Here is a 72089-nt window from a genome sequence, read left to right as displayed (position 1 = left end):
CTCCGGTGTTCTCGTATCTAAGTTGTGGCGATGCGTAAGTATGGTTCATACTGCTTTTCTGTAATATGAATGGCTTTTGGACATCACCCAGTCAGCTAGCGCCAAATCACCTTTTAAAAATTAAATGAGTAACAGGCCAGTAGTGTAAATTCACTTGATGATGGAGGTGTAAACCTTCGAAACGCGTCGTGAAGCTAAATAAACAGTGACTGATAACAGGCGGTTTTGTCGAGAACATATCGCTTCCGTAGTATTTACACAATTCACCCTCCCAGAATTACCAGTTAGCAGATGTATTTACCAGTGCTTGTTACTTGCTACTTGTCACTAATCACAGTGTAACAACTACGTTGATAAATCTCAGAAATCGCATTTTAATGTTTCATGGGGATACAATTTATGAATTCGTGAAATACTATTTTAAACTGTTACTAAAAATAGCATTCACAGAAATGACTGCTACCGAAAAGTCGCAGTTTAGTCTGTCTCGCCTTCGGACTGAAGACCGCAGCAGCAGCGACAGGCGTCCACTAGACTAACTCAATGTCAGTCAAAATTCCGGATACGCCTGCGTAGTTGCACAACTCAGGAAGCCCGGAAACTGGCCCGTGCCTTCCGGTAGGTGGTCCGCTGTCATCGGGCAACAGGTAGCAACAGGAGAGCGCGCGAGCTGGGACACCCGTGCCGCTGATTGGCTGCCCCGATGGCGCACGCCCGGGCGCGCCTCGCACGATCGCAGCTCTCAGACGGCGCTCGAGACGTGCGCAGCCAATGCCTGCAGCTGTGCTATCAGGCGCCTGCGTCACGTCGCGCCACCTCGTTGCCAGGTGCCGGCACACAAAGGCAAGATAAAGGACTCACATGTCGGCCTGTCGGTACGCACGCACCTGTTCACCTTGCTGCAAGTGTGTTCGAGAAGTTACGTGTCACTGTCTCAGAAATCAGGAGCCGCTCTGATAAAACAGTGGTGAGGTCGACGTGAGTCCATTCTCTCACGGGACGTGAAAACGTACGTGGACGAGGAGACGGTGACGTCACTAAGCATGCAATGAAAAACGTCGCATGTCAAATGTTTCAAATGGTTCTGAGTACTATGCGACTTAACTTCTGAGGTCATCAGTCGCCTAGAACTTAGAACTAATTAAACCTAAGGACATCACACACATCCATGCCCGAGGCAGGATTCGAACCTGCGACCGTAGCGGTCACGCGGTTCCAGACTGAAGCGTCTAAACCGCACGGCCACACCGGCCGGCGTCGCATGTCATATTTTCGCCTCTTGGAGAGGAATGTGGCGTTTGAGGTGTGGCATCCGGTTTAAACCACAAACAGAACTTTGGAGATGCCGTATTGTATGGAGTTAAACTACGTATTTGGTGTATTTTTACTATCGAGTATGTGGTATAAATATAATTCGTTTTTATCATAAACGCATTGAGGATCTCTCGAAAACGCCTCATTTTTGCTATAATAAAATGGCAGGAATTTACATATCGATAGTTAAAAAGTTCCCATATTTAATGCTTTTAGAGGCATAACTTTCGTGCTATGACCGTAAATCAATAAATTTAATTTTTTTTATTTATTTCGCCACACTGGCGACCCCTGACAAGGCAGTGCTGGTGGAACAAAGAGTAAGTACTTGATTGTTGTACTACAAATACACTTGTACTAATTACTGTTTCTCTGTTACATGACGCACATGGAAAATGACGAATAAGGTGAAACAATATTAATTGTATAGTGTGGCGAAATAAATAAAAAAAAATTTATTGATTTTTTGAAAAGAGAAAAAAATTATGGATATGGAACTGTAAATTTAGAATTTTTGAAAAGGCTTTTTTTACGGACTGTATTGTGACCGGCTTGAATGCGGACAAATTCAGTGCTGTGCGAAATTTGCCTGTAATATAATTTACCATTCCGATTAATTACATTTTTGAATTCTACGTCATTGTTGACTTATTCAGAGTCCTCATCTTAGACGTAGAATTCGTCCTTCTGCCACAATATTGATTCATTAGTCGCCATCGATGTTCTTCTCTTTGTTGACCGTGTGTGTCTTCCTGAGTCGGCATCGGTTCACTTCACGAAGACGGTGGAAATCAAGGAATACAAAGCTACGTCACTTTAAATAATTCTCGTAAAACTGAGATACTTCTCACTATTTTCTATTCACAACACAATAAGACTTGCTCTGCTCGTGACACAAACCAGAAATAATAACAAGGTGGCTGCCCTTCCGCACACACCAAAAATTACGTCCATCCTCTACAAGGTAACAATCGAAAGTGTATTTTAACTTCTCCTTGGAGTATGAAACAAAAGAGAATCCAATATGAACATTAAAGAGGTTATATTCCACATCCCTCTCAACTTAATCTTTGGCGCAGCCTTTAAGGTATTGTATGTGTCTGCGTCGGAATGTGACATTACGAAGGGCACGGCAGATTTCCTTCTCAGTCCTTCCCTGCTTCGTGTTTATGCTCTGTCTCTAATGGCCTAGTTGTCGACGGGACGTTAAATACTAATGTCATCCCCTCTTCTCCTCAGCATTTACACCTTCAGCGACCTTTTTTAATTGCGAGATAGATGTCACTTTTGGTCACAACCATTACTGTGGCCACAGCAATGACACTCTAGCCAGATTCAAGCCGTCCAACTGCCTACCAGCGATCGTAAGCACTCAAATGGTGTCTTGAAGACATGTTGCCGTATCGCTCGTAACTGGTTCGACAACAAGCTTCGTCAAACACCGTGCTGCATGAACTATCGTACGCATGCAGAGCGTCCTTGCACAGGCCTCGCTGCAATTACCACGTTCTACCCTCTACATTTCCTTTTACTATCATTGGTCGGGTGTTCTACAGAAGCTGCCGGTTGTTTTGTAGCAATTGGGAGTTGTTCCTTAGCAAGTTTCAATTGTTCCTTAGCAATCGTCAAACAGTGCATATCTGGCTCCAAACTATACTTTGAATCAAAAGTTTTAGTTTTGACGTGTAAGCTAAAATTCACCCCAAGTTCCCATCTCTATTCATGTAGAAGACATAATCCTGTGAAATCAGATGAATCTCTTTGAATCACCCTCTATGGAAGTGATTTTGGCAACAGCAGTTTTGTATTTTTTTTTTTATGTAACCGGCAGTCAAAAAGTTTCCGTTTGAGGGCGTTGCTACAGTGTATATGCAAGGTAGCGCTATTCGGATGCAGGTATATAAGCACCGACATGTAAGCAAGAGATTAGTATGATATTCGTGTCTTTCTCACGTGCGTGTGATAAAAACGGAAACGTGAACTATCGGCGACGTTGTTACCAAATGCGTCCAAACAGGCCCAACGTGCTGTTGGTTTTTTTCTTGGCTGGCTAAGGACGAACACCTGTAGGCATCCATCACAGAATGATGAATGTGTATGGGGCAGCATGGCTGTCGAAAAGCACTATTGTGGAATGGCGCACCAAGTTCCGTGGTGGTGGTAACTCGACACAGTGTGGGAGGCCATCAGATGTTACACCAACTCAAGTCGGAGATACTCGAGGACCTGCCCTAAGTCATGATCTCTCCCCATGCGAGAATCACACTTCTGTTCCTTGAGTCGATGATTCATGTCGGACGAGGACTGCAGCAGGCAGTTACAGACTTTTTCACGCAGCAGGGCACGGTGTTTCACTAAATGGCCGTATTCAACCTGGGGTGTCGGTGGGATGTTTGACCGAATGCTTGCGACAATTTCACTCGATTGGCATACCAGTTCTGTCTGTACGGAATTCGAACGGAAACTGCTAGATCACCCTTTACACTACATATGTTACAATTTTTAAAAATAAAAAGAATAACTGCAGAGTTAATAGTTTTCACTCCGTTCGTAACCCCGTTTTGTTATCGGCACGGAATTATCGCTTATCAAATGATGAGTAAACGTCATTATCAAATAATGGGCTAGAGTTTGATGTTGGGCCCCCTGAAATTTTGGTTGTAATGACGGACTGATAATTGGCGTAGGTATAGGTTAGGTTGGAAGGTAAAGAAAGGAGAGAACATTAAGGGTTAATGTCCCGCGACATCGAGGTCATTACAAGCGGAGAACGAGCGCGGATTGTTTCAAGGATAGGGAAGGAAACCGACCGTGCCCTTTCGATGAAACCCTCCCGGCAGTCACCTAGAGCGATTTGGGGGGTATCACGTGAAACCTACATCTGGATGGGTGGACGCGAGTTTGAACTGACGTCCTCCTGAATGCGAGTTCACTGTGCTAACCACCTTGCCACCTCACTAGGCAGGGGTTGGAAGGTTATAAATTGATTGTGAGTTGGCGAATCCAACCACTGTGAACAATAAATAAAGGATTTATGTACAGAGTAGCCTAATGTTTACATTATTGTGATATTTAAACGCACAATACCATACTTAACGCATTTTTCATCATAAGAACTAAAACTGGAGGATTAATTCAGAAAAGATAAATAGTGGAGAAATCTCTGACGAGTATTTTGATGCATATTACGCGTATGTACGTACCTCGTAAACAAACTACGAAAAATGAAGGGGGGGGCGGTGGGAGGGGGGGAGGCTGCTCTACTGCGTAACTGCTACTAAGAATGTTCAGAATGTATACTTTGCGAGTTGTAGGTCGCGTCTTATCTTACGCGAGCAGTTTTCCGGGTAGGCGATTCTCTGGAAAATTCCTTGTTACTCTCCCAGTGTGTTGCTGGGGCAAGGTCGGAGTCACAAACAAACGGTATCTCTCCAAATGGACCATGACTGGTGAAATCAGAGATCTTTAGTTCTGGGAAAAGTGAGGCTGCCTACCGTAAGAATATTTGGTAGACGTGATTGCTTTTCTTGGCTAACGGAGAAGTAGTCTAACTTGGTACAGTCCATTACTTATAGAGCAGACTAATGTTTAATATTAGCAGCTTAGGAGCACAGTACATTTACAAACCGGCATTGATCTTATCGTGATACTTTCACGCCGCAGAAATACCTTCTGGTTTGTAAATATAATGTCGGCTCCATAATGAATGGGATGATGAAGATTCCTATATGGCAAAATTATTATATAACATCACCAGCCGTATTTTATTTGCATGTGTGTCGTCTTTTGCCCAACCGCCGGCCGCTGTGACCTAGCGGTTCTAGACGCTTCAGTCTGGAACCGCGCGACCGCTACGGTCGCAGGTTCGAATCCTGCCTCGGGCATGGATGTGTGTGATGTCCTTAGGTTGGTTAGGTTTAAGTAGTTCTAAGTTCTAGGGGACTGATGACCTCAGATGTTAAGTCCCATTGTGCTCAGAGCTATTTGAACCATTTCAATTTTGCCCAACCAAATTTCACAAAAACCATCGTGTACTGCACGTACCACTAGGCAGGGCACTTGTAGAGTTCAGCGTCAGGATCTGTACAGGATGTTGGAGTATTATAGGGGCAAATAGTCCTATTAAACATAGATGTCAAAACTAATGGTGTCCTCGATAAGACGTACGCACAGTAGCAGTCATGGCAATGTTAAAAAACCGTTTGTCTATGACTGTGTTTATTTCGAAACGCTGCAAGTGAGATGTAAATTACAAAGTGATAAACTGCCCACGTTGTATTTTATCATCATTGGCATACCTAAGTACTGGTGTTTCAACAGGTGTATCGGTTGTGGCTCGTATATACGACTCTCTTCTGGTTCGCCGACTTGAACCCACTGCATCTTTTGTGTGGAGTTATTTAATAGCTTTGATGCATTCCAGCCCTTCTGGATTTTCGAACGGGTACAGGCACTGACGATAAGACATGCTGAAGTCTGCCTTCACGTTACGGTGACCATGTCCAATATTTGTTGTAATGGTTTGTCCTGAGGTGCATATCTACATTTCGGATCCTCAGGGGCTATGTTATGAGATGTTTACGCACTTAATAGTAATAAGTCGTATCAGGGAAACCATTTGTTTCCAGGGCTATGTTTATTAGGATTATTCGCTTATTTCATTCTTCTCTACTCCCCCCTTTCGTCTGTCCCGTGGGTCCTACCAAGGGCCACTGAAGAGGTGAGGTCAGTTTCAGGCACCACTCAGCGGGCTGAGCTGTGGAATGGCGGACTGGTGGCGTCCAGTGACAGAATGGTGGTCGTGAGAAATATTTTGTTAGACTTCAGTTATGCATCTCCTCAATGAAAGTGCGAGGTAGGCACTCCCCAATCTGGTGCAGCAGGCCGGCGATAGCCAGAAGATAGCTGTTTTCCACTCCAGCGTAGAGGTACGCATATCAGTGCCCAAAAAATGGTTCAAATGGCCCCAAGCACTACGGGACTTAACATCTGAGGTCAACAGTCCTCTAGACTTAGAACTACTTAAACCTAACTGACTTACGGACGTCACAGACATCCATGCCCGAGGCAGGATTCGAATCTGCGACCGTAGCAGCAGCGCGGTTCCGGACTGAAGCGCTATAGAATCGCTCGTCCACAGCGGCCGGCCATATCAGTGCCTTGCGATGCAAACGTCGGGTCGGCAGCGGTCCTATGGCTGATCAGTCGGCCAAGGCCCGGCCTTTAGCACTGCTCTCCTTCTTGTGGTGCTGCATTGCGTGGCACAACCCCGGCTCGCGTCCACAGCGCTAACGAGAGAAGACTGCTGTGAACGGAAAGCGACGTGCTGCCTCCTGGCGGGAGTCCGGCGTTGGTAGGCGTGGACGGCAGGTCGGCGGTAGTGCAAGTGCCACAGAGTGGACTTAGTGTGGGAGACGGCTGCCCTGACCCGGATTCGAACCCATAGCTTGGGCTGGCGGAGGCCAGTCTTCTTGTCTTCTGCCCTTGCATCGTGGTGGACTGCAGATGGCTCAAAATCCAAGGTTACTTATAAGGATCTAAGGTGCATTTGTTGCGCTATTGCACAGTCCGAGCTCATAAAATGGTTCTTGCCTTCTGTGGCGACACCATCCTGCTCGCTCCGGCTATTACTGTTATGCGTTGCAACACATCTCGCAATCGTTTTGCCTACATGTTGCTATAATGTGTACGAGTATGTCACACCACTGCACTTACCGTCCGGCGGTAGCTATCGCAACGCTCCACAGCACCTTTCTTACAAATTCTTACAGATTTTACTTAAAACTAGGTAGTGAAACTGCACAACTAATTCGCAGAAATATCATTTTCGAATTAAAAGCCTTCACTTTGAAGAGACCATGAGGATAACATCAGAGAGATTAGAGCCCACACAGAAGCATACCGACAATCCTTCTTTCCACGAGCAATACGAGACTGGAATAGAAGGGAGAACCGATGGAGGTACTCAAGGTACCCTCCGCCACACACCGTCAGGTGGCTTGCGGAGTATGGATGTGGATGTAGATGGAGATGAACACAGTAGTACAAATTTAATATTAAATGATAGAATTTTACTATACAGTTTGTGATTTAATGAACTGTCGAGATTAAAAACGGCTCTGAGCACTATGGGACTTAACATCTGAGGTCACCAGTCCCTTGACGAGATTAAAATATGAGTAGAATTGAGATAGTAAAGATATTCAAGATGATTTGTAAACGACACCGTGAAAAGCTAATCTTTTTAAGAGAGAACAAAAAGCGAAGATCCATGTAGATGCAAAAATAAGTATTCCGGTTTTAAAAACAATGTTTTGTAACTATAAGCAAACATGTTTGCTATAATCAGGACAGCACAGCTAGCAGCGCTATCGCCAGCTTTCAACTGCGAAGCACAAACGAGCTGCAGGCGAAAATAATAGCCTCTATGATCTGTGATAACACTGAGGCGTTGCCATAGAGATGTTTACAAATTTGCGTTACGTGTTTGGTTGAGGGTGGCGTGCATAGCTGCTGCGCCCAGACCACTCAACTGTTCACAGATCTACTTGCTCCGACTCAAATGGTTCAAATGGCTCTGAGCACTATGCGACTTAACTGCTGAGGTCATCAGTCGCCTAGAAGTTAGAACTACTTAAACCTAACTAACCTAAGGACATCACACACATCCATGCCCGAGGCAGGATTCGAACCTGCGACCGTAGCGGTCACGCAGTTCCAAACTGAAGCGCTAGAACCGCAAGGCCACACCGGCCGGCGCTCCGACTCAACTATAGGCAAATGCAGCATAACCAATGGAATGTTAGTACAAAGCAAAATTTACTTATATTTAAATACAATACTTTCCCAAACAGTCTGCATCAGAATGAAAGTCTCAAACAATCTTACTGTCTAATTGATCTACATCTACGTTTCATACCATTAGAAGTACTTACAAAGTACCATCCAATCGCCGGAGTTTCGTTAACCATTCTTTTGAAAGTCTTTGCAATTTTGCCAACTCCTGTGCCATGCGTCTGACAAAGTTTGTGACAGTTCCGCAGAGTCACATTTGACCGGCCGCTGTAGCCGAGCGGTTCTAGGCGCTTCAGTCGGGAACCGCGCTGCTGCTACGGTCGCAGGTTCTAATCCTGCCTCGGGCATGGATGTGTGTGATGTCCTTAGGTTAGTTAGGTTTAAGAAGTTCTAAGTCCAGGAGACTGATGACCTCAGATGTTAAGTCCCATAGTGCTTAGAGCCATTTGAACCATTTGAAGGGTCACATTTGTCCAGAGATTGCATGGTTGACGTTTCTGCAGATTAGAGACACTTGAGGTATGTTCTTTTTTTTTCAGGTCAGTCAATCAGGTCTTCTGCCTACACGTTCGTTGGCTTTTCCATCTCAAACCACACTCTAACTTGGTTTAGACTTCGGGATTCGGGCCAAGCTACAGATCAGTCTGCCACCACAATCAGATTTTTCAGCTTTCACACTCGTTGGCTTCGCCAGCTGAAAACCAAAACGTCACAGTCCAACTTAACTTTGAACTTCTGCTACGATACAGATCAGTCTGTCAGCGTATCCATGTGTTTTGCTTCCACATTCGTTGGCTTCGTGTGCTCATAAACACACTGTCACATTCCAACTCGTCTGAAGCTGGGATAACCCGGCCTCAAACTGGTAAAGGGAAAATAAATTGCAAAAAAAGTGACTGGCCACAATTTTTCCTACTCTTCAGTATATATTCAAATTGACGACTAGTAACTTGTGTTGTAGACTACAACACATTGTGCTACAGACCCAGGCAGGAAACAAATTTTTAGTGTGTCTGAATGCTACCAGCAAAAGGCTGCTTATCACAGCAAGAGCCCCAGGCTCCGCAGAAATGTCTCATAGGAGAAGTCTGAGCCAACACAAGTTTTACAACCCCGTTTGACCAGGCGCCACTGGTAATTTGACGCGAGGGAGCGCGGGAATCTTTTTCTTTTTTTTTTTTTTTTTCGGTGGGGATGGGGGGAATGTTCTGCCTTCATTCATATGTCTGCTGAAAACTTCAGCCGAGTAATCCATAAAATAATTATGTAATTACGTCTACATCTTTTATGGTTGCAAGGGGGCTCACACCATGCTACTAAAACAAAGATTTTCTTATTTCAAACTTCAGGCTGCAGCCTAGATAGCATACGTATAAACGAGGCTCTGTCAAGAGGTATCACTAAAATTTGCACACTGAAATTCTGACTCCGACACCGACAAGTGACTTCATTATTGCAGTGTGATTCTCTCCTTCTCTCTTCAAATACTAGAGGAACCCTCAGAATAACATTTCTCCGCCTCTACTCAACAACACGGCTCACACAGGTACTGCGTATGCAGGCAGCTGCTGCTCTCAACCCATTGTTGTCGGTCAGGGTTTACGTTTCTTACTGCTTCAACAGCTAGATACAGTGTGGATAAAGTAAAACTGGCCCAGAAAAATTTGATGCATCTTAAGATAGTCAACCCAATATATCATCTGGCCCAGGAGAGGATGGTGTAAGTCGGATTGTCTGTCTTGAAGTGCTTGAAATAGGCCAATTTATTTTGCCCTCACTGCATTATTTCACATACTATCACATACGTAGCAAGTAAGCTAGCCAGACTCCGCGTGGAAGAATACGAAATACAAAAATATATTATATTAAAAGAAGTTATATGTAAGGATATACAGCCCTTACAAGTTTTCACTGCACTCACTGTTGACTTTTGTACATTACTCTTATATTGCACCCCAGTTCTTGTGTGGAGTACTTTCAGAGTCTTAACATAGACCGCAGTTTACCCAAACTCATCCCACTGGGTGGCAATGAAGTTAAAATATTCGATTAAAATTGTCAGACGTAATGTTCTTGGACTTTCTTGTTCATTGGTAGGCTTATATTATGTGATATTCTGTAGGGTGTTCCAGAAATGTTACGGCAGATTTCGATGGTATTTTGGGGGACAAGGACCCCTCATCCAAAGACTCTGCAGTGCGTCGAAGTTCCAGCACTGGCGCCTGCCACTAGGCCACCCCTTGTACAGCAAACGTGACTTCGTACGCTGAGGACCGTCGGCGGAATGTCTCGCAATGTTATTTGTTATTCTGTGATGGTGACTGACTGCCACGATCACCATTGGAGAAGATGGAGCTAGCTGCTGCGCAGAAAGGCTTTGTCTCCTGTCGCCTCGGTAGCTGACAGTGTCAGACATAGGTTGACCCCATACGCAGTTTATTTTTCTCCTCTATTCTGAAAAACTTGGGTGATTTTAGAGTGTTCCAGGAGAAAAGTAAATTGCGAGTGGAAACCTGTGTCTGAAACCGTCACTCACTAAGGCAACACCGCATGGCATTTATAGGAGATAAAGCCATTCTATGCAATGGCTACCTCCATTTTCTCCACTGGCGATCGTGGTAACCGATCGCGATCACCGACTAACAAACAAAATTGCGAGACATTTCGCCTACAGTTTGTCAGCATACAAAGTCACTTTTGCTGCTGAAAGGGTTGCCTAGCAGCAGGCGCCTGTGTCTATAACTTCGACGCTCTGTAATGTCGTTGGACCACGTTTCCAGACACAGGTTTCTATCTTAGATTTGTTCCTCAAGACACCCTCTGTAACTCCTTGAAGTTTGTCGCTACGTCTCTGGGATTCCCTGTATGTTATGCACGATGAGAATGCTCTCTCCCAAGAGTGTGTTTCTTCAATTTTGTGAAAATACCAGGGTACATGGACCAACGACTTGCAAGATTGCTTTCTACGTTATTACCTGACTGGATCAGAATTCAGTTTTCATTTATTTATTCAGAATTATGTCTTCCTAAAATTTATTGTTCGAGATTCTGGGATACAAAATTTTCCTTTATAAATACTGTGTATGAATATGTTCTTCAAAGTCTTGAATTTCAGTTGTTCTAAAAATTCTTTTGATGAGTAGAAGCAGTGATGTAGTAAGAATAAAGATTTTACTAGAAAGCAAGAATGATGAAATAATTTTTATCTGATGTAGGCTACTATTATGAATTTGCATCGCGCTGTCTGTAATGGAAATGTTAAGGTGGTTTCACAACTGACTGAACATGGAGTTTTCCTCTTAGGATTGTTGCATGTAGATGGCTATTGAAGTTTTATTTATGTATACCACAGACAGAACAACATGGTAAGTCTATGAACAAGGGAGGAACTGTGCGTTTTTATAAGGATAACATAGCAGTTTTACACTCGTCCATTTTCGTAAACAAACTGTGTGATTTACGAGGCAGATACAGCCGCCACTGTCGTTGGAGGCCGCTACGATCGCAAATCACGATGTGGGGCATGTTCCGGATGATGGGGTAGCTCTTTTCCAAGTGTGCACCAACCACGTCTGTGGTGCTTCACAACGATAGATACGTTTCATATGAGGACTCCATAAGGATCTTGATGTTTATTTTTTAATACAGCATAGTCGCACTGAAGCCATCACTGTAAACAAGCTAGGTCAGTAGAACGTTGGCAATGTGATGTGCACATGGGAAATGTGTGTTGTTCTAAGAAACTTTTTAGTGAGGTTGAAGTAAGTCTGAAGGTAGGAAGACAATGACGCGGCCTACCTCGTGACTGGGGCAAGAGAAAGCTACCGGTACACAATAATGTTCGCGGTATGAGAAGAACCTGTAAGAGCTCACGACCGAGCTGATGGGGGAATGCGTAATAGGAACGTATCTCCGTTATATCGACATTCACTTCTCCAAGCAGGAACTAATTTCCTTGTGTAATAGATAACACGAGATCCAATTTTCTCTGTTGTAATAACCTTTCAGAGCCCCCCCCCCCCCCCCCCCCACCCGAGAACATTCCGTTTATTGATTGGTTTCTATGCGATTCCTCTTGCACTTTATAATAAAGATTAGCGGCGATATGTTAATATAGACAGAGTTAAACGAGCGTATTACGGAGCCTTGTTCCTTGTTATTGGAGTTAAGTTAATTTTACCAGAGTCACCTCAAGTTTGACTTGATCATGTTACTGCGTTAACATTTATGAACTCAGCAACATCATGGAAGTTGCTTGACAAAAGCATGTACTTGCTCCATTTGTGAATCATTTTTGTTTTTCACAATGGACGATGTTTTTTACAGAGGCTACACCGCAGCGCTTATGCAGTGGTGTATTGTACTGATAACAAGAGATGGGTAGATGAGACTTATTAATAGATTAAAACCTATGTGCCGTTCTGAGCATCGAACTAGGAAAATTAACGATCTCAACCAGCTGAGTAATCCAAGCATGCTTCTGCAGTAGACTAGTACATCTTTTATACACTTCTAAAATGTGCTAGTATAACTCACGTGGTAAGAGCGTAACTGGTAATAGTCAAGGCTCAAGATTAGAGTTTCAGTTTGTCATTACAGACCTTGCGCTAAATACTAAAATATTCATTACTGAACGAAAAATTTTCATCACTGGAATGTCCTTGAGAAAGAGAAGAGACACGATTTCTGTTTAGCATTTTTGGCGCCATTATAATAGATTGTATAATTTCCAAACAATGTGGTTCTGTCACAAGCGTTTACCTTATTTCTTCCTTTCCTGCCGGCTTTCGTTGACTGACATCACAAAACGAAAAGGAAAGCGTTCAGTAACTAGAGATTCAGTAAAGATCTGATTGGACAGTTTATTACAATGCAAATCGGCCGTGGTCTTTCCAGACGAACCATCGCGGTATTCGCCTTATTCCGGAAACCGTGTAAAATCTAAGTCTGAATGGCCGTACAATAAATTTAACCCCGCTTGTCCCAAATATGAAACTATTACAGTGTCTGTGCAATTGAATTTTTTCATCGTCAGAAAACTGACAGTAACTGTGAAGTTTTATCATTTCCGCTTGTAACTTATCGATTCAGCCGTTCCCGAAACATGGTTCCGTATCTCACATTGATGTATTTGCCATTTCAGTTCAACAAGGGAGGTTTTCCAGTTACGCTAGGCACTACAAGAGGTAAAAATCAAAGTATTATCCGGAACAGATGTCCTAGCACTAGTTCGGAATGTAACAACGAACCCTTAAATTTGCAGTCTGGCATATTTATTGAGCCACCTTTTCACAAGCAAGAATACGAATTTCAAAGGTGCGGATGGATACAACTTTCTGAGGGGATTAAGGAGAGGGGGGGGGGGGGGAGGCAAAGAGGAAGCATGGAAATGGAGGGGAAGAGTAATTCTGTTTTACTATAATTGTAATGAAGGTCCGGTCATGCTAGAAAATGCTTCAACTAATTCTTGAATTGCTGTACGTCTTATACGAAATATTAATTTTGTCAATAGTAGATGAAATAAATGCTCTGAAAGTTGACTGGGTGTAGCTTAGTTTGTTCAAAATAACAAACGCTAATCAGAAATTCTTTTCATTTTGATGTTTCACCTCAGATGTATCCTGTCGTAACTTTCTTTCGAAGACGGGCCAGAGAGCACCATGGTTCTCAAAAGACGTGAAAAGCCATTTATGTATGATTTATTATGTCACACAGGTCACTAAATATCTTACATCGTACTGGACCCTCCACAAGATTTCTCACGGGTCTTATATACCTTCCTAACAAATGATATATTGTTGCTTATAGTAAATTCGCTAACTGCAATCACAGAAGTTGTTAGCAGTTACAAAGAAAAAAAATTGAAAAGAAGCAGTAAGATGACCCTGCTGGAAATAATGGAAATCAGCAAACACATGACACAGAATGCCAGCCTAGTATTAAATGATCAGACTCAGTTTCCATTTTCCTCCTTGCTGAACAAAGTTTTGTTACAAATACTAGATTCAAACTGAAACTTCATTTCATTTCTCATCATTTGTTGCATGTATCTCCAAATAAGATTATGTTTACCACCTTTTTTAGTTAATGTAATTATTTTAAAATTTTCCTATGTAAACACTTTATCATTTCTGCATCGTCTGCGCAAATAATATCTACGTAAGTAGCGCGATGTGTTTATCTGTTTTTGTGACATTCAGTTCTCAACTGAAGATGGCATGAGTATCCGAAAGCTGGTTCCTGACTAAATAAATATATTTTTGCAGAACATTAATGTTTTCCTTTTTAATGTTATTGCCATGATCTGCCAAGCAACGACGAAAAATTCAGGTTAACGTGACAAAAAATGTTATCATCCGGTAGTTACAAATGAAAGGCGTGGAATAAGATACAAAGACAATTTCAGATCACTTGTTTTCATGGAACAATAATTGAAATAATACAAGCAAACAATGGTGATTACGTTTCTGTTAATTACAGTAAACTAAATTATCCCAAATATTCGTACAATGTTTTCTGTTTCAGATATGAGTACATTATATTTTAGTATGAACAGTATTTCAATATATAATACAGCAGCCCAAATAAAGACTTTGTTTGCATTGTTTATCTGGTTTCGTTTTATAAACTATGATAAATACGAGGTAATTAATTTTGTTATGTTAGCCACTTGCATAATAAGCTCACAGTATGATGAACAGAGTTGTTATAGGTTTTAAATATTACAATTACAGTATATTTTTACCTCTTTTGTTATTCGATTGTTTGTAAACGAAAAGACCTAATTGTAACCAAAAATATTGACAATACATGTTTGACCAATGGATGGTAAAAATATTATTGGTTACTTTGACATGAAGTTGTAGAAAATTACTTTACAGAGCTCATAAGGTGAAATTACGTATATGGATCCTACCTAATGACATAACAGTTGATCATACAATCCAAATTAGGTTCGAAACTGCAAGGAAAATTAATTGTTACGTTTCAATACGTAACGCTTTATGTGCGAGTATAAGTGAAGTTGCGCACTTGTTCGGAACTGTAGGAACTGCAATTCTTACCTCTGAAAATCGACATTCATACTAAAGTAAAAATGGATACCAACTCGAACAGGAACGTGTATAGCAAAGCACTGCTATCTTCACATTAGTCTTTGAGATGATGGCAGCTTTATTTTATTACAGTTAGTGCAGAGTGCAATAGACTGCAGAGGGTCTCCTGGAATCGTCTGTGGTCCACGTGTCTGTTTCCATTCGGTGCCAGGAGATGGCTGGCAGCAGTTCACATAAAAAGAAAAGTCAAGACCGTAACGCAGTGTCCGAAAAATTTTACAGTAGACACAGCCATGCATTTCCTTGCAGGCGTTCACAGTAAAGCCACACTCATACGGAAGTGAAATCGCACATCTAGGACGTTTATAAATTTGTGGTTTCTGTTGATATCTCCATGTAAGCTTCGCTAATCATTTACAGTAAAAGTTACTGCTGTATAAAACGCTCACCCTGAGATTTACAACTTTTATGACGAATACTTCTGACGTGGATAGTTACATCACACCCTGTGTGACGACTTCGACGAATCGACTTCAATGACTGAGAGCCCATATCTTTCGCCACATGTCGGCCCACATCGCCAGTTTGTTAATGGTGCGCATCAGCTGCTCACGTGGGCAACAAGAGAGGAATCGAAATCTCCGTTACACGTCACTGATGGGCAGTGATGTCAGGCACGGACTCTGTTTGCCGTCGTTTATCAAGAGAAAACCGCCAAGAATGGAGGACGTGTAACATGTCAATATCGGTTGCGTATTACAAATTATCTTTCAAGTACATGTGATTGATACGTGTGAAATGGTATCCGTCTGTTTTCCTCCACCGGTCTGTTTATGGCATAGGCAAGTTCTAGAGTAGCTGAATGGTGAGGGAAATGAAAGTTTCTGGCTTTGATAAGACAGGGTGAAGATAAGATTTTGACAGTACACAGTTATTCACCGTATCGCCCCCATTCCATTCCCCTCCCAGAATTGATGCATCATTGATACTACTTGTGATAGATGGTCAGACGCATCTTCCAACAGCATGTATGACATCATTGACTAAGTAAGTAAGCACCGCCGTTCTGACCACCGACGGGCCACACCGATCCGACTGACCACCGTGTCATCCGTCAGCCAGTGACGTCATATGGATGTAATATGGAGGGGTGGGGGTCAGCACACAGTACTCCCGGCCGTTGGTGTAGAGAGCGTGGCGCCGCTACTGTTCGGTCAATTAGCTCTTCGATTGGCGTCATGAGGCTGACTGCACCCTGTTCCAGTCCTAACACCAAGTAGAAATCCCTGGCAGTATTGGAAACCAAATCAAGGTCCACCGCATGGCAATCGGCTACGCTGACCACTCAGCTGTGGCTGTTTGACATCTTAAGTGTCATCAAACTGGAGACCGTTAAAGTGTTCACTCAGGTGAGGAAACAGATGGTAGTACGAAGGGAATGATTAGGTAAACAGGACCAGCTGTAAACCCCCATGGTGTCCAATTTGGCAGATTCAAGTTGCGACGTGTGCCAAGGTTCATTGTTCTGCAACAAAAGCATCTACGGCTCTTCGTCTTATCGTCTCCTCAAACAGGACAACGAGACTGGCGTGATACATTTTAGTTATGCCATAGTCTTGAGGCAGGTAGCTAACCAACAATATCGGCTTTGTCCCAGAAAACGGACGCCATGACATTTTTGGCCTTTTTCTAGGGGTGGTACTTCTTCGGTCGCAGGGACCTACCTTGGAACCATTACCCTAGCTGTTCCTGGGGCTAGAGATCATAAATGAGAAGTTTCATCCTTAGGCAGTAACCTAGGAAAAAAATTCCTGGGCCAAAACATTTATATGTCTCAACTCGTGCCTTCTCCTGTTGACTGTTCAGTCGTTTAGGCACTCACTTCCACCAAAGCTCTTCATTTTTGGGATACTGTGAGTAATGTAACTAACAGACAACCTGTAGATGCCCAGTATCTCGGTTACTGTCTTGACCTATATTCGCCACTCCCGAAGAACCAGCTCATGAGCAGTCCGGCCTGATAGCTGGGTGGCCTGGGTTCGATTCCCGACTGGGTCGGAGATTTTCTCCGCTCAGAGACTGGGTGTTGTGTTGTCCTCATCATCATCATCTCATCCCCATTGACACGCATGTCGCCGAAGTGGCGTCAACTAAAAAGACTTGTGCCAGGCGACCGGTCTACCCGACGGAGGCCCTAGCCACATAACATTGCATTTCATTTCAGCTCATGAGGAGCGTGGCTGTTGCCCTAACTGTTGATGTTGCAGGTTGCCTACCGCAGGTTTCACGCTCAACGGTGAAATACCCGGTCTTGAAACAATACATCCTAGTTTTGATAGTGCTGCAGGAAGGACACTTCACCCGTTGCGTTTCTGACATTTCTGGGTGAACGTCCTTCGTAGACTTCCGCTGGAGGAACAAAAACTTCACGACGACCCGAAACTCTACAGACGTTCTATTTGAAATTAAAAATAGCTATAAGACCAGGGAGCACTATAAGAACAGGAAACATACGATATTTGACCAGACAGGCATAAAGACATGTAGCTTCCATACGGGAGCAGCCAAAGCCATACTTGTTTCAGCCCCCTCCTCATAATAATATTATTTATTACCTGTGGCTAGCTAGCACGTAGCCGCGCAAATACACATAATTTTAAGGAATTGTTAAATTGCCGTGTTCAGCAGCATAACTTTTATAACCATGATTTATGGAGTACATAGGTAATCAACAATAGAAGCTAACAAGTAAAGGGATTAGCCGAGCGGTCTCAGGCGCTGCAGTCATGGACTGTGCGGCTGGTCTCGGCTGAGGTTCGAGTCCTCCTTCGGGCATGGGTGTGTGTGTTTGTCCTTAGGATAATTTACGTTAAGTAGTGTGTAAGCTTAGGGACTGATGACCTTAGCAGTTAAGTCCCATAAGATTTCACATACATTTGAACAAGTAAGTAATAGCATATAGCGACAGTATCAAGTGTTCTGGAATATACAGCAGCGCTTAGCAGTTCACGCATTTCGAAATACAGGTCAACGTAAATTTCTTTGAGGATAATGAAGAAAACATGAGAACCGCAGGAGAAAAAGCAGACAAGCAGTTTTTTGATTATAATTTACGATCCAAGGTAAAATATTTCGTTTTTAGTTAATGTGAAATAAGGGAGCAGTATTATAACGATATTTTCGAAACAGCATACCCAAGAGGAGCACAGTTCACGTCCTGTCACGGCAGAGTGTTTGTAAATAGTAGATATCCGCAGAACGTATTGGTAGTTGACAAAAAAAAAAAAGTTGTTGACAATGGTAGTGTCGTGTTGCTGCTGTTATAAGGCAAGACATTTCAGCGTGACATCACTTCGCCACCTTGCGTGTCAGTTTCGCTGTTTAATTATTCAACTAGTTTAAGAAGTAGTGGGCGTAGCGTTTTCGGAAGCACCTAAGTGGTACACGTGAAGAGGTAATATAACGATCATTGACTGTTATGGTAACGACTACTACATTACAAGGAAAGTTAAACAACTTAGGCAGCATGCCACACAAACTGCTTCTGACCAAGCGTGCGATAACAGTGCAAGTTCCATGTAGAACTGTGAGAAAAGTGTGCGTGCTATCAGCTGATTTACATGAAAATGACAGACGACAAAAGCAAATGTTTCATCCACGTGATATATTGGCTGAGTGGCGTTTCATGCCTTGTCACAGCCACTTACGTAAGAGGGCGATCAAGCCACCTGCTGGAGGAGATATGAGTGGAAGTCGTACGCTGAGCGCCGTGAGGTACATTTTATCTTTCGCTTTGACGTTTGCCTCTGTGTTGAGTGTTGGTAGATGATCGGGGTAACTTTACGAAGAATATCATACCACGGTACGAAGCCTTACGCACACACACACACATCCCACTAAAAGTAACACGCAGTTTATCTCACATACCGGTCAGGTGCTGCCACCCAGCGAGAAGATTTCGGAACTTGGAAAAAAGTTGTAGTTACCATGGGGTGGGTATAAAGAAGGAGCCGGCCGGAGTGGCCGTGCGGTTCTAGGCGCTACAGTCTGGAGCCGAGCGACCGCTACGGTCGCAGGATCGAATCCTCCCTCGGGCATGGATGTGTGTGATGCCCTTAGGTTAGTTAGGTTTAATTAGTTCTAAGTTCTAGGCGACTGATGACCTCAGAAGTTAAGTCGCATAGTGCTCAGAGCTTTTTTTTTTATTTATTGTTATTTTGAATCCTGTGTACAGGCAGGCCAACAGCAGCATCCTACGCCACTCTTGGGCCTCAGAGAAACACAAAAGATACAAATGAAGACATTTGGAGAAAAAAATACGGTGGACATATAAACGGAGACAAACACTTCTTAAAATACATGGAGCCGTTCACGGGCGTAGAGTCCAAGATAAAATTTGTTCAGACACTTCGACACATACATAGACGAAAATTGTCACACGTGAACGTAGGTGCACAAAACGAATAACACTGAACCACTTAAGCACAAAACGACGGCACACACAGAACACGAGTCGTAGATCTCCAGCGCGAGAATGTTCACTAACCGTGTACCAGTCCGGGGACCTGCCAAGAGGGGAGGAGGGGGGGTGGGAGAGGGAGAAGGGAGAGCAGATGCCACGGGCAGGGGAGATAGGGGGAAGGGAGGAAGGGGGAGGGAAAGCCTGGGGGAAGAGGGGTGGAGGGAGGGGACGGGGGAAAAGGAAAGAGAAGGAAGGGAGGGTGCCTAAAGGAAAGGACACAGGAAATGGGGGGAGGATCAAAGTTGATAGGAGGGGTATATGGAGGGGAGGAGGACATCATCAGCGTGGGGGAGCTGGCGGAAGCCACCTTGGGAGAGGGTAAGGAGGGTGGAGAGATGGAGACCGGGTGGGACATGGGAATACAGGTGCAGCAGCAGGCGGGGGTGGGAGAGGATGGGCGAGACAAGCGGGTGAGGAGGATCGAGGTTGCGGGATGTGTACAGGATCCGTATCCTTTCAAGGGAAAGGAGGAGGTGGGGGAACGGAATGAGATCGTACAGGATCCGTGTGGGGGAGGGGAGACGGATGCGATAGGCGAGGTGGAGAGCATGGCGTTCAAGGATTTGAAGGGCTTTATAAAAGGTAGGGGGGGGGGCGGAGATCCAGGCCGGATGGGCGTAACAAAGGATAGGGTGGATGAGGGATTTATAGGTGTGGAGGATGGTGGAGGGGTCCAGACCCCACGTACGGCCGGAGAGGAGCTTGAGGAGACGGAGTTGGGAGCATGCCCTGGCTTGGATTGTCCGGAGATGAGGAGTCCAGAAGAGGCGACGGTCAAGGGTGACGCCAAGGTACTTAAGGGTGGGTGTGAGGGCGATAGGACGGCCATAGATGGTGAGATAGAAATCAAGGAGGCGGAAGGAAGGGGTGGTTTTGCCTACAATGATCGCCTGGGTTTTGGAGGGATTGACCTCGAGCAACCACTGGTTCCACCAAGCGGTGAACCGGTCAAGATGGGATTGAAGAAGGTGTTGGGAGCGCTGCAGGGTGGGGGCAAGGGCAAGGAAGGCGGTGTCATCGGCAAACTGGAGAAGGTGGACGGGGGGTGACGGCGGCGGCATGTCCGCTGTATACAAGTGCTCAGAGCCATTTGAACCATTTTATAAAGAAGGCTGTGAGCGATTTAATGGGGAGTCTTTTATTTATTGCTAGCAGAGTGTGTCTGTTTTACGAAAAACAAATCATATCACTGTGTTCTCCGTTCCAAGAGTTTCTGAAGTTGGTAATTGTTTTTCTTTATGCTTCATACAGATTGTTTCGAAACATTTCTACACTTCTCAGTAAATCTCCTGGTTTGTACATCATTCGTAGTTAGTGCGGAGCATACGACCAACAAACTTCACAGAACGTAAAAACCGTTGGTATGTAATACGTTATAGCAATCTTCACAATTTATGTTGCAAATCTGTATGCAGTAGTTCACGTTTTTCATTGCCAGGAGAATAAATGTCTTTTGGTACTGACCTGTACTTTTTCTATATTGACTATTCTGATAAGATGATAAAGGGAGTCTTATGCTTACACTCGTCAACACAGGTAGTTGAAGTGAGATTAAGAAAAACCCCAGTGACGGAATCTTGTGACGAACCTGATGCATGATAATTTTTATTCCAGAATCCGTGGACGGTTTTATCTTTTATGGTTTCGTGAGAGTTTTAACGTGTGGATTCTCCATTAATCCGGACATAACTTACCGCTGCCTGAAGATAGGATCTTATGATTGCGAAATCTATCGCTTTATAGTTTGAAAATCGAAATAAATAACACAGGTGAGAAAAAGTATATTCTTCATGTGAATAAGTGGGCAGCTAACTATTGCAGTTCTTTATCTACATTATTAGACCAACAACTTTGTGTGTCCTATGTGACGGGGATGTAACCCACGAGCATGCCTCTGTCATTTTCGCTGAGTATTTTTGTACTATGGCTACAAAGCGGAAGCGTGTTGTAAGAACTCTCGCTGATAAATTAGCCATTAAAGTTCAGTCACGAAGTATACTGACAACTGTTGCGGCTAATTGCAGAGTTGGCGTATCTACCGTTCCAGAATGTGTGACTCTTTTTTTTTTTAAAAAAAAAAAAAGCTAGAGCTACGGTCATAGAAAAACACTGAAAACATCGGACTTCGAAAAAGTAGGCGAAGCTCTCTATCTTTGGTTCACCCAAACACGAGATAAAGGTATGCCTTTGACTGGGTTAACAATGGAACAAAGAGCTAAAATGTCAGCTGGATTGTTAGCTAAGGAAGGAAAAGATTTTTTTCAAGTTATGGGTGGTTAGACACGGCATTCGGCAATGGGCCCGATGGCCAACAAACTGCAGCAGAGGATGAAGTATCAGAAAGTACAGGCGAGAACTGGATGGAGAAAGCGGGAAATTATGAAATAAAGTGTCACGATTGTGAAATGAAGCACGTGGGGCAAATGGAAGAAACTTTAAAGTAAAATCTAAAGAGCATAATAATAAAGACAATGACCCGTTGATGACGGCGAAGCTCCTCAAGAATGAGTGGCATTTTTTGGCTAACATTACAGAAAGCATGAGGGAATTGCATTAAGAAGATACAGGACAGTTGTTGCAAAATTTAAAGGAAGTCAACTTGCTAAAGAGTAGACAAAAGTATCCAAGGAGCATTTCTGGGCACACTTTAGCGGTGTCCTCCTTGGGAAACAGCCACCAAGCTATTTGAATTAGTGGCGTTAGGTTTTCTGTTGGACATTCTAAACGTATGCACACGTTGCAACATAGGTGTTGTATTCGTTTCTAGTATTTACTAGGACTTGACATATAAGGCTCAACGATTTTCTGATGGACAGTAGAATCTTAGGGGTTGTGTCATATGTATTGGAGGAAAGTACTATCTCTGACAGGTGTAAGCTGTGGCCTTTACTTTACAACGCCAACGTGAGATGTTCTGGGAAGAGTTTCCTGTCTCACAATGCATATTTGCTGTGGGAGTTTTACTTTTGACGCTGCCTAATGGCGTAGAAACTTTAAGGTATGCTATACTACAGGTTGATATCAATATTTTTATGTTGGTGTACTGCGATATATTCATTAGATTCCTTGCACTTGATAATGGGATGACAAAATCCCGAAACATGCTGTGCTAAAATCATCACACTTTTGACAACTGATACGTAAAATTTTCAGTGCCGAACGAGATATTTGAGTTCTTTATACCTTCAAAAGCTTTCAAAAATACGTAATGCAATTAAAAAAGAAAAATACTGCAGTACATATTCGATGTTCGTGGCTTAACCGAGTTATTTGTTATTCGAAACGGCTGCGCTCGCCCTCCCCTCCACCCCTCCCCTTCCCACCCCACCCCCCTCTCCCACACGAAAACACACGTCCATTAGTTCTGTTATTTCGTATATTAGGTACATTTCCACCCAGCTATGTTTTGTTTAATATAGAACTGTTCATCGTACATCGAATTTCGGATTATACAATTCCATCTTCAGATGTCCATATATTTATTGTGATTAATCGAAACTATCGTATGTCGTCCAATGGTGTTTATAGATTTCAGCAACGATGGACGCCTAAGCCTATTATGGGCGATTAATATGTCCCCTACTAAGAGTTCCGCGCAGACTGTCTGATTCAAACTAAATTAAAAATTAAAGAAATTGTTTGAATATAAACTTTCCCCGCGTATACTACTGATGTAAAGCTCTCGGGATATCTCACCCTTGCTACACTGCTTGTGGTACAATTAATCTAGTAACACCGCCGCCCCCCCCTTCTCCACATACACTCTGTTCTTAAAAAAGCTAATTTTCACGCTTTTCAATGTTTATGACGTCATATCTCCAGAACTTGGTGTCGTATAATGGTATAATACTGCAGGTACACTCAGTAATACATGTGGATACTGTTTGAATAATCTGCTGCGAGTGATGTTACTTGTAAAGAGGTATGCTGGATTTTTTACTGAATGAACATCGAAAATGAAGTAAGTGGAAAACTGTTTCCTTTTAATTTTGTGTGAAGGGGACGGGAGGTAAGCGCGATTTTTGGATAGGTTTGAAATTATATGTAACATTAATTTGAGGTCGCTCATGTCCTCTCATTCTCAAATAGTCGATGAATATGGTGCGGGGAATTTTCGCGCCATGGAATACAATGTCTCAAGACACATACACCCTTTCGAACATTAGTATTTGATTTATTGCGTTAGATCTTTAATGTCGGATTGTTGTTGTTGTTGTCGTTGTTGTGGTCTTCAGTCCAGAGAATGGTTCGATGCAGCTCTCCATGCTACTCTATCCTGTGCGAGCTTCATCATCTCCCATTACCTACTTTAACCAACATCCTTCTGAATCTGCGTAGTGTATTCATCTATTGGTCTCCCTCTACAATTTTTACCCTCCACGCTGCCCTCCAATACTAAATTGGTGATCCCTTGATGCCTTAGAACATGTCCTACCAACCGATCCCTTCTTCTAGTCAAGTTGTGCCACAAATTTCTCTTCTCCATAATTCTATTCAGCACCTCCTCATTAGTTATGTGATCTACCCATCAAACCTTCAGCATTCTTCTGTAGCACCACATTTCGAAAGCTTCTATTCTCTTCTTATCAAAACTATTTATAGTCCATGTTTCACCTCCATACACGACTACACTCCATACAAATACTTTCAGAAACGACTTCCTGGCACTTAAATCTATACTCGATGTTAACAAATTTCTCTTTTACAGAAACACTTCCCTTGCCATTGCCAGTCTACGTATTATATCCTCTCTACTTCGACCATCATCATTTTGCTCCCCAAATAGCAAAACTCATTTACTACTTTCAGTGTCTCATTTACTAATCTAATGCCCTCATCATCACCCGATTTAATTCGACTACATTCCATTATCCTCGTTTTGCTTTTGTTGATGTTCATCTTATATTCTCCTTTCAAGACACAGTCCATTCCAGGTCCTTTCCTGTCTCTGACAGAATTACAATGTCATCGGCGAACCTCAAAGTTTTTATTTCTTCTCCATGGATTTTAATTCCTACTCCGAATTTTTCTTTTGTTTCCTTTACTGCTTGCTCAATAAGTCGTATTATACCTCTTAATAAATATATTATAACGGCCATTAAAATTGTTACATTCGGTCTCTGTTTTGATCGCAACCGAGGTAGATTCTTTCTACACTACGGTCAGGGGCCTGAAGATGGTGTAGTAAAACGCTGAAAATGGCAGCCAAATAAAATAAGGTTTACGACTGTAAGGTGTTTAATTTGACTTCATCAAGCACAAAAGTACACTACTGGCCATTAAAAATGCTAAACCAAGAAGAAATGCAGATGATAAACGGGTATTCATTGGACAAATATATTATACTAGAGCTGACACGTGATTACGTTTATGTGCAATTTGGGTGCATAGATCGTGAGAAATCAGTACCCAGAACAACCACCTCTGGCCGTAATAACGGCCTCGATACGCCTGGGAATTGAGTCAAACAGAGCTTGGATGGCGTGTACAGGTACAGCTGCCGATGCAGCTTCAACACGATACCACAGTTCATCAAGAGTAGTGACTCGCGTATTGTGACCAGCCAGTTGCTCGGCCGCCATTGACCGGACGTTTTCAATTGATGAGAGACCTGGAGAATGTGCTGGCCAGGGCAGCAGTCGAACATTTTCTGTATCCAGGAAGGCCCGTACAGGACCTGCAACATGCGGTCGTGCATTATCCTGCTGAAATGTAGTGTTTCGCAGGGATCGAATGAAGGGTAGAGGCACGGGTCGTAACACATCTGAAAAGTAACGTCCACTGTTCAAAGTGCCGTCAATGCGAACAAGAGGTGACCGAGAGGTGTAACCAATGGCACCCCATACCATCACGCCTGGTGATACGCCAGTATGGCGACGACGAATACTCGCTTCCAATGTGCGTTCATCGCGATGTCGCCAAACACGGATGTGACCATCATGATGCTGTAAACAGAACCTGGATTCATCCGAAAAAATGACGTTTTGCCATTCGTGCACCCAGGTTCAAATGGCTCTGAGCACTATGGGACTCAACCTCTGTGGTCATCAGTCCCCTAGAACTTAGAACTACTTAAACCTAATTAACCTAAGGACATCACACACATCCATGCACGAGGCAGGATTCGAACCTGCGACCGTAGCAGTCCCGCGGTTCCGGACTGAGCGCCTAGAACCGCTAGACCACCGCGGCCGGCCGTGCACCCAGGTTCGTCGTTGAGTACACCATCGCAGGCGCTCCTGTCTGTGATGCAGCGTCAAGGGTAACCGCAGCCATGGTCTCCGATCTGATAGTGCATGATGCTGCAAACGTCGTCGAACTGTTCGTGCAGATGGTTGTTGTCTTGCAAACGTCCCCATCTGTTGACTCAGGGATCGAGACGCGGCTGCACGATCCGCTACAACCATGCAGCACGGCGTTGCGTCTTACCCTCCTGAACCCTCGGGTTCCATATTCCGCTACCAGTCATTGGATGTCGACCAACGCGAGCAGCAACGTCGCGATACGATAAACCGCAATCACGATAGGCTACACTCTGGCCTTTATCAAAGTCGGAAACGTGATGGTACGCATTACTCCACCTTACACAAGGCATCAAAACAACGTTTCACCGGCCGGCCGGTGTGGCCGATCGTTTCTAGGCGCTTCAGCCCGGAACCGCGAGACCGCTACGGTCGCAGGTTCGAATCCTGCCTCGGGCATGGATGTGTGTGATGTCCTTAGGTTAGTTAGGTTTAAGTAGTTCTAAGTCTAGGGGACTGATGACCTCAGATCTTTTGTCCCATAGTGCTTAGAGCCATTTGAACTAACGTTTCACCAGGCAACGCCGGTCAACTGCTGTTTGTGTATGAGAAATCGGTTGGAAACTTCGCTCACGTCAGCACGTTGTAGGTGTCGCCACCGGCGCCAACCTTGTGTGAATACTCTGAAAAGCTAATCATTTGCATATCACAGCATCTTCTTCCTGTCGGTTAACTTTCGCGTCTGTGGCACGTCATCTTCGTGGTGTAGCATTTTTAATGGCCAGTAGTGTATTAAGCATCCCGCCCTAGAGCTTTTCGTCGACGAACTAAATTGTCAGTTGATGTGGCTTCACGGGATGTTGTGGTCCGTCTCCTAGTACCACTGTGGTAGTGGGAAGGGTGACTCACAAGACGGGTGGAAGGAGGCCTGGCGGCGATAGCTGGCCAGCGGGCGAGAGCGGCGGCGCGCGCTGTCTGTGGGCGTGGAAGTGCCCCGCTGATGAACGCTCCCCGCCTCTGCTGATACGGATCTGCTTTCGCGGCGGCCGCTGTCGGCGTCGGTGCTCCATTGTCCAGCGCCGCCTGCCTAGAGAAAGCCATCGGCGACGCGCATTTGGATGTCCGAACACTGGCTTTTGGCCGAAACTCACCAGGAAGCGGCCGTAACAATAGAAAGCGAGGCGCGGTTGTGTCACGCCGTCGCCGCCGCCGCCGCCTGGCCTCCTACCCGGGCGACGCCCTCGGCGGCCGACGTCTTACAGCGTCCACTGCACGATGGATGGCGGTAATTGCTGCCAGCAGCGTGGGCAGGCACTGAGGGCACTGCACGCGGTGTGAGCTAGCGACGGAAACCGCGCCACCACATCCTGACGGGCGGGGCTAAGCGTGTACCTGAACACGGCACTAAATACCGTTTCTCCTTTCGTGTAGTGGGATGCCAGAAGGACTGAATATGAGGAGAGCTGCACACAATTTTGTAGATGAATGACTTTCGAGCCAAAGCTTTCTGACCAACCTGTTAATACACTGAAGAGCCAAAGCAAATGATACACTCCTCGAGCGCGCAGAAATGCAGCAGCTCGACGTGGCATGGACTCGACTGATGTATGAAGTAGTGCTGGAAGGAACTGACACCATGAATCATGCAGGGCTGTCCATAAACCCGTAAGACTACGAGAGGTGGGCATCTCTTATGAACAGCACGTTGCAAGGCATCCCACATATGCTCAACAGTTTTCATGTCTGGGGAGTTTGGTGGCCAGCGGAAGTTTTTGAATTCAGAAGATTGTTCCTGGAGCCACCGTGTAGCAATTCTGGACGTGTGGGGTGTCGCATTGTCCTGCTGGAATTACCCAAGGTCTTCGGAAGCGGCCGGTCGGTGTGGCCGAGCGGTTCTAGGCGCTTCAGTCGGGAACCGCGCGACCGCTACGGTCGCAGGTTCGAATCCTGCCTCGGACATGGATGTGTGTGATGTCCTTAGGTTAGTTAGGTTTAAGTAGGGGACTGATGACCTCAGATGTTAAGTCCCATAGTCCTCAGAGCCATTTTGAGCCGTCGGAATGCACAGTGGACATAAGAATGCAGCTGGGCAGGCAGGATGCTTACGTACGTGTCACCTGTCGGAGTGGTATCTAGCCATATCAAGGGTCTCATATCACGCCACGTGCACACGCCCCACACCATTACAGAATGTCCAGCAAGTTGGACAGTCCCCTGCTGACATGCAGGCCCCATGGATTTATGCGGTTGTCTCCATAACCGTACCACGTACACCCGCTACATACAACTTGAAACCAGGCTCGTCCGACCAGGCAACAGGTTTCCAGGCATCAACAGTCCAATGTCTGTGTTGGCGGTCCCAGGCGAGGCATAGAGCTTCGTGTTGTGCAGTCATCAAGGGTACACGAGTGGGCCCACATCAATGATGTTTCGTTGAATGGTTCGCACGCTGACACATGTTGGTGGCCCAGCAATTTGCGGAGGGGTTGGTTGCACTTCTGTCACGTTAAACGATTCTCTTCAGTTCTCGTTGGTCCCGTTCTTGCAGGATCTTGATATTTGACGTTTTACCGAATTCCTGACATTCACGGTACACTCGTGAAACGGTCGTGCGGGAAAATCTCCACTTCATCGCGATCTTGAAGATGCTTCGTCGCATCGCTCGTGCGCCGACTATAACGCCACGTTCAAACTCGCTTAAATCTTGATAACCTGCCATTGTAGCAGCAGTAACCGATCTGACAACTGCGCCGGACCCTTGTTGTCTTATATAGGCGTTGCGGAGCGCAGCGGCGTATTCTGCCTGTTTACATATCTCTGTATGTGAATGCGCATTCCTATATGAGTTTGTTCAAATGGTTCAAATGGTTCTGAGCACTATGGGACTTAACTTCTGAGGTCATCAGTTCCCTAGAACTTAGAACTACTTAAACCCAACTAACCTAAGTACATCACACACATCCATGCCCGAGGCAGGATTCGAACCTATATGAGTTTCTTTGGCGCTTCAGTGTAATGTGTTGGAGCGCATTATGGCAGCGATTCTTCATGCGTGGATTCAGTTCTGCGAGTCGTGCATGAAAGGCAACAGGCAGCTTCTGTATTCACAGGTCTGCGGAAAGTGATTGATATGGTGTCCCACAACAGAACGTTAAAGAACTTACCAGCATGCGTTTGCAGATAGGTGAGTGACTCAAAAACTTCTTAAATAATAGGAGTGTCCGTTAGAGACATGGTATCGTCAGGAGTGCCCCAGGGAAGTGTGATAGAACCGGTCTTATTCTCCACATCGATGGTAGGCAGTAGAAACATCGTAACTCCATTTTGTTAAAATTTTTAGGAAAAGTAAAATCGGTTTCTTAAAAAATGTATAAAGTGACACAGAAAATGCTGGTACGTGTGCAACTATGTACCAGAAATGTAGTTATTGACAGATTAGGAAAATCTGCCCACTTTCAAATCTCCCTTTCATAATGGAGTCACTGGTTACTTGAATAACGAGGTTTTCACAGACAGATGGATTTACGAGGTTTTCATTGCCTACCATCGATATACATAAATGATCTGTCTGACAGGGTAAGCAGCAGTCTGCGGTTATTAGCTGTGATGCTGTGGTGTACGAGCAGGTGTCGTTGTTGAATGGATGCTGGAGGGTGCAACATCACTTATAACATTTCTAGCTGCTGTGATGAATGGCAGACAGCTCTAAGTAAAAATGTAAGTGAATGCGGTGAGTAGGGAAAACAAATAGCTAATCTTCGAATGCGGCAGTAGTAGTGCGTTGCTTGACACAGTCAGGTTGATTAAATATCTGAGCGTAACATCTCAAAGCGATATGAAATAGAAGGAGCACATAAGGATAGTAGAAGTGAAGGCAAATGCTCGACTTCAGTTTATTGAGAGGACGTTTCGAAAGTGTAGGAGACAGCATATATAACGATAGTGCGACCATTCTCGAATAGTGCTCGAGCGTTTGGTATCTGTGCCACGCCGGATTAAAGGAAGACAAGGAAGCATTTCAAAGGCGATCTGCTAGATTTGATATCGGTAGGTTGGATCAGCATGCAGGTGTTACGAAGATGATTCGCAAACTCAAATGATAATGCTTGGAGGGAAGACGGCCTTCTTATCGACAAACACTATTCAGGAAGTTTGAAAAACCATCATTTTAAGCTGATTGTGGAACACTTCTAACACTGCCAAGTGTGTGGCCTAGGTTCGATTCCTGGCAGATGTAAATTATCAAACAAAGGTGCGTATTGTACCAGAATTCTCATAAAGCGTAAAATACATACAAATGAAAAAAATCGATAGCACTCAACACTGGTAATCGCTGCATAGCAGATTCCTATCTCGGTTCGGTCATTTCCTTTCTCGGGTTTCTTTTGAATGCTTACGTCTTTTAGATAATTAACACATATTTAGTTGTCATTTTTACGAGAATGGATACCTTCTTATTTAAATTATATATCATACGCAAGAAACCAATTTTAATACAAATATTAATTCTTAATTATAGTTCTTGTACAAACGATTTTTATGAACTTTGTTTAAATTAGGAAATAGCAAAAATTAATTATTTTTATCTTATGTATTTTATGCTTCTTGAAAATGCTCGTAGAACATTGTTTAAAAAATTGTATCAACTGGCAACGGAACCCAGGTCGCTTGCGTGGGAAGTGAGCATTCTGTCACAGCTCCACAACTATTGTTGAAGAAAAATCGTGTATTTTCCTTACTAAAAGAGCTTGGAAAATATCCATTTCCTCGAATAGATTTGAAAGTGGTATAGAACTGCTTTGGTGGATGTATGTTTGAGATCTGAGCTTCATGATATATATGAAGTTCAGAAGGCAAATGTCATTTCACGAAAGCAGTTCTATGCTACTTTCAAATCCTTCTGAGAAAATCGATTTTGTATATATATGTGATCAATAATTTATTCTTTTAAGATTTGACAGTTGGTTCCATGCTGACACAGTCAGGTTGATTAAATATCTGCGCGTAAGATCGCAAAGCGATATGAAATAGAAGGAGCACATAAGGATTGTAGAAGTGAAGGCAAATGCTCGACTTCAGTTTATTGAGAGGACGTTTCGAAAGTGTAGGAGGCAGCATAATTTGATTCAGAGATACTGTTTGTTTACTTTTCTTTATCTACATCATAGATACTGTCCTTTGAATTGCTGTATGTGTAAGCTTTGGTGTATGTTTTAATTTGGTTTATCACTTCAAAATGCTAATTCCACAAGGAATCAGCATGAGTATTTTAGAAGAAATAGAAATTTAGTTACACATGGGAAACAGCTCGCAAGATATTCTAAACGAAGAAATAGACCTAAAACACAAATACTATTTAGAAAACATTAATACCATTTTGAAGCGATAAGCCAGACTGGAACATGGTTCAAAGATTACACAAACAACAACTCAAACCACAATATGACATAACTAAAGAAATGTAAACATACAGCTTCTCTGGATCGACCCATAAAGTTGTCAATAATTAACTAACTGTAAAATCTTACGAAAAATACGCAATTATTCATAATATAAGACAGCAAGAAAATTACGCCCATTGATAAATCCAGTACGTAAATACGTTGTCGCCGCTTAAGGTAAATCGACCTGGATCAATTTAATAAGCTATCAAATTAGAACCAACTGTCATAGCTTAGGAAAAATACATAGTTGTTCGAAATATAAGGCAGCGAGAAAATAGCGATCAGATACCGAAGCATTATGTACATACTTTTTGAATAATTTAACGTAAGTATCCATTTGTACATATTCTATGTAAACTGCCATCTAATTGACGACCTGTACTATGTATAATAATTGAATAATTGCATGTTGTACTAGAAAATTGCAATAACACCGCAAGAAACTCACAATACGAAAGAATAATGAGCTCTAAGCAGCTAGCAGGGATTAACTATTCATTAAAATGTAGTGCAATTGTTTAGTATCAGGGACTGTTAACAGGGCTAAACATAATGTCATGAATGGGTTTTTGAGAATGACGGGCGATGAAGGTGGAATCCCTCGGACATTCCCAAGACAATTTGCACTCATCCGACTAACACGTGACCATCGACAGTGTTACATGGTCTCATTCCATGAGTTTCGATATAAGGTCTACGAACTAAACGGTAGAAATGTAATTTTAATGTTTTACCTCGTTGACAGTATTCTTGTTGTTAGCACAACACCTCAGCCGTTATACAATTTGCAGCTAAAAATCTTGCAATCACTTCAGTCTGAGTACATTTGTTTATACGTGTTTCTTTAATACACTGACGATGAAACTGATAAAAGCGTTTCGGTTAATTCCCACATTTCTTTGTATTAAAATACGTATTATGATCAAAGCATTAGCAATGCTGTTGGAAGACTGTTTACACTATCAAAATGAACTAAAAATCGTTTCCTTCTACTTCTTCAGTTTTAGACAGGAAATCGATGTTTCATGTTCGGCAAACAACGATAACAGTAGTATCGCATTACTTTTATCGTTGTTTGCTGAACATCTTATCGTTGGACAGACTATCACAGATTCATCCCCAAACTACTTTACAATTGGATAAAGTACTTCGAGAGAAGTTTTATCGCAGTTTTCTTTCTTTTTAGTGTAATTTGAATGTGTGTGCTTCATAGTCCAGGGAAATGAAGACTTCTCCTCACTGCCACCGGTTACTCGTAAAAAAAAATCCAGGCGTACAAAATAGCCTTGTATCCGAGTATCCGATTCGATGTAAATTCTTCTGTGGTTACTTCCACACTTACTTCTTCTTCTTCTTCTTCTTCCTTTTTTTATGTCCAGTGCACCTGTCGCGAGAACCAAATGCCAAAATGTCGCCAACCACAGCTTTCACGTAGTTTCGATGCCCCTGCCCGGCAGTACGCCATCCCTTCTCACGAAACAACATAAACCTTTCACCCACCCACACACACACACATACACAGAGCACACAGCCGCGAACTCTCACATTCATGTAAAGCAGGTGGCAGTCCTTGTTGCGCGATCGATACTCGAGATGTTGGTCCCACATACGACGGCAACGAAATGCCAGCCCCTGGCCACGGGCCATGAGATCCAACGAAGCCACCAGCTGAGTCACGGCGCTGCTTCTCTTTGATTCGCCAGGTGCGTCTCTTCCTCGTGCGTGATTCGACAAAGTGAGAAGGTGGCTGGGTGGCAGACTCGTTGACTATAAATTTAGTAAATACTGTTAGTGATCTTATAACGAGGCGGCGAACGACGTAGGTATGGAATGCAGAACGCGGGGCAAGCAGAAAGACATAAATTCATATATCAATAATTTTTACGTACTGTTTGTGTGAACGTCTGTCACGGATGCCAGCCGAGAACGTGCTGATGAAGCGATTCGAGCAGACAGAAGCATTAGAATTCATAATCAATAGATTTGAAATCAGTTTGAAAAAGCACCAATAAAGAAAGCCCTAACGGGTTTTTAAGTCTGGTTTCAACAATGACGCAAATATGTACACATGCATGCTGACTATGTTGAACGGTAATGTCATATAGAGGACAGTTCAGGCTATGATCTATACTAACTCCGCTGTTGTAGGGTCATTATTAATTTTTTATGACTAAGGAGGCATTACTGTTCGATCTACCTTCGTACGTTTCTAGGACTGGATCAGCGCCATATTTGGAAGAATTCATAGGACGCTGCAGAGACGAGTCAAGAATTTATTTTTGCGTACAAATGAAAGGCCAAAAACCATATACACGTTCGTAACACGTTGTAACATGTAACGTAGCCCATGGGGAAAATTTTAATCGAATTATATGGGGATTTAATCGAAAAGTTTACATTTCAAATATATTTGTGCTAAACGTTTAAGCGGCAGTACGTAGTCAAATATTTTAAGTTTTCTGACAAACGGCTCGTTCACAGACTCATGTTTATTTCGACATTTTCGCTTCTAATGTATAAATCTTGTCAGTATTAGCAGTTTGTCAGTGATGGAAGCGATTTACTTCGTTCCCTATCTTCATTTATGCGTCAGGGACACACTTTTTTACAAAATGTTGTTATAATACGTTAGTTTTCTTTTGACACTCGAAAGACGTATTCGTCTTTATAGGCAATTCTATCTTATTCTGTCTAGCACCAAATAACGCACCATTGTCGTAACAGTTAATCCAGGGTACCTCGTGCAAAACGGTTTTTAATTACAGATAACAGGCGGTTTTTGTTGCGTTTAGGACTAAGATGAAAGATTCGACGCGAGAGGAAACCGGAATTTGTGATCTACTTAAGCCGAGAAGGAAAAACGTCAACAAGTTTAAATTCTGAAATGCAGATAAATATTACATTCGTGTCCGCCTCCGGTAGTTGAGTGGTCAACGCAACAGAATGTCTATCCTAAAGGCCTGGTACGATTTCCGGCTGGGTCGGAGATTTTCTCCGCTCAGGGAGTGGGTATTGTCTTGTTCTAATCATCATCATTTAATCCCCATCGACGCGCAAGTCGCCGAAGTGGCGTCAAATCGAAAGACTTGCACCCGGCGAACGGTCTACCCGACATTAGGCCCTAGCCACACGACATTATTATTACATTCGTGAAACATTTTTAGGGCACAACTACGGGAAACAGTTGATTGTATTACAGAACACGGCAACAGGAGCTATCCAGAATGAGTCAGAACTTGAGAGTGAAATATAATAAAATTTGGTTCCCCCTGCTCACACGCTAGACGCATTGCTAAGATGCAAATTGTGGCAGAAAACGTGAATTAGCGACAGAGATGACGTGATGGCAAAGCAATGCGCTTCCTGTTTGTATACGTACTATGCACCAACGATGTCGTGGTCCAACGCCAGTAACTTATGCCGGCATAATTTTCATGCATCATATTCCAGCGAAGCCACAACGACGTGTTCTCCGCAACCCAAGACAATGGAACCAGATATTATCGTTTGAAAAAGCGCACAAGTTGTGCGCTCTATAGCACTCCATTTGTTTCATTACGCTTGTAACACGCCTTCACTTTAAATAAATCTCTTTGGCGCGTTGGAAGATGTGTGCCACCTTAGCAACTTATGAATAAAATATACAGATTATTATAATTAAACTTTATTCTCAGTAGGAAACAAATACGATTATTAAAACGTTTAACCCTAACAATAATCAAAGAGGATCAATCTTCTTCATATGGACTGTGCGGCTGGTCCAGGCGGAGGTTCGAGTCCTCCCTCGGGCATGGGTGTTTGTGAATGTCTTTAGGATAATTTAGGTTAAATGGTGTGTAAGCTTAGGGACTGATGACCTTAGCAGTTAAGTCCCATAAGATTTCACACACATTTGAACTTTTTTTTCTTCTTCATGTAGGATCTAGTGTACAATAAAACAAGTTAAGAACTTTGTCTTGTGTTAAAATACCTGCTCCCTGCAAAACATATATCGAGTGAAGTACACTGAAATGAATGTAGGTATAAATATTTCCTACCTTCCATTCGGAAAGCGGTTGCACTCAGCGCCTGTTGTATTGACTTGTAAATTTCAGATTGCAGCAATCAGTCGTCCTTTTTAAGTTTTATAACGCAGATCTAGATTTCGGCTAGAAGCTAGCCATTCTTAATGCACTATTATTTTCGCCCAAAGCATGTAGGTCCCTGTTGATCAGGTTTCACCCACAGTTCATTGAACAGTTCATTGAACCGTGGGTGAAACCCGATCAACAGGGACCTACATGCTTTGGGCGAAAATAATAGTGAATTAAGAATAGCTAGCTTCTAGCAAGGAGTGCAAGGGGCTGTATCTTGATGGTGGCACCAAGACGACCTTGTATAATAGTTGATACACTACTGGCCATTAAAATTGCTACACCAAGAAGAAAAGGAGATGATAAACGGATATTCATTGGATAAATATATTATACTAGAGCTGACATGTGATTACATTTTCACGCAATTTGGGTGCATAGATACTGAAAAATTAGTACCCACAACAACCACCTCTGACCGTAATAACGGCCTTGATACGCCTGGGCATTCAGTCAAACAGAGCTTGGATGGCCTGTACAGGTACACCTGCCCATGCAGCTTCAACACGATACCACAGTTCATCAAGAGTAGTGACTGGCGTATTGTGACGAGCCAGTTGCTCGGCCACCATTCACCAGACGTTTTTAATTCGTGAGAGATCTGGAGAATGTGTTGGCCAGGGCAGCAGTCGAACATTTTCTGTACCCAGAAAGGCCCGTACAGGACCTGCAACATGCGGTCGTGCAGTAACCTGCTGAAATGTAGAGTTTCGCAGGGATCGAGTGAAGGGTAGAGCCACGGGTCGTAACACATCTGAAATGTAACGTCCACTGTTCAACGTACCGTCAATGCGAACAAGAAGTGACCGAGACGTGTAACCAATAGTACCCCATACCATCACGCCGGGTGATACGCCAGTATGGCGATGGCGAATACACGCAACCAATGTGCGTTCAACGCGATGTCACCAAACACGGATGCGACCATCATGATACTGTAAACAGAGCCTGGATTCATCCAAAAAAATGACTTTTTGCCATTCGTGCACCCAGGTTCGTCGTTGATACACCATCGCAGGCGCTCCTGTCTGTGATGCAGCGTCAAGGCTAACCGTAGCCATGGTCTCCGAGCTGAAGGTCCATGCTGCTGCAAACGTCATCGAACTGTTCGTGTAGATGGTTGTTGCCTTGCAAACGTCCCCATCGGTTGACGCAGGGATCGAGACGTGGCTGCACGATCCGTTACAGTCATGCGGATAAGATGCCTGTCATCTCGACTGCTAATGATACGAGGCCATTGGGATCCAGCACGGCGTTCCGTATTACCCTCCTGAACCCACCGATTCCATATTCTGCTAACAGTCATTGGATCTCGACTAACGTGAGCAGCAATGTCGCGATACGATAAACCGCAGTCGCGATAGGCTACAATCCGACCTTTATCAAAGTCGGATACGTGATGGTACGCATTTCTCTTCCTTACACGAGGCATCACAACAACGTTTCACTATGCAACGGCGGTCAACTGCTGTTTGTGTATGAGAAATCGGTTGGAAACTTTCCTTAGGTCAGCACGTAGTAGGTGTCACCACCGGCGCCAACCTTGTCTGAATGCTCTGAAAAGCTAATCATTTGCATATCACAGCAACTTCTTCCTGTCGGTTAAATTTCGCGTCTGTAGCACATCATCTTCGTGGTGTACCAATTTTTATGGCCAGTGGTGTAGTAGCGTTGGATGCTAACGGGATTTGGAGGTTGCTTGGTAGATTATTTGCAAGGACGTGTACCGAGTACATTGTAAGAATACATGGTTTGGATCTTCTTCCTCTACGCAAACACATAGAGAGGTGATGCTGACGTTGAATCGATAGAGGTGTTTTTCGAACTTCCAGTGATTAAATTTCAGCTGTCGTGAAGCTCCTTGATGTTTTTGTCTTATTACACCACGGTACTCTTGGAATGGACCGGCGATGGACGGGTGGTTAAATTAGCGTTGACAGGGGACGCTGAACTCTGCCTTCCTGGAGGTTTGGTGGTACCTCCTCTTTCTACTGGCGTGTGGGTCAGCGCCTTCTTGATGCCGTTTCTCGATGCTGTGCTGGTCACTTTGCAGTCGATGCTTTAGGATTGCACAGATAATATTTTTATGTCCTTGAATGGTGGGCAACAGGATGTTCATGGAGGGGAAGTTCATATTTTTCCAACAACTATTTTTTGAAGTAGCAGGATTTGTGACATGCGGCTTGAATTCCCCACAAAAACTGAAGTAATTTTGGTACACCACATTTCCTGCTGTTCATGTCTTTTACACCAGATAGCATGGCCATTGCAAAAGCAAGGCTGTTTAATTTAGTAACCAAATAACCTATATGTGCTTGCCAGTTTAGATTATTGTCCAAGTTAAATCCAAAGAATTTGATTTTTATGTACGATGCTAATGTCACTGATTTTTGATCCTTTGGTTTTAAACTGAGTAAACATGGTCTTTGAAATATTGAGTGTAAGCCCATTTTGTTGAAGCCATATATCTCTGTTGTTAGGTGGGTTTATTACAGCATCCGAAATCTCCTTCACAATTCCTTTTTCAATAAGGAATTCCCTTTTCAGTAAATACTTCTTAAGTAATAGAACCTAGTACGTTGTCCTCGATGGTAAGTGTTGATCAGAGGTGAGGGTATCATCTGCAGTGCCCCAGGGAAGTGTGGTAGGTCCGCTGTTGTTTTTTATAAACATAAATGATCTTTTGGATACGGTGGATAGCAATGTGCGGCTGTTTGCTGTTGATGCTGTGGTGTACGGGAAGGTGTCGTCGTTGAGTGACTGTAGCAGGATACAAGATGACTTGGACAGGATTTGTGATTGATGTAATGAATGGCATCTAACTCTAAATATAGATAAATATAAATTAATGAAGATGAATAGGAAAAAGAATCCCGTAATGTTTGAATACTTCATTAGTAGTGTAGCGCTTGACACACTCATGTCGGTTAAATATTTGGGCGTAACATTGCAGAGCGATATGAAGTGGGACAAGCATGTAATGGCAGTTGTGGGGAAGGCGGATAGTCGTCTTCGGTTCATTGGTAGAATTTTGGGAAGATGTGGTTCATCTGTAAAGGAGACCGCTTATAAAACACTAATACGACCTATTCTTGAGTACTACTCGAGCGTTTGGGATCCCTATCAGGTCGGATTGAGGGAGGACATAGAAGCAATTCAGAGACGGGCTGCTAGATTTGTTACCGGTAGGTTTGATCATCATGCGAGTGTTACGGAAATGTTTCAGGAACTCGGGTGGGAGTCTCTAGAGGAAAGGAGGCGTTCTTTTGGTGAATCGCTACTGAGGAAATTTAGAGAACCAGCATTTGAGGCTGACTGCAGTACAGTTTCGCTGCTCCTACTTATATTTCGTGGAAAGACCACAAAGATAAGGTAAGATTAGGGCTCGTACAGAGGCATATAGGTAGTCATTTTTCTCTCATTCTGTTTGGAAGTGGAACAGGGAGAGAAGATGCTAGTTGTGGTACGAGGAACCCTCCACCACGCACCATATGGTGGATTGCGGAGTATGTATGTAGATGTAGACAGCATTGACAAACATGACTACTTGGGCACTGATACTGAGGGGTGCAGCATTTCGGTAAAAGAGAAACAAGACTGGCCCTCAAACTGAGCCTTGAGGGATTCCTTGTGAAACTGTATCGCACTGAGAGGGGAAAGGGGAGATGGTCAGTGACGAGGGAGGAAGGAGAATATTGAGAGGGGGGAGGAGATGCATAGAAAGAGGGGGAGAGGTAGGAGGAGAGAAAGGAATCGACAGAGAGGGGGTAGGAGGTGTTGGACAGGGACAGAAAGGGGGGAGGAGGATGATATAGATGGAGAGAGGGAGAGGAGGAAATGGACAGAGATAGGAGGGTAGAAGGAGATTTGGACATATATCCAGTTCCCACTTATATTTAGCAATTCTGAAACATTGCCGGTTTCGCTAGTTTCACACCAAAAAAAGCTTATTATAACGAGTAAATGAAGTCAGCTGTACTCCACTTCTGGCGACAGTGACAGGACGAGCGCGCTGACAGAATCTGGCGGCCCGGAGCCCAAACGCCGCAGTTTCAGCGACCTCGCGAGCTAACGGGAGGTTTTCATTGAACAGCCGGTTGCATCACTGAGGAAAAATGCTGAGAAGGCTCGCAAACCAAGGATACGGTCGATCGGGCGGCCGCGCGGGGAACCACAGCGCTACTAATGAAGCCCGCCTGCCTGGGTGGCTGGGCCGTGCAGTGGAGCAGACAGCCGTTAGCCTGGAAAGCGGCCTCGCGGAGCCGTTGGGCAACGAGGGCGGCGACCGTGTAGCATGACTTTATTCCGGCGCGGCTCGGAGCGTTACAGCAGCGAGCAGAGGCGCCCATCGCTCGGATCTGCAGGAAGTGTGCCAACCGCATTCCTTCAAAGGTTAACCAACAGCCGGCCCCCCACCCACGCTACCGGCTTCCTTTCCGTGTCGCTGCTTCACGCCGAGTAACTGCTGACAATGTGGACTTTCGCCGGTTACTCGTCTCCGTGTTTTTATATAATACGAGAGTTCCAAAGGCCCGTGTGTTACGCCTCTCCTACCAAGGAAATACCTTCCCTCCCGCTCTTTCGATAAAACTCTCCTCACCCCAGCGTTATTGAAATTGGATGTGATGCAAGGTCAGTTCTAGATACTCCGAGATAATCTCGTAATCTCCAAGAGCCACTTTACTTATGGTACGTGGCGGAGGATATTTTTAATAACACTGTTACTTCAATTCTTTCCTGTTCCGCTCGCGAATTTTGTTGGTAGCCCAGCGGATGAGCTCGAATGTCTCCTATTTCCCCTCCATGGTCTTTTCACGAGATATACGTAAGAGGAACGCAAGCTCTCGTGATTTTAACGGTAAACCACAACGTGGTGCACAACGCCTCTCTTGCAGCGTGTGACTTTAGAGTTGGATAAGCACTTTCGAGAATATCTTTACTATGAGTCTATGAACGAAGATTGTATCTAAAAAAAGACCATCACTTCGTACACTCACGTAAGAAAATACAGGGTGCATCAAAAAATGTATACACACTTCGAAGCGTCATATAAAATTTATTTCCCGTTCTACAATGTTAAATTTCTGGAAATGAAAAGCTTAAAGTCCAATTGGAAAAATAAATGTACTTTGCAAATGTGATTAATGTTCAAACTGGTGGCCTTCAGCATCAATACATTTCTGAGTACGGGAGCAAGCTGTAGGAACGTAAATTCAAGAGAGATTTCGTCAGGCAGCGCACGTTCCTTCGACGAGGTCGTATATAAAGAGCGCCAGGTGATTCGCCTGTTGTATCGGAGGACAAACAGTCTTACAAGACCCTGACAAGAGCGTCGCGTAATACGAGAGTACACCAGCAGCATATCTCACGTTGTTACCATATTTCCTTTGTCTAGTCTTGAAAACTATGATACTAGAATACCCACAAAATACAAAAAAGTAAATAAAAATCTGCTTTTGGGTAAGGTAAACCATGGCGTTAAACACGTCGCGTAAAGAGGATTGCCAGTATCAAATGTGTTATTCAGCGTGGTAAAAACGTGAGACGAGATTTATCGGGCTACTCTATACTATAGAAGCTCCTTTCAAACCAAAATACTGTCAAGAACTTCGAAATCAGGAAGAATAGGTTTAACGCGTAGTCGTCGACGATGTCTTAGAGACGGAATACAAGCTCGGATTGGTCGAAGTACAGGGAAGAATTCCTGGCAGTTGGCTTAAGCGATTACGGGGAACGACGGGAAACCTAAATAGGGGTTCCCGGGCGGGTATTTGAATTATCGTCCTGCCGCATACGAATCCAGTGTACCAATCACCCTGCCACTTCGATTAAGACTTGTGTATGAATGTGTGTGTGTGTGTGTGTGTGTGTGTGTGTGTGTACGGCGTGCCTACCGTTGCACTTTCAGCTCTGCTTTGTCTGAACCATGTAATCATCCCAGTCACGAAGCGCCCGAACCGTCTATGCAGTTTACAGGAAATTATCATATTAACCATGGCATTTTGTCAGCAGACTATTTAAGCCACAGAAATTTCGGTCATAATTTGCCATGAATGTTATAGTATCAATTATAGCGCACATTTACAACATGTAAGACTTATATACAGGGCTTTCAGAAATACTTTTACGAACTTTGAAGGCTAGTAGGTATTTTACACCAAAACAAGGAAAAATCTTAATACAAACATATGTTCCAAAATCCTTTGTTTTCGAGTTGTTAATGAGAGTCCGTAGGTTAGGTGATGAGATCTTTCTTCTTTAGGGCCAGCAGCATAATTCAGGGTGAACATTTATAAATCCGTCAACAAGAGGGGCGAATTCCTTCCTGGAATTGGAGGAACGTGTGCCCAAAAACGAATCGATGCCACGGTAGATGGTGCCGACGAATGCAAGTTCCTCTGACCACGCGCCGTGTGTTTCTTATTTGTTGCAGGCTGATTGACGCAGCGCACTGTAAGCAGCAGAATGGTCCGGTATTCATCTCTGGAACAAGCCGTATGGTGTTTGTGTGCGGTCAAGCATATGGAAACGGTCGAGAGACAGCAGGACTATACCAAAACAAGCACCCTAACAGACACCAACAACATCACACAACATTTCAAGACCTTTTTGGGCGCTTGTGTTATCATGGGCCCTTTCAGACAGACGAACGTGCTATGAGGCGGCGGACTGTGCGTACACCAGATTTGGAGGACCGGGTTCTATAGCAAATTGAGACGAACCCTAATACTAGCTCAAGGCAACTGGCCCTACAAGACGATGTAACCCAAAGTACGATCACATGCATACTGCATGACAACCGCTACTATCCCTATCACCTACAAGTGTAAGGATTGTCAGCAGCAGAGTTTTCTCTTTGTAAGGGATTTAGTCGATGGTTTTTGCATCAGATTTCTGTCATCAATCCACTTTACCGACGAGGCAACCTTTACGAGAACTAGCGTCAACAATCTGCATAACCGTCATCTGTAGACTACAGACACGGCTCGTGGTCAGAGGAATTTTCATTCGTCAGCGCCATCGACCGTAGCAAGAATGTAATTCTCGACACATATTCGTAGGATCATTTTTCCTCCATTGAAGTCAGGAATCCATCCCTTCAGTTTGTCGGTTTTATTAATTTTCTCCTTTTATATGTCAGATAACGACGTCAAAATTTCTTCGTACTTGGCCGACGTACAAATTATTACAGTTATTAAATGCTATTTTATATACGCCTGTGTCATCATATTCGGTTGTTCTAGTGGGGGCGGAATTTTTTTTATTGGAAGCATGTTACTGGTTCTAAAGGCTAGTTCACTATTTGTGGCTTTATCAAGTGCATTAATGTTGTTGGAGATTGTACCAAGATAGACTTTGTACGCATCCTGTTTTTGTTTAGACGATGTTTCTCGACTTAGGCGTATCTCGTTATGCATTGTGATCTGATGTGGTGTTTTACATTTGGACCACAGTTTTGTAACTATAAAACTGTAGTCCAAATACAAATATTTGGTCACAAAGTGAAGGGTAGATCGATAATGGCATATGCAACAACCAAAGATAATTGTGGCAAAGTTAGTAAAATGATATCACTGTTCATCTACAGACTTTGTAAAAATATAACATCGTAAGATTAGGGCTATCAAATTACTATCAAACCATAATTGACGTATAAATGAGATTTACATTTACACTCCTGGAAATGGAAAAAAGAACACATTGACACCGGTGTGTCAGACCCACCATACTTGCTCCGGACACTGCGAGAGGGCTGTACAAGCAATGATCACACGCACGGCACAGCGGACACACCAGGAACCGCGGTGTTGGCCGTCGAATGGCGCTAGCTGCGCAGCATTTGTGCACCGCCGCCGTCAGTGACAGCCAGTTTGCCGTGGCATACGGAGCTCCATCGCAGTCTTTAACACTGGTAGCATGCCGCGACAGCGTGGACGTGAACCGTGTGTGCAGTTGACGGACTTTGAGCGAGGGCGTATAGTGGGCATGCGGGAGGCCGGGTGGACGTACCGCCGAATTGCTCAACACGTGGGGCGTGAGGTCTCCACAGTACATCGATGTTGTCGCCAGTGGTCGGCGGAAGGTGCACGAGCCCGTCGACCTGGGACCGGACCGCAGCGACGCACGGATGCACGCCAGGACCGTAGGATCCTACGCAGTGCCGTAGGGGACCGCACCGCCACTTCCCAGCAAATTAGGGACACTGTTGCTCCTGGGGTATCGGCGAGGACCATTCGCAACCGTCTCCATGAAGCTGGGCTACGGTCCCGCACACCGTTAGGCCGTCTTCCGCTCACGCCCCAACATCGTGCAGCCCGCCTCCAGTGGTGTCGCGACAGGCGTGAATGGAGGGACGAATGGAGACGTATCGTCTTCAGCGATGAGAGTCGATTCTGCCTTGGTGCCAATGATGGTCGTATGCGTGTTTGGTGCCGTGCAGGTGAGCGCCACAATCAGGACTGCATACGACCGAGGCACACAGGGCCAACACCCGGCATCATGGTGTGGGGAGCGATCTCCTACACTGGCCGTACACCACTGGTGATCGTCGAGGGGACACTGAATAGTGCACGGTACATCCAAACCGTCATCGAACCCATCGTTCTACCATTCCTAGACCGGCAAGGGAACTTGCTGTTCCAACAGGACAATGCACGTCCACATGTATCCCGTGCCACCCAACGTGCTCTAGAAGGTGTAAGTCAACTACCCTGGCCAGCAAGATCTCCGGATCTGTCCCCCATTGAGCATGTTTGGGACTGGATGAAGCGTCGTCTCACGCGGTCTGCACGTCCAGCACGAACGCTGGTCCAACTGAGGCGCCAGGTGGAAATGGCATGGCAAGCCGTTCCACAGGACTACATCCAGCATCTCTACGATCGTCTCCATGGGAGAATAGCAGCCTGCATTGCTGCGAAAGGTGGATATACACTGTACTAGTGCCGACATTGTGCATGCTCTGTTGCCTGTGTCTATGTGCCTGTGGTTCTGTCAGTGTGATCATGTGGTGTATCTGACCCCAGGAATGTGTCAATAAAGTTTCCCCTTCCTGGGACAATGAATTCACGGTGTTCTTATTTCAATTTCCAGGAGTGTATATAGGTATTCGCGGGAATTCGACAATTACAATAAATGCCGAAACAGTTTGTCGTTAATACAGATTAATTATTATAAGGCGCTATTCTGGTGCATGTTTTTAATAACACGTAATAGGAGCTCATTAATATCTCATAGCTTATGATGATAAGGTCTGGTCCTTTGGGCGCTCAACTGCGCAGTCATCAGCACCCGTACGAAGTCCCAGTTTTCACGTAGTCCAATTTTTTCACATTCCAATCTAACCACAGTCACGAAGTATGATGATGAGGAAATGACGAGGACAACACAAACACCCAGTCCCCGGGCAGAGAAAATCCCCAACCCGGCCGGGAATCGAACCCGGGACCCCGTGATCCAGAGGTGCATTGCTCGAAATGTCCTCCTCTTGCCTCTAAACATGCATGCACTGATTGAATCATAGAGTGTAGCTCGCTTCCAAATACTTCCTGGCGATTTCGTATGATTTCGCTGGCTTCCATGATACGTTGCATCTGGGTGGTTTGCCTAAGGTGCACCAGAGACGATAATCCGAAGGATTCAGGTCGGGGGAACGTGCAGGCCAAGGAACTGTAGATCCTTTACCTATCCATTTATCATGATGGATATCAGCAAGTGCATCTCGAATGTTGTGTTGTGGTCTTCAGTCCAGAGAGTGGTTTGACGCAGCTCTCCATGCTGTTCTAAGCTGTGCCAGTTTCTTCATCCCTGAGTAACTACTGCATTCTGCATTCTTCTGAATCTGCATAGTGTATTCATCTCTTGGTATCCCTCTACCATTTTTACCCTCCAAGCTTCCCTCCAATACTAAATTTTTGATCCCTCGATGCCTCAGAACATGTCCTACCAACCGACCCTTCCTTCTACTCTAGTTGTACCACAAATTCCTCTTCACCTCAATTCTATTCAGTACCTTCTCACTAGCTAATTGATCTACCCATCTAATCATCTCGAATACTGAGACTGAAATGTGCTGGAGCTCCATCATCCATAAACCACATTTTTATTTGCTGGGACATATCTTCCAGTAGGTTTTGGAAGGTGTTGTGAATAAAGTCCCTGCAGACAGCATCTGTAAGACGTGCTGAGAAAAAAATGGTTCAAATGGTTCTGAGCACTATGGGACTTAGTTTCTGAGGTCATCAGTCCCCTAGAACTTAGAACTACTTAAACCTAACTAACCTAAGGGCATCACGCACATCCATGCCCGAGGCAGGATTCGAACCTGCGACAGGCACCTAAAATTCCAGCGTACACGTTAATCTTAAACCGATGCTGATGTCTAGCTTGTACTGTAGCATGAGGTTCGCGATCGGCCCCTATGTGTTGGTTGAAGAAATACACTATTCCTTCTCTTCCAAACGTTGACTCATCTGTTAACAGAACAGAAGAAACAAACAACGGATTGGCTGCTTATACTATAAAACATCGGCAAAAGTGCTCCGGTGGTGGGTGATCGGTGAAGTTGAAGATGATATTGACACATGAATTGCTCGTGAACTATCTCAAAACCTAACCTGGACATGTACCATATGCGAGGGCCAACACATTTACCCTCATTTTATGGCTTGCAATAGAAACCTGGTACCAGGAACTTCTTCAACAGTCAGTCTTTCTGGGTTTTTTTTCTGGTCAGGCGTACGAGCAGCACGTCAGTAGTCTGTGGTGCTTCGGATCTTGTCTCGGTAAAGCAACGATACACAGTATCACAGGTTGGATGAATTGGATATCTTCGGTTTGGGAACGCCGTCTCACACAGCCGTGCAGCCTCGTGTCCATTGCCATTCACGCCGCTGTACATAAAAATCATGTCAGTTGCTCTTAAAACGAATTTGCTGTCATGTCTGAACGGAGCACTTTCAGTCGACTCCCCACCTATATACTACACGTACACAGTGGTACCTTGAAGACGGACGAATGACGACTGTAAACAAGTCTCCCTGGCAACACAACGCCATCTATGATACAATGAGTCAAACGGATACATAGACAACTGAAATTCTAGATTGTACCAGTAAACTCGTTGCACGTCAACTTTCATTAAGACCTCCAAAACTACGGAGTTTCTGACATCTGTTTATGTGAATTTTTTGTGGTTCTGTTTTTGGGAAGCCGGCCGGTGTGGCCGTGCGGTTCTAGGCGCTTCAGTCTGGAACCGCGAGACCGCTACTGTCGCAGGTTCAAATCCTGCCTCGGACATGGATGTGTGTGATGTCCTTAGGTTAGTTAGGTTTAAGTAGTTCTCAGTTCTAGGGGACTGATGACCACAGATGTTAAGTCCCATAGTGCTCAGAGCCATTTGAACCATTTTTGTTTTTGGGAACCTGTCACCACGGCCTGTAAATTTTTTTTAACACCCTGTACACGGCTCGAAATTTGTTGTGAAATAGGTCACTACAACGATAACATCCTGTTGTTTTAACATTTAGTAATTGAAGACCGGTTCACAGCCAGAGATACAGACTAACAGGGAATCAGGTTTGAGAGCTTTTCGTGGGACTGCGTTTTTGTATGTCGCTTTTCGTATCCCAAAGTCCTCGAGCTGAAGAAGAGAGCAACAGCGCGTTTGGTGAAGCACGGGAGTATATGGAAAGGCAGGCTTCTGTTTAGTAGCTCACGAGAAACGCAGCACGTCGGAGTTGTATCAAGAGAAAACGTATCAGGATCCGCACTCGCAAACTTACTTCATAGTTCAGTCCCCGTGCTCTTAATTGCTTGAGATAATAGCGTTCTCTAAGTAGCTGTCTACAGTAACTCGCCCGCGCAACGCTAGATACTGCGACAATATGGAGCCAACACATTTACCCTCATTTTATGACTTGCAATAGAAACCTTAGAAATTACAGGTAATAAGCATCCCGTTCCTACAACAAAGATTAGCAGCAGCAATAGTACTTCGATTAAACAAAATTGTGACACTTCAGAAAACACTTTGCAGCTGTCAGTAACCACTACAAGAAGGTGAGCGAGCGTTTCGCAAAACTTTCTGCGAGCTATGAAATTTCCTTCCCTCAGCAAAGACCATTACCAGTTTATAAAGTTGCTGTGCCGTGCATACGCGTGATTTATCTTCCGGGTAGTACTATGGGAGGATCTGATGCTGTAGGCATAAATGGGAATTATACTGCGAGCACGGCGTCACTAACAAGGGTGCAAGTAAAACGTTCGTCAAGTATGAGGTTCAGCGCACTGCGCTACTACCCATGGTAGTACTGGAGGTGCTATGCCCTAGCCTTGCTGCAACCAGCAAAACGACTTATCCAGTCAGTTACATGAGTATCTACATTAAAAAGTAGGAGTAGAGGTGTAGAACATTTAAGTAATGAGAAAGTTACTTTTAAATTTGGGCTCTTGCGACGAAAGCGATTTGTCGACAGACTCATGGCCTTCTGAGATAAACACAAATCTCACAACAACAAAAAAAGGTTCCTCAAAATTTTGCCCTCTGCAACTGTATGACAACTACATGTGCTTTAACGCTACATCGAAGTTTTGCAATGTGCTTCCTCTTACGTCATTCAGTATCGTAAATGTATTTCTGTTTTGCTTCTGGAGAAAAATGATAACAGTGTGATAAATAACGTCTAATAACAGTCTGATTTTCTGTTCAAGGTTGTAGGCTATACCCTGTACACTAAGAACATTTCTCTACCACTTAGACTAAGAACATTTCTCTTTGAACGTTGAGAATTTGAAGTCAGTCTTCTAGATGAACTGCTTTACTTTTAAATTACATAGATGAAATACGTAACCATTTTTGACGTCCTCTACTATGTCATATACGCTGAAGACAAAACAAACAACTACCTGCTTTGTAACGTATTCAACCAAATTTGGAAGACAATACAGCATTCATTCTGCATAACAGGCATTCAACAAATCTCTGGTAGGTTTCCGGAAATGTGTGGCATGTTTTCGCACAACTCATGCAGTTCCCGCAAACTAACGGCCAGTGGTTTGTCAGCAAGGTGCTGGTGCCCAATACCATCCCAGATGTGTCTTATCGTGTTCAGATTAGGTGAATTTGGTCGCCAGAACATTAACGTTAGTTTATCTACGATAATGATGTAGACCAAAGCAATGTATTAAAATTTGTACCAGTGATGGGATTCGAACCTATGCCTTACGCTTACTAGGCAGATGTGCTAGCCATTGCGCCATTCTTTCTTTCTCTGTTTCCTTTTTCATTTTGTTCGAAATATTTCATTGTATTTGGTCGTAGCGGACGTCAGATGACATCCGTTGAACTTCGTTGTTGATCCCTTTGCTCCGTTTCATTGTTATTTTTATTATTATTATTATTACAGAAGCCAGTCAGCTCACTGATCGAAAACGTTGAGCTACCATGCCGGCTACACTCTAGCACTGTTGAGTACCAGAGCAGCATAGATTACATTTAGTCCATCTCCCTCCCCGTTACAAATTCCAACTGATACCTCATGCCAGTGTGGCGTAACGGCTAGTGTATCTGCCCCGAAAGCCAGAGTCCCCCGTTCGAATCCTGGTGCTGGTACAAATTGTAATTCATTCATCATTATCGTAGATAAAGGTAAGACTCATTATATCTCAGGAACATCAAATGTATACGCTTATCGTGACTATACTATTTTTATACAGAAACCATTGTAGCACGATTGTGGCAATTATTCAGCTGGAACTTCCCGTCAACGTCGTAAAGACATCAATGAAAGTAGGTCGCTGTAATGTTCGTTCAAAATGTTTCAAATGGCTCTGAGCACTATGGGACTCAACATCTGAGGTCATAAGTCCCCTAGAACTTAGAACTACTTAAACCTAACTAACCTAAGGACATCACAAACATCCATGCCCGAGGTAGGATTCGAACCTGCGACCGTAGCGGTCGCGCGGTTCCAGACTGAAGCGCCTAGAACTGCTGGGCCACACCGGCCGGCTGTAATGTTCGTCTAGTCCACATCTGATATGGTGTCTTCGATTACTACCACAGATCCCACGAAATCCCAGATGAATGTTCCACTTTGTTAGCGTAATACTGACTCCATCTCATGCTTTCGTGCCTCGATGCGTGTTTGGAGCAGTCGTTCGGCTGGATTATGATGTATACCGGGGGCAAGCTGCCGAGATTCAGGTTCTGTGATGAGGCGCGGACTTCAACACCTGGTTGCCCGCTCGTTCACCAGCCCTTCAGCCGTTTTCCATAGATGCTGACGACAGTAGCACGCGAACAATCGACCACTTCATTCGTTTCCGAGGTGCTGGTTCCTCGACACCGCACAACAATCAGACTTTTGTCAAAGGCGCTTATATTAGTAGGTTACCCAATTGCAGCTCATGCCGCCGGCCGGAGTAGCCGTGCGGTTCTAGGCGCTACAGTCTGGAACCGAGCGACCGCTACGGTCGCAGGTTCGAATCCTCCCTCGGGCAAGGATGTGTGTGATGTCCTTAGGTTAGTTAGGTTTACTTAGTTCTAAGTTCTAGGCGACTGATGACCTCAGAAGTTAAGTCGCATAGTGCTCAGAGCCATTTGAACCATTTTTTTTGCAGCTCATGCCGTCATTAGAACGATTCACCATTCGCCTCTGCTTTGCTTGTATACTTTTCTTTATCATGTCACGTCGACTTCGGTTTATTGGGATAATTTTAGGAAAGTGTGGTTCATCTGTAAAGAAGACCGCATGTAGGACGCTAGTGTGACCTATTCTTGAGTACTGATCGGTATTTGGGATCCACACCAGGTCGGATTCAAAGAAAACATCGAAGCAATTCAGAAACGAGGTGCTAGATTTGTCACTGGTAGGTTCGATCAGAATGGAAGTGTAACGGATAAGAAGACGCTCATTTCGAAGAGCACTACGGAGAAAATTTTCAGAAGTGGCATTTGAAGCTGACAGTAGAAGAATGCTACTACCGCTAACATTTCGAGTAGGACCACGAAGATAAGAGACGAGAAATTAGGGCTCATACAGAGGCATATAGGGAGTCTCGGGAAGGGCAGTGGTCATAATGTTTTTGCTCGTCAATATCTATTTTTGTGGTTGTCACGGTTTTAAATTAATATTGGAAAATATTTAATCATTGGCGACACAAGTGACTGAAATGAGTCACAGATTAGGTACATGTTAATATACCAATAATTAGCGTTACAGAATAATCTGGAAACTGAGTTCTGTACTGTCTGAAGCTTCTATACGGTGCAATCAGAGCTTGCAAACATAGAAAAGACACCATGTCTTCGCACTCTGTACGTATACGAGTTCACACTCAGTGTTTGCTAGAAGACTGTGATGACCTAGTTGTCAACCAACCAAGTACCAGATATTTTAGGTGAGACACTTCAGGTGAATGACGGCACCTTACTCGCCTCATTTAGCCATTTTCCTTTTTATCGTCCTGCCGCATACGAATCCAGTGTACCAATTACCCTACCACTTCGCTCGATTAAGACGTGTGTATGAATCTGTGTGTGTGTGTGTATGAGTGTGTGTGTGTGTGTGTGTGTGTGTGTGTGTGTGTGTGCGTGCGTGCGTGCGTGCGTGTGCGAGCCTGCCGCTGCACTTGCAGTTCTGCTTTGTCTGAACCATGTAATCATCGCAGTTACGAAGCGCCCCAGTTACGAAGCGTCCCAACCGTCTATGCAGTTTACAGGAAATTATCATGTTAACTATGGCATTTTGTCAGCAGAGATTTAAGCCACAGAAATTTCGATCATATATTGCCATAATTGTTATAGTATCAATTAGAGCGCAAATTTACAACACGTAAGACTTATGTACAGGGTATCGTTCAACCGTCACACTGCTTCCTTGCTTCGATTCTGATTCCGACGAGCAACCGCTACCTGAGGGAGGATTTAGAGCCAGCGCTGCTGCCCTTGGTTAATTGCCCTCAACTTGCCATCTTTGAGCGGAATGTTGGCTACCAGTAGTTCTCCGGCCTGCATCTATCCTAGATATACTTAATAACGTTCCCAGTATTTCGTCTGGAGTGGTTTAAGGAGCTCACTGATAACCTAGATCCGCACGGCCGTACGTGGCTTTCAACCACTTCCTTCCGAATACGAGTCCAGCTTCTTAACGCTTTGTCACATCGCTCTGTCCTCAGAATATCACCGAATCGAAATCGAATCGACAGCACCCGCATCGACAGCACTTGTTGTGCCAAACGGCAATGACTGTTCCTTCGTTATTCTCCTCAACAGTGCAACCTTCATTTATAAAGCCACCACTGAATGACAGATATATGATGGAAATGTTAGATACATTATACTGGAAACAGTCGATTCTGCACCTTTCAGATTTTCTCAGACTCGATATTGTACCATCGAAAATCGACGATCCGTGTTTGTAGCTTGATTCCACCCCTGCAGCTTGTTTGCAGTCTCTTCTGTGACAGTGTAGCCTATTATTTACCACACAGAAAACAGCACTATCGTGATTGCGCATGCAACATTTTCCTCGCGTCTTAATCATTTATTGCTACTACACAGTTCTGCACATCCTCTGAGTCTGAGGCAGTTAAAACCATTCCTCACGGATACACCAGTTTTTCCAAACGTTAGTCGGTGTACAGTCTGTAGCTTGCTACTCACGGTTCTTTTCCAGTATCCATATTGTTATAAGATATCACTTCTTTTTTTTCGAGTAACTAGTTATCAGTGATTTTCTATTCCGATCTGAGTGTGAATTAGTGGTGTTAACGATATTGGCCGATACTGTGACTCGTTCTGTCTTGTTGACAAGCTGTAGCGTGATTCAGAATATCCCGCATACCATTTTCCTAAAGCGCCTCATCTCTCAGTGAGGTGTAATAGAGCTTAGAAGAGTAGCAGTGTGTGTGTGTGTGTGTGTGTGTGTGTGTGTGTGTGTGTGTGTTTCGTGTAGGACTTTTGTTTCACTTTCTCGGGGAGGTTTTTTATGTTTCGCTGCCTGCAGATAACAGACGCAACCAAAAACGCGTGTGTTCCACATTTGTAAGAGATTCAAGAGGAATAATAGTTAGCGTGTTATTTTGTATGATTTTTTTGTGTGTTTCTATTTTGTCCTGATGGCGGCAGATAACAGATATCACGGCAAATTTATTATTTCACAATGATCGCTTATTCAGATTAATGTGTGTGCGTAATAATAAACATTATAATAACTTAAAAAAATACTATGCAGAAGTGAGAGATGTGCACGTTGGTGGACGACTGAACTCGTTCGCTCTTAGAGAGTTCGGTTACGTTAATTGTCTTTACTAACGTTATGTACATGCGTGGATATTTGCTTATGACGCTTGTGTCTTGGACTGTAGAAGACGGGTGTAATACTGATACTTTATCGTTTCACTTTACAACATAGGTGTGTGGCAGTGATTTTGTGTTCAGTACTGGGAAGGAGGAGAGTAACGATATTCATATTTACAGCGGTTACATTTGCACTGTGGTCTGGAGATTCGTTTGATGTAGATTTCAACACTTGTTCATCTTGCACAATCCACTTCATCTTTTTATAGCTGCTGCAACCTCCATCCAGGCGTGGCGTAAACAATTCACAATGAATTTGAGAAATATTAAATGTCTACAAACAACAGTTGAGTTCTTAAAATGGAGACGAAAGAACTGCTTCAAAAATTAACTCCCTGACATAAACGTATTTTAAAATTTCAAGAAATTTGTGTTTAATATTTCAAGTAATTGTACATAAATTCTTCACTCACGAGGTTCTCTAACCCAACTCATACTGTAAATAGGTTATTGTAAACAGGATGGGAGATTACAATACTAGAATTGTTATGTATTAATATCTGCATTATGAGATATGTGTGTAGTTTACATGTAATTGTATACATTGTGTTTTATTATCTCACTTGTTGAATGAAACTGAAGACGACGACTTCCTACATGTGAATTTTGTTTTGTCTTTACAGGTTTGTGGTTTTGGTGCTCCCTGGTAATGGACTTTCTTGGTAACATCTCTCCTCCACTTGCGTCATTACCTGCTTACCGCATTTTCCAATAATGCTGCATCGAGTTACTTCACTGAAGGACATAACAGCCCTGCTGGTACGTCACTTATGTGAATATTGGTCGTGCATGTGAGGGCCAGTTTTCACATTTTCATTTGTAATTTGAATGACAACATAGCTGTGTATCTGAATCCATACCGGACGGATGGAGTGAGTCGCGTAGATATTGAGCAACTCTCCAGATGTTTCGAAGGTTTTGCTGCAGCGGCGTGTAACATGAATAAACACTGGGAATCCTATTACTAAGGAAACACAGTTGTGCTTACGAGTAAAAGTAATACGTTAACTGAATCCGTTATCGACACAAAAACACACTAAGATAATTAAAACAGAGTAAGGATATACTCTAGAGAGCGCTAAATCTGAAAATACTAGTGACACCATGAAATTCAAGGTAGTGAATTAGGACTTCTGACTTATTTGGAACTACCGCTGTCTTATTATCCATGAACTGTTGTTTTTATCTGTTGTTCTGAAACACCTGCCAGTGCCGATGTTCTTGTGGAAGGAGCTACAACGTCTGTTACTGGAAATACCTGTTTTGTGTGAGTAGTATTCCACCGCATCGATGTACGAGGCGTGTTTTTTAAGTAAGTACCGTTTTGAAATTAAAAAAAGACGTGCTAAGATATCTCAATAATTTTATTTTTACATGAAAGTATGTACCTTAATCTACTTTTCTACATAATTTCCGTCAATATTGAGGCACTTGTCATAACGTTGTACCAGTTTTTGAACACCCTCCTCATAGAAGTCTGCCGCCTGACTTGTTCACCACTGCATCACTACTGTTTTGACTTCGTCATCGTCTTGAAGACGCTGACCCCCCAGATGTTTCTTCAAGTGCAGGAACAGATGGTAGTCACTGGGCGCAAGATCGGGGCTGTACAGAGATCAGATTCACCCAGAAAAGTGATGTTTAAGCAAACAATTTTTGCCCGGAAAATCATTTGCACAGTTTTTGCGACAGAAAAGGAGTATTGTTTGTGGAACTTCTGCCTCATAATGAGACAATCAATGCAGCAGCTTGCTGTAAGACATTGCTCAAATTGCGCCGTTCAGTTCAGAACAACAGACGTGGCAAGTTGAGCAAGGGTATCGTTTTGCTGCAAGACAATGCCCGTCCGCATGTGGCGAATCAGACCAAAGATCTCATCACATCTTTTCGATGGGAAACTCTAGATCATCCTCCGTACAGCCTCGATCTTGCGCCCAGTGACTACCATCTGTTCCTGCACTTGAAGAAACACCTGGGTGGTCAGTCTTCAAGACGATAACAAAGTCAAAACAGTGGTTAACAAGTCAGGCGGCAGACTTCCATGAGGAGGGTGTTCAAGAACTGGTACAAAGTTATGACAAGTGCCTCAATATTGACGGAAATTATGTAGAAACGTAGATTAAGGTACAGGCTTTCATGTAAAAATAAAATTATTGAGATATCTTAGCACGTCTTTTTTCATTTCAAAACGGTACTTACTTAAAAAACGCGCCTCGTATTTTTCTCAAAAAAGTTATTTTATTTAGCTATAAGCTGCTACACTACATTGTTTATTTGTCGAAATCAATTTCAGTTACATGGTCATCCTCAGGTGACCTATACAGACATCGAATACATGCATATATGCCGAATGCGCAAATATTTACTCAAACGGAAGGTTTTACGAAACAGCTTGTCATTATCATAAATACTCAACGAAGTCCAAATTTATAGCGAAGCTCAGAAGGGTTTGATCTGCTTAGTTACGGAGCCACGATGGTGAGTCTGCGGTATCAGAGCCTTGGTGTAGTCAGTTTGAATCAGGATTCTTAAGGAGAGCAGTCTAACAGTCACATAAGCCATTCCATATCGTTCCCCCGTGAACCATGGACCTTGCCGTTGGTGGGGAGGCTTGCGTGCCTCAGCGATACAGATAGCCGTACCGTAGGTGCAACCACAACGGAGGGGTATCTGCTGAGAGGCCAGACAAACGTGTGGTTCCTGAAGAGGGGCAGCAGCCTTTTCAGTAGTTGCAAGGGCAACAGTCTGGATGATTGACTGATCTGGCCTTGTAACAATAACCAAAACGGCCTTGCTGTGCTGGTACTGCGAACGGCTGAAAGCAAGGGGAAACTACAGCCGTAATTTTTCCCGAGGGCATGCAGCTTTACTGTATGATTACATGATGATGGCGTCCTCTTGGGTAAAATATTCCGGAGGTAAAATAGTCCCCCATTCGGATCTCCGGGCGGGGACTACTCAAGAGGATGTCGTTATCAGGAGAAAGAAAACTGGCGTTCTACGGATCGGAGCGTGGAATGTCAGATCCCTTAATCGGGCAGGTAGGTTAGAAAATTTAAAAAGGGAAATGGATAGGTTGAAGTTAGATATAGTGGGAATTAGTGAAGTTCGGTGGCAGGAGGAACAAGACTTCTGGTCAGGTGACTACAGGGTTATAAACACAAAATCAAATAGGGGTAATGCAGGAGTAGGTTTAATAATGAATAGGAAAATAGGAATGCGGGTAAGCTACTACAAACAGCATTGTGAACGCATTATTGTGGCCAAGATAGATACGAAGCCCACGCCTACTACAGTAGTACAAGTTTATATGCCAACTAGCTCTGCAGATGACGAAGAAATTGAAGAAATGTATGATGAAATAAAAGAAATTATTCAGATTGTGAAGGGAGACGAAAATTTAATAGTCATGGGTGACTGGAATTCGAGTGTAGGAAAAGGGAGAGAAGGAAACATAGTAGGTGAATATGGATTGGGGGACAGAAATGAAAGAGGAAGCCGCCTGGTCGAATTTTGCACAGAGCACAACATAATCATAACTAACACTTGGTTTAAGAATCATGAAAGAAGGTTGTATACATGGAAGAACCCTGGAGATACTAAAAGGTATCAGATAGATTATATAATGGTAAGACAGAGATTTAGGAACCAGGTTTTAAATTGTAAGACATTTTCAGGGGCAGATGTGGACTCTGACCACAATCTATTGGTTATGACCTGTAGATTAAAACTGAAGAAACTGCAAAAAGGTGGGAATTTAAGGAGATGGGACCTGGATAAACTAAAAGAACCAGAGGTGGTACAGAGATTCAGGGAGAGCATAAGGGAGCAATTGACAGGAATGGGGGAAATAAATACAGTAGAAGAAGAATGGGTAGCTTTGAGGGATGAAGTAGTGAAGGCAGCAGAGGATCAAGTAGGTAAAAAGACGAGGGCTAGTAGAAATCCTTGGGTAACAGAAGAAATATTGAATTTAATTGATGAAAGGAGAAAATATAAAAATGCAGTAAGTGAAACAGGCAAAAAGGAATACAAACGTCTCAAAAATGAGATCGACAGGAAGTGCAAAATGGCTAAGCAGGGATGGCTAGAGGACAAATGTAAGGATGTAAAGGCCTATCTCACTAGGGGTAAGATAGATACCGCCTACAGGAAAATTAAAGAGACCTTTGGAGAGAAGAGAACCACTTGTATGAATATCAAGAGCTCAGATGGAAACCCAGTTCTAAGCAATGAAGGGAAAGCAGAAAGGTGGAAGGAGTATATAGAGGGTCTATACAAGGGCGATGTACTTGAGGACAATATTATGGAAATGGAAGAGGATGTAGATGAAGATGAAATGGGAGATATGATACTGCGTGAAGAGTTTGACAGAGCACTGAAAGACCTGAGTCGAAACAAGGCCCCCGGAGTAGACAATATTCCATTGGAACTACTGACGGCCGTGGGAGAGCCAGTCCTGACAAAACTCTACCATCTGGTGAGCAAGATGTATGAAACAGGCGAAATACCCTCAGACTTCAAGAAGAATATAATAATTCCAATCCCAAAGAAAGCAGGTGTTGACAGATGTGAAAATTACCGAACTATCAGCTTAATAAGTCACAGCTGCAAAATACTAACACGAATTCTTTACAGACGAATGGAAAAACTAGTAGAAGCCAACCTCGGGGAAGATCAGTTTGGATTCCGTAGAAACACTGGAACACGTGAGGCAATACTGACCTTACGACTTATCTTAGAAGAAAGATTAAGGAAAGGCAAACCTACGTTTCTAGCATTTGTAGACTTAGAGAAAGCTTTTGACAATGTTGACTGGAATACTCTCTTTCAAATTCTAAAGGTGGCAGGGGTAAAATACAGGGAGCGAAAGGCTATTTACAATTTGTACAGAAACCAGATGGCAGTTATAAGAGTCGAGGGACATGAAAGGGAAGCAGTGGTTGGGAAGGGAGTAAGACAGGGTTGTAGCCTCTCCCCGATGTTGTTCAATCTGTATATTGAGCAAGCAGTAAAGGAAACAAAAGAAAAATTCGGAGTAGGTATTAAAATTCATGGAGAAGAAATAAAAACTTTGAGGTTCGCCGATGACATTGTAATTCTGTCGGAGACAGCAAAGGACTTGGAAGAGCAGTTGAATGGAATGGACAGTGTCTTGAAAGGAGGATATAAGATGAACATCAACAAAAGCAAAACAAGGATAATGGAATGTAGTCGAATTAAGTCGGGTGATGCTGAGGGAATTAGATTAGGAAATGAGGCACTTAAAGTAGTAAAGGAGTTTTGCTATTTGGGGAGCAAAATAACTGATGATGGTCGAAGTAGAGAGGATATAAAATGTAGGCTGGCAATGGCAAGGAAAGCGTTTCTGAAGAAGAGAATTTTGTTAACATCCAGTATTGATTTAAGTGTCAGGAAGTCATTTCTGAAAGTATTCGTATGGAGTGTAGCCATGTATGGAAGTGAAACATGGACGATAAATAGTTTGGACAAGAAGAGAATAGAAGCTTTCGAAATGTGGTGCTACAGAAGAATGCTGAAGATTAGATGGGTAGATCACATAACTAATGAGGAAGTATTGAATAGGATTGGGGAGAAGAGAAGTTTGTGGCACAACTTGACCAGAAGAAGGGATCGGTTGGTAGGACATGTTCTGAGGCATCAAGGGATCACCAATTTAGTATTGGAGGGCAGCGTGGAGGGTAAAAATCGTAGAGGGAGACCAAGAGATGAAAGGGCTGCATCAAACCAGTCTCAGGACTGAAGACCACAACAACAACAACATCGTAAAACGTCCTAGGATCAAGCTGATTGATTTGAGCCTGTTATTGCAACAACAGTTGCTCCACCTGATTTAATGTAATATTAGTGTAATATTCCGGCTGCGAGTACGAGCGATGATGCGCTACCGTAATTGAGACGACAACGCACTTTGCTGTGAAAAAAGAGCATCTGTGCTTTTTGTAATTGTTGGAGATAAGAAATGGCTATTGGAGTGAAGAGGAGATACAACTTGTAATTGCAGTTATCAAGAATAAAAATTTTAATTTGTGAAAAAGAAGGTAAATATCGTCTACGAAATTTTATTCGATGTTGTATTCCCGGACCTTCATATAACGATTAGTGTGTTTAGCAATCCAGTGCAGAGTGATTTCCTTGCAAATTAACAATACGGGGCGAATCTGCTACTATCATGGTCAGAACGACGTGAAATATTTCGCCGTCGGCTTGTGTGTTAAAGACGTTCGCTAAGCGACCAGTTTGGTAGTAAGAAGATATAATGACTTCTCTTCCTGAAAGTGTTTCCAGAAAATCTTTACGGCGACTGTGAGTACTTTAGCTGCCACGAGAGACTGAGTTTTCATCGCGAGTTGTAGCAGTTTTCTCCGACTTTGCCTGGCGTTCTCTGAGAACTGGAGAAACGGAAACCTCCGACCGCCAACTCATTCTGTACCTAACCCATTCTCTCCTTACAGCAGTCACGAAGAAAAAATATTTTATCTATGGTCAATTTTTTTCACAGATTTTTGCGTTAGACAGGTAAAATATTTTAAAATCTATGCACCTAGGGGGAAAAAATCGAAAGAGAGTTTAAATGCAGTGCCTGTCTTATCTGTGTCAAAGTCAAAGGTCAAGTTAATTAATTTTTTTCTTTGCCTTCATTTCAGTTCCTTATACTGTGTGACGGAATTTCCTATGGTTCGAATATCGCAGAATCTCTGTCACTGGTTCCGAATGTAGACAGGCATCAGCAGATCCAACCTCAAGGTCCGTTGCAACTGGCTGATGTCAATGGCCACTTGGTAGAAGTAATGTCGGATTCGAGCAGCGATTTTAAACCATAGACAGTTTGCTGGAAACCGTTGTTGATACATAAAATAGACCATACAGCAGCTTGGGACAGGATGCAACGATGTTTTTGAAGACGTTCCTATTGTCACACTGCGCCTCTTGTGCCAGCAAAACGGAGCTCTTCGACATGCCAGTAGTAAAATAAAACATACGGTAAATTTGACATTGACGCAACAATTGATCCGACGCCGCGAGCATTTTCATTGCCCTCGGAGGAATGTCATTTTGCTTTACCTGTTTTGGCGTGTGGAGGCTCACGATGCCCAGTTTAACTGGACGAAGATTTTAATGGGTTTTTGAGTGCCTGGTTCATGCTATTAGTTCCGTCGTCAGCCATCCATATTTATGGCATGCGCTATTTAATTAATTCTGTTAACGTATAACGACGATATGAACAGATATACAGTAGAATATAGACCTACGTGAAATTTTTTATGAGTTTGGCTGTACTTATACGCAGTTTTCTGTTGAATAAAACCGCAGTTGAAGTAATCCACGTTTCTGAAAGAAACTTTTACAGGAACACGACCGGTTTCGTGATTTCAAATCACACCTTCTACATATAGGAAACGTACAATTGATGTTATTATAAAAAAGACATATACCTATCCAAATACTCTATGATCTATGACAACCGATATGAAATAGTTACACGTGACGTGTGAGTATTTCTACTGGTTGTCACAGAGCATAGATCTTTGGGATAGGCGACTGTTTTTTTATCATAATGTCGACTGTACGTTTCCTGTCTTGTAGATGTACACCTGAAGGCGTGATCTGGAATCACGAAACCGGTCGTCTTCCTGTAAAAGTTGATATGCAGCTGCAGGAGATATATTTCAGAAACATGTAGTTATATGGCGTTTTTTTCTCGTTTTAAGAAGAGTCGCTACTTATACTAGACTATCGCGACCTTGAGATAGGGCGCTGATGACTCCGCTGTTTAGCTCCCAGTAATTTAAAATCCATCCATCGATGTTAGGTCTGGGGAGCAAACCAAAGCATACAAACCGGATCACTCGGTTCAAATGGTTCAAATGGCGCTGAGCACTATGGGACTTAACATCTGAGGTCATCAGTCCCCTAGAACGTAGAACTACTTAAACCTAACTAACCTAAGGACATCACACACATCCATGCCCGAGGCAGGATTCGAACCTGCGACCGTAGCGGTCGCGGTTCCAGACTGAAGCGCCTAGAACCGCTCGGCCACACCGGCCGGCCCGGATCACTCGTATTGTCCACATTGCTATCTATTCGTTTTTTAATGGAGAATACTGTGGCAGCTACACCAGTAATCGCACGAAAAAGTGAAACCTGCTTGAGTTTTTACGCTTTCTCTTACAGAATGCTGTGAACTGACACCGTATTTCATAAAAGAAGTTAAGTCGTAGGGCATGATTGGCTGGGAGACCCAGAGGGATAGGTTCAGCCTTCTAGTTGGACGAGTTTTTCCTATACTACATGCACATTGTCTCGTTTTCTTCGTGAAGTGTGAGATTTATATGGTAAGTGTATATGATACGTTTAGATGACTGTACTGAGGGAGACGTTTTCGTTGTGTTACGATGAAAGAAGGCAGAGAGTGAGGCACCTGATGCCATTACACAGTATACTCCTCACGAGTAACACCAACGGGGTCCACGAACCTTACGTCCCCATTCAACGAATGGCTCTCTATGAACGAGTCGCATATCCTGGCACATGAGACGCTGCCGAGAGGTTTGGAATTTAATCTGTTGCAGTGGCGTAAAGTCTGGTGACCAGGGACGATACGCCATCGCCCCTCCTCCCCTTTTCCGGAAAGGGAAAATTTCCATCTGCACGTGACGTACCCAGGTGGTTTCCCACCCAGAACCGGCCATGCTCGACGTTGTGTAACTCCAGTGATCTGTCGGAAACCGGTGTATTCAACGGGGCAAAGCCGTTATTTCACAAAAGATATAAACGGAACGTTAAATCAGGCGCATAAACTACCCGAAACTAGAAGCGTAAAACCAAATACCACTCTGTGGCGAAACATTTTAAATAGTTCAACCTGGTTCCGATGTATAAAATCGTTAAAGCATCTCAGAGCTCGTGGGACCCCTGCCCCTCCCCCCCCCCACTCCCACTCCCCCTTCACACACACAGACATTCGCCTCTGCTGCCCCTCCCCTACGCGCACACCTACCTACGACCCCTTTTTTCCGACCAGTCAAGAGAAACGCCAGCCTCATAATCAGGAGTGCACACACGATTTCACGACTGTTACCACGCCACGCACCGCAGTCTGCTAAATACTGTCCTGTCTAATATTTTGGCAGCCGAAAGCATCTCAAGTGGCTGTTAAAAGCGCTCGTGACAAGAGGCTCAACAGCTTATGCGTAAACCAGAAAGCTTGTCTCGTCAACACAAGAAAACATCTGTGCCGTTTTGTTTGGTTAGCAGGAAGATACTTTAAGCAAATCACTCACAGCGTAACTATGCGAAATACGTTTTAAATGTTAACAGGTTCTTCCTTCGATTTTTGGTAGGACAATTTCATAATTATATTGTCTATGCACACAATATATTCTGTTGTTTTATATCATCTACATCTTCCCTACGAAAAGATAAACTCTTCGTACCACTCATGTATTTCCTGCTACGTTAGTCAATTCTGTATTTTACTCTCTTACTGCGTTACCCTCCATATGTAATACTTACTTAAATTGTTATATGGGGTAATAGGTTCCTATACTATACGGACATCTGCTCTTGTTTTGACTAGTTCTTTGCCAATGTGTTTTTTCCTTCCACACACACACACACACACACACACACACACACACACACACAAACCCCCGCGCGCACCCACACACACGGTTTTCTTGGTGTTCATAGTGTTCATGTTTTCTGGTTTGTTCCCTTTATATTTTTTACTGTTTAGCTTTAACATTTCAGTTACGCTACCAATACACACCTTTTTCAGTGTTGTTCAGCAGTACTATACACTCTTTCACAATAGTCACGGGATAGCGATTTGCACATATACGGATGGCGCTAGTATCGCGTACACAGGATATAAAAGGGCAGTGCGTTGGTGAATCTGTCATTTGTACTCAGGCGATTCATGTGAAAAGGTATCCGACGTGATTATGGCCGCACGAGAGGAAGTAACAGACTCTGAACTTGAATCGCAGTTAGAGCTACCTACATCCGTGGGTCATTTCATTTCAGAAATGGTTAAGGAATTCAGTATTCCGAAATCCACAGTGTCAATAGGGTATCGAGAATACTAAATTTCGTGCACTGCCTCTCGCCACGGACGACGCAGTGGTCGGCTGCCTTCACTTAAAGACTGAGAGCAGCTGCGTTTGCATGAAGTTATCAGTGCTAATATAGAAGCAACACTGCCTGAAATTACAGCAGAAATCAATGTGGGACGTGGACGATCTTGCTCAAATTCAGTAAAGTGCTGATAATGGCATCTTTGTTGCGTTAAAGACATTCTTGACTAACATCAACTCACCACATCCAAAGGTAACTAAAGCTCACAACCATTACAGCAGGTATTTAAAGGAAACGTCATTTGCATACTCATAGCGGCGATATTAGTGCCACACTAATGCGAACGCCGTGAAATGCGAACAATCATCATCTTCCGGACGTATAAACGTACCTAATAGCTGTTTTTTAATGTCGCACAATTGCTCCTTGGTATTGCGATTTTTTTTCGTTAGCGTATTTGTGATCACGTCACACCTAATCGAACATTCATAGGGTCCTCACGAAACGAAGAAATTAGGGAGGAAATTTAACTTGAATGTAAGTACTTTTGTGCTGTTGTTGCGGCCATTTAAATCAAGTGCCATCCGGACGTTTAAAATGGCTCTGAGCTCTATGGGACTTAACATCTGTGGTCATCAGTCCCCTAGAACTTAGAACTACTTAAACCTAACTAACCTAAGGACATCACACACATCCATGCCCGAGGCAGGATTCGAACCGGCGACCGTAGCAGTCGCGCGGTTCCGGACTGAGCGCCTAGACCGGACGTTTACACTACCCTCCACCGAAACGCGTTGCCGAAGCTAGCGATACATGATTTTTAGGGTCTGCGAGGCGAGAAATACTTCATTAAGCCATAAATCATGCAGAGTGACTTGTCTTTCGTAAAAAAAGTGTATACATCTTTGTGAAGTCTAACACTCAAGTACGAATTTGCAACTTTCTTGTCAGAACGACTAGACCCACGATAAGAGGGAAGTGCCCTGTGTACATGCGCAACACGAATTTTGAAGTACAGGCGCTAAACGTCAGCCGTTTGGTTGTTAGGTCGTAAGCTGGTTCAGGCTGTGGTTACGGCGCCAGCTGATATGCCTTCAAGGTGCTTCCTCGTCTCTCGACACACGGGTATTACAAAGGTTTCAAATTTGTGTCATATACATAAGTTATTCGGGCACAAAAATAACATTGTTCCGTAAAAAAGAAGTTATTGCATTCATATCGCTGGTTAATGAAGTTGCGAAAACACATTGGGTTTTGTTTCATGAGCTTCTGATCACTATTAGTCTAGGTGAAACGATATTATAAATGCCTTCCTGAAGTCAGAGCTTATTATAGATGTTAGGAAAAGATAGGCGCCTTATCCTTTATGTGATATCGATAGCTACGATGCCAAAACGTAGGTGCGCTCTGATAGGTTGGCACTACTACGAGACACCGACGACAGCGTCTTCTAGCCGGTGCTGTGCAGCTCTACGAGCTCCGCTCCAGATTCAGCCCATTCGATCAAGAGCAGACGGCCGGGACCCTTCGCTTCAGCTTTGCTTCATATACTTCGCCCTACTTACGACGGGTGTAAGGCTTGTTCATCATTACAAAGTTATGTATGCCCTGTATATATTCATGCACCAGTAAACCACTTTTACTTTCTTGCAGTGTGCCGACGTGTATTGCCTTTTCCTGCTCCTACTCACTTCCTTCATTCGGCCAACATATCAGTTTACAGGAGCAGAAACACGCGCCGCCTTCCAGGCGGGATACAGAGCTTTACATGTAAATGTGGACAGAGAAACTCGATCCATACTCTTCTGCCCTTTAAAAATCTTTAGTCTGATTTTCTGCTGTACACCATGAGCTGCACTTCAAAAGCGTTTATTTGCCAGAGTGGTACACGAGCATATAGCCTATCATTAGTGATACCAACTTCAGAGGATCAATAAGTGCGTGTCCGCATTGTGACTGCGGCGAATAGCAGTAAGCTGCACATCGTATGACATCTGAATGATCCCTCACAGCAATCAAACGGATAGTGGAAGGCTTTCACAATTTCACTGCCAAAGCTTCTGACTGGATTTCAAACCCGGAACAGGGCTGTGAATCGATTCCGAACTTTACATTGTGTATCTGTGTAGAAATGCTTATATTTATTGTAAATATTAAGCAGGGACGTTTTGACAGTGAGTCTCCACGTTCAGGAAGACTCTTTGACGAAGATCGTTTAAACGTATTAATCCACAATGATCCGCGTCATTGTGCTCGAGAACTGGGAAATGTGATGAACTGTGATCATTCCAATTGGGTATATTGGTACAGCATGCTCTAAGCCAAAATCACAAAAATGAACGGGTGGCTAAATGTGCACCAACGCTTGCTCGTCATGAATTGGCTCGTGAACAACACCGACCAGTCCTGTTCAAAATGGTTCAAATGGCTCTGAGCACCATGGGACTTAACATCTGAGGTCACCAGTCCCCAAGACTTAGAGCTTCTTAAACCTAACTTACCTAAGGACATCACACACATCCATGCCCGATGCAGGATTCGAACCTGCGACCGCAGCAACAGCGCGGTTCCAGAATGTATCGGCTAGAACCGTTCGGTCACAACGGCCGGCTGACCATTCCTGTCCTGCACCGTTACCGGAGACGAGAAATTTTGTCTTTACGATAACAGAAGGAAAAGAAAGGAATAGTTGAGCCCAAACAAAGCAGCAAAGACGTGTGGGCATCCACAAAAGACAATGTTATGGAAATAGTGGGACAGCGACAATGTGGTGTACTACGAATTGCTTCCCGAGGTGTAACCATCACTGCTGGCATTTACAGTCAAGTGAGACTTCTAGTAGGCGCCATCCAAGAGCAACGACGCGGAAGACAACGAGAAGTGTTGCTACTCCACGACTTCAGTTGGGAAGTTATTCTGGACTCGCCTTATTCACCTGGTCCTGTGCTCTCAGAATTTCCCTTTTTCCCTCTCTATCGAGCAACCTTCAAATGGTTCAAATAGGTCTAAGCACTATGGGACTTAACACCTGAGGTCATCAGTTCCCTAGACTTAGAACTAATTAAACCTAACTAACCTAAGAACATCACACACATCCATGCCCGAGGCAGGGTTCGAACCTGCGACCGTAGCAGCAGCGCGGTTCCGGACTTGAAGCGCTTAGAACCGCTTGGCCACAGCGGCCGGCGAGCAACCTTCAGTGTACTTCCTTTCCGGATGAAAATGTGGCGCGAATATTGCTCGTCGAGCTCTTCGCCTCAAAATCACATGATTTCTGTGGTATCGATAGCTACGATGCCACGGCGTAGGTGCAAGTCCATAGGTTGGCACTACGACACCGACACCGACGACAGCGCCCTCTAGCAGGCGCTGTTCAGATCTACGAGTTCTGCTTCAGATTCAGCCCATTTCATCAAGAGCAAACGGCCTGGAAACATCGCTTCAGCCTCAGAGGGTGTTGGCTTGCTGATGAGACTATGTACTTCTTAATACTGGTCTAAGGCTTTGCTCATCATTGCAAAGTTATGTAACCATTCATTAAATTGTTTTTTCCTACAGTAAACACCTATAATTTATACTGCAGTACCGAGAGATTTTTCACCTTTTCCTGCTCCTACTCGGTTTCATCATTCGCCCTACCTTTCAGTCTTCAGGAGCAGACCCACGTGCCGCCTTCCAGGCGGGATACAAAAATTTCTACAGTTGCGAACTCGAAAGGTTACCCCAGCGTTGGCAGATAAAATTCAATTTTGTAATGTATTACCTTTTCATTGTCATAATCAGCTGGTATTTCCAAACTTATGGAGGGAAGTGTATGAACAGATAAAGTTAATGCTATCTGTTATGAACGACAGATTGTGCAAGATAAACCTAAATGTAATAAAACCTGATGTCCAATATACACTGAAGAGCCAAAGAAATTGGTATACCTGCCTAATATGGTGTTGGGCCCGTGCGAGCACGCAGAAGTGCCGCAACACGACGTGGCATGGACTCGACTGATGTCTAGGTAGTGCTGCAGGGAATTGACACCATGAATCTCGCAGAGCTGTGCATAAATCCGTAAGAGTAGAAAGGGGTAGAGATCTCTTCTGAACAGCACTTTGCAAGGCGTCCTAGATATACTTAATAACGTTCATCTCTGAGGTGTTTGGTGGCCAGCGAAAGTGTCTAAAGTTAGTGCAGTGTTTCTGGAGTCACTATGTAGCAGATTTGGACATGTGAAGTGTCACATTGTCGTGCTGGAATTGCACAAGTCTGTCGAAATGCAAGCCGGCCGTAGTGGCCGAGCGGTTCTAGGCGCTACAGTCTGGAACCGCGCGACCACTACGGTCGCAGGTTCGAATCCTGCCTCGGCCATGGATGTGTGTGATGTCCTTAAGTTAGTTAATGCAAATGTCTGGGGAGTGTGGTGGCTACGGAAGAGTTTAAACTCATGAGAGTGTCCTTGGAGCCACTCTGTAGCAATTCGAGATGTGTGGGGTGTCGCATCATCCTTATGGAACTGCCCAAAACAGTTGGAATGCACGATGGACATGAATGGATGCATGTGATAAGACAGGATGTTTATGTACGTGTCACCTGTCGGAGTCGCATCTAGACGTATCAGGAGTCCCATATCACTCCAACTGCACACGCCCCATACCATTACAGAGCCTCCACCAGCTTTAACAGTCCCCTGATTACACGCAGGGTCCATGGATTCATGAGGTTGTCTCCATACTCGTAAACGTCGATGTGCTCGATACAATTTGAAACGCCGGCCGTTATGGCCGAGCGGTTTTAGGCGCTACAGTCTGGAACCGCGCGAACGCAACGGTCGCAGTTTCGAATCCTGCCTCGGGCATGGATGCGTGTGATGTCCTTAGGTTAGTTAGGTTTAAGTAGTTCTAAGTTCTAGGGGACTGATGACCTCAGAAGTTAAGTCCCATAGTGTTCAGAGCCATTTTGTCGAAATGCACAATGGACATGAATGGATGCAGGTGGTCAGACAAAATGCTTACGTGGTGTCACCTGTCAGAGTCGTATCTAGACGTATCAGGGGTCCCATATCACTCCAACTGCACACACGCCCCATTCCTTCACAGAACCTCCACCATCGTGAAGTCTCATTCTAACATGCAAGGTTCATGGATCCATGATGATGTCTCCATACCCAGACTTGTCCACCTGCTTAATATAATCTGAAACGAGACTCGTCCGACCAGGCAATATGTTTCCAGTCAACAATCCAATGTCGGTTCTGACGGTCCCAGGCGAGACGTAAAGCTTTGTGTCGTGCAGTCATCAAGAGTGCACGAGTAGATCTTCGGCTCTGAAAGGCAATATCGGTGACGTTTCGTTGAATGGTTCGCACGCCGACACTTACTGATGGTCCAGCACTGAATTCTGCAGCAATTTGCGGAAGGTTTGCACTTCGATCACATTGAACGATTCTCTTCAGTCGTCGTTGGTCCCTTTCTTGAAGGATACTTTTTGCGGCCGCAGCGATGTCGGAGATTTGATGTTTTACCAGATTCCTGATATTCACGATTCACTCGTCAAATGGTTGTACGGGAAAATCCCCGCTTCATCACTACCTCGGAGATGCAGTGTCCCGTTGCTCGTGCGCCGACTGTAACACCATGTTCAAACTGTCTTAAATCTGGATAACCAGCCATTTTATCAGCAATAACCGACCTAGAAACCGCTCCAGACACTTGTTGTCTTATAAAGGAGTTGGCGATCGCAACGCCGTATTCTGCCTATTCTGTAGTTGAATACGCATGCCTCTATACGTTTCTTTGGTGTACCACAAGTTTTACTTTACCAAGTTTTACGTACAAGCTACGGAGCACGCGCCATGCGGGATTTTCAAATTGTAGGTATTTACAGTGAATGGAACTGTTCTTCTGCCTGAGCAGCAAGAAACCCAAATCGTTACACAAAACGAGTGGTAATCGCACGATCTGAGAAAATGTAATGTACGATGGAGCTCGCATCGCTGTTACACGGCGGGGCCCTTGTTGAGCAGCAGAATTAATTAACGGCGGCTGAGAAAGTTGAGAGCAATTTCTAAGTGGCAGAGATAAGCGCTTTTCATTTAGAAGGGAATGCCGCGGCGGGGGTACCAGCCGGCGCCGCTGCCGGTCGGCTGATACGAGGCGCGACCGTCAACATGTGGGCCCAGCCGGCCAGGGCAGCCGCACTTATCTGCCTGCTTGCACTGTTAGAGGGGCGAGTCTCAGGCGTCAGAGGGGACCGTGTCACGCCCCTGGCGCGTGGCACATTGCCTTAAGCGACTGCCTGTAAACAGCCTAACGCCCTCTGCTCCCAGGTATGCGAGTGCCGCAAGCCGCACTATCTCCAGCCGATAAAGGCGCGGGTATCGGGGATTTTTTGAAATCGTGCGTGCTGATCAATTATCTCAGAGCGACTCTTATGCATCTCTGTATTACGTAAGCTGTCGCAAACTGCAATTTTGCTAAACAGATGTAAATTCCATACGATTCCAACAGAACATTAATCGTTCCCCCGGTATATTTATCACGGTTTGATGACAGTCAAACAGCTGCAGGATAAAGATTTATTAAAATTCTTGACCACGGTTTCGGTATATCTAAATATACCTTCATCTGAAGTAAAATACTCTAAAATCACATCCTGCAGTGGAGATACATGAAACAATTGTGCCAAAGGCGTCGTTAGTAGTTACAACATCATCTCCATTTATACGACATAATTATGGACAGAGGGTTGATACGAACACGTGTATAATTGGAGATGATGTTTCAACTACTGACGGCGCCTTTGGCACAATTGTTTTATGTGTCTTCACTGCAGGATGTGATTTTAGTGTATTTCCTGATGAAGGTATATTTAGATATACCGGAACCGTGGTCAAGAATTTTAATACATCTTTATCCTGCAACTGTTTGGCTGTTATCATTTACCGTGAAGAATTTCAACAGTTGCTGTTTCAACCATGTTTAAAATCTTGAAGTATATTTATCACTAACTTTACCAGGCCAAGTTGTGCTGTGGCTGTCTGCTGAAGTGGAAAAGAAAGAAAAGGGAAAGGACGCATTTGTAATATGTATGGGAATTCGATACACGTCCTAATCTCCTTCTCTCCCCTGTCTATGTCCGTCTCGCCCTCCCCCTTTCTTTGCCCATACATTCCTCCCGCCTCTCTCTCCTCTTCCTACCCCTCTGTATCTCTTCCTTCCCGTTTTCTATGTCCATTTCCTCCCAGCCCTCTGTCGATACCCTCTTCCACCTTGATCGCTATTTACTGTTGTTCCAAATTCTGATTCTGTTGTAATAGTTTAATCATTAACCAATAAGCCATAAATACAACATCCCTCTTTGCTAACAACGTTTCACTGCAGTATAGGTTATATTAAAAGTGTATACTCTATACGTGTCTAAACTTTTAGTACAGTAATATAAAAAACTTGAAGTGAATGGGGAAAGCACATTTTGAGATTTTTGGTAACAATGTTCTCCATATATATATATATATATATATATATAAAAGAATTAGGTACCAAAACAGACGCCCGTATTAGAATTCAACAATGTGTCAAAATTTCAATCCACGAAGAAGTTTCGAAGATCTTAGATTTTGAAGATACGAGCATCTATGTTTGTACTTATATAGACACTCTAATGTTCCTGGACTCGCATTCGGGAGGACGACGGTTCAGTCCCGCGTCCGGCCATTCTGATTTAGGTTTTACGTGATTAAATCGCTTCAGGCAAATGCCGGGATGGTTTCCTTCCCCATCCTTCCCTAATCCGATGAGACCGATATGACCTCGTAGTCTGGTCTCCTCCCCAAATCAACCCAACCCAACTCTAATGTTTCTAATCACAATCTCCGAGAAACGTTGTTACAAAGAATCTCAAAAGGTTACCATTGTACATATTATGTATCATATACTAGTGAAATAGGTGCTGAAAGCAACGTCTGCATTAGCACGCACAGTTGTTACAAAATTTAAAAGCAATCGGTGAAGAACTTTCGGAGATACACGATCTTGAACAATCGAACATTTACATTTTTATTCATATAGTATAGGAGACCGATAGAGTTTTAATTTCCAGTGATGAGTAGGGTACAGTCGGCTGAATTGGGTCAAACTTTGTTAAAGTTTAAGTAGAACATGTAATTCTGTATGGGCAGATTTTAATAGTAAATAGATGAGATCTATGTACTTTTGCCTACAAATTCTAAAACATCAGTAACCCCCCTCCCTATTTTTTAAACAATAGAACTCCCGTATATAAAACAGCTTCAGACGTCTAATCATGAAACACTAGTGATTCGCAAATCTCTCTGTTTATGACAATGTATCTCCTGAACTATGTGTCGTACAATGATATAATTTCGCGGGCATCTTCTGCGGTTTATGTGGATGTCGCCTGCAAAAACTGTTGCGAATGAAGTTGGTAGTAAAGAAGCAGTAAATTAAAACGTCATGCCTGATGCTGAAGTTTTACTGTATGAAAAGCGAACATTTAGTAAGCGATACACTATTTTCCGTTCATTACTTCGTGGAGGATGTCAGCAAGAGAAGCTTTGAAGAGGTTTGAAATTAAGTATAAAATTTTTTGCGAGTCACTATGTCATTCTCAAATACATGATGAATATAGCCTGGGTAATTTGCGCGCCTTGAGATATGCTGTCTCAAGACAAAAACACAGTTTAGAATTGTTGTACTTGTCTTATTACGTTAAACCTTCAACACAAGATTATAGCTATAAATAAGTAGATTACTCCAGCATGTTGAATTCGGTCAGTAATTACATGAGGTACTGAAAATCAAATTTTTGTTGCACCTGGGAGCCACTAGTTATGCAACCTTCAAGTGGATCCCTGCGACAGTTTAGTAACTGAAATAACACTAGTTACATGTTATTCATATAACTACAAAATTACTGTTCTGTTCAAATGAGGCGCATCTTCTCGTAAGTCCGGCGAACAGGGTAAGTACTATGTATAAAGAATGTCTGAAGTAGTGCTAGAGGGAATTGACGCCTTGAATCCTGCAGGGCTGTACATAAATCCCTAAGAGTGCGAGGGGATGGAGATCTCTTCCGAACAGCACGTTGCAAGGCATCCCAGATATGTTCAATA

This window comes from Schistocerca piceifrons, chromosome 4, assembly GCF_021461385.2.
Source record: "Schistocerca piceifrons isolate TAMUIC-IGC-003096 chromosome 4, iqSchPice1.1, whole genome shotgun sequence".
Taxonomy (NCBI): domain Eukaryota; kingdom Metazoa; phylum Arthropoda; class Insecta; order Orthoptera; family Acrididae; genus Schistocerca; species Schistocerca piceifrons.
Note: the sequence above shows the minus strand (reverse complement) of the source record.